Here is a 72,089-nt window from a genome sequence, read left to right on the forward strand (position 1 = left end):
TTCTGATAAGACTATCTTGAAGAAAGCTTGGATAGCATTGTAACACACCTTGGCTTCTCCACTGCACGGAGCTAGTGCATCTCTTTGGAGGAGTAGGCGGATGTGGCTATAATGCTTCACTGTTGGGGCTAGCAGGTTTACATGGATGTATTGTATGATTGGGACTTACACTTCTTTATATAATAAGAGTCAGCACATTTTAATTCATATGTTGTTATTGTAGTTGGACTTCTCTGGTTCCTTAGCAATATATGTTGTTTACCTTGTTGAAAATTGTTAGCTACCTATACCAATAGGTTTCATATTTCATGATTGGCAAAGAAAGTTCCAAATATGCTCTGCTTTGGTGATGCAAAGATCCCATATTTCCAAGAGAAGACAATCTATGTATAGCTTGACATTAACTCAATTTTGATGGATGGTCCAACAGCCTAATCTGGATCATGCCATGTTTCAATTTTCTGTTGCAGAATAGAGAAAGAAGTCTGTCCAAACTGTTTAATCTTGGCAGACAAGTAGCTAGGTAGAGAAGTAAGGTCCCCAACTGCTTAATCTGGGACCTTGGAAGTAATAAGGGTACCCTTAGATAGAGAATCAAAAGAAAAAGCCAAAAGAAAAGAAAAGGCACATAAGGGTCTGCAAATCTAAGTGCACCCTCCATGAAGAAACAAAAATTGCTAGGCAAGTAGATCGGTAGGCAGTTGGGGTTGCAGAAATGTCATTCCTTACAATTGAATGTTTGGTAGCCTATTATAAAGGAAAATTAGTAGATAGAGAAGTTTTTCTTCTCCATCATGTTGCAGCAAAGCAAAGGAGCATGACTAACTTCCTTTTCCCCCTTTCACATTCATTACTAACATCCCTTCATCAGTTATGTTCATGAAAGAATTCAAGGTTCTATGTTGGTTCTTATTCCTTTAAAAGCCACATTTCTTGTCTAAAATTCTTTTCATTTTGATCTACTCCCTAAGCTAAGTTGTTTTCATACAAACTTAGTCATATCACTCCTCATTCATCTCTTTCATTCATATTAACCCTTAACTTTTATTATCTAAATCCCTTATGTTACCTTTTCCCTATTATTATAAACACTATGGTGTATAAAGCCCAAGCATTTTATAAATATCCCTTCCCCATTGGCATTATAGCCATATGTTCATTGTCAGGGATTAAATTGACATCTGGTCAGTTTAAGAACCCAAACCCTACCCCTCTTCCCCCTTCAGAAATCATCTAGACCATTTAACCCCTTCATTTGCTAAAAACGTTGTGAAAAACCCCATTTTCACCCTTAACCCGCTTCATGTGCAAAATTACATGAAAAACCCACTTTTTCATTTTACCCAAAGTTTGGGCACTATGCGCGTTTTTATAAAATACATTGAAAAACCATGCAAAACCGCCAAACTCCAAAGGTTCCCGCCGGGCGCCTCTTCCAAAGAATATATTATTTTAATCCCCGCCCACATCCGTATTCACCTGGCACCTTGACGATCTGTCAACCGTCGGATCTGGCCTTTTTAATCCGACGGCTCTCATGCATATCGGACCGGCTCCGACGTCCGTAACTTACCTTCCGAAATTTGTCAGAGGGTGACGTCAGGCCTCTGCCACGCGTCACCCCCAAATCGCATCGGAGCGCCCTCTGACAATCCTGCTTCCGTATATAAGGCGGTGCGATATCAAACCGCTTACCGTTTCCGGTTTCCGTTAACCTGCTATGCCAACGTCATTACCACGTCACTGCTATATCATCGCCGCGTCAGCGCCTCCGTCCGCCATTGCTCTGATCTGCCCACCACCTCATCATCCCCATGGACCACTCACAAGCTGCCACGTCACTTGATGATGTCACGCTGACGTCATCCGACCTTGACCCCACCTGATGACGTCATGCTGACGTCATCCAAAAAAAGCGCCAATGTTCCAAAAAATCCATATTTTGGCCAAAAAACCGTGTTTTTCTCACTTTTTGCAAAAACGATTGTTGCTCCCCCTGCATGCATTTTACGTCAAAACTGTCGCCAACCTGCCGAATTCAACCCGAGGACCGTTTCCGCGCCAAATCCACCTGCATTTGCAAACTTTGCCAAGCAATTCACCAGGTATTTATCAAATTTACCTCTGCGCCTGGTTTTATCCTGCATTGTCCAAAGAATAGCTTAAAGAGTGAAAAAACACACAGTTCACCGGTAAATTCCCTGTGGCTAGCCTCTATTTTCAGTTGTAAAGTCGACATTCGCCTACAGAGCCTTGTTTGCCAAAATTTTCACAAGAACATACAGTTATTTCGCGTATTCGTGAACTGAGAACCCAAGCTGCACCAATTAACCGTGAAAAGAGTTTTTAAGGCTAAGCATTTGCCCTATCAGTGCTTTGTGCAGTATTTCAATTGCTGCCATTGCCATTTTATCCTCTCTTCCTCAGTAAGTCACCTCTCTTTCCAAGAAACACTCCTTTGTGTTGCTCTGCACAGTAACACCAGTTCATACAAACAGAATCCTAAAGTAACCATGGATGCACCAGCAGCTCCTGTAGCCTTGAACATCGCTCCATTAAATGCCCCTCAGAGAGAATTGGAATGGAAACCATTGGCAGACCTGGATTATCAGATATCAGAAGAAATGCTGATGCACAACAAGTACCACATTCACCTCCTAAACGAATTAAAGATAAAACATGAGAGTGGAACAGATGTATTGGGTATTTGGGACTCTTTTCTCCCTATCTTCAAGCTCCCTCAGGTCAACCAGTTTCCTGACCTAATCCACCTATGCGCTGACTGTTATGATGCCACCCAGAGGGCTGTGATTGATCCTTTAGGTTCAGTTGTCTTCTATATCACCCCTGAAGCCATCAGAGAGATGCTGCACTTCCATACTGAGAAGAAATTGGTTCCTTTATCACTGATTGATCTGATAAAGTAAGGAGCTAAATTGACAGATGCTCAGGTCACCAAGCTGAATCAATTGTACATTGACTCTGACACTGTGATGTACCCTCCCATTTTGCATGTATACCTCAACCAATTGGGCAGAGACCTTGTAGACATGATTAGTCCCATTCTGGGCTATAATTCAATTGAATTTGTTGATGAAACTGTGCTGGTGATGATGCTCATGTTTTCCCCTGGCAAGGCCCCAATCTGCTATGACTATGCCACCTACATATCGGACAAAATACATGAGCAATTGATGAATTTGGCAAGAGAAAGGGTGTTCAGATACACCTCCTACATCTACCACTTAATTTTGTATTATCAACATGAGAAATTTCATTTTGCTATGAAAAGAGTGGATGCACAAGGCAATCCAAGGTCAGTGGTTTATTGGTCCTCTGCCTTCCACTGCAGATCTCATTCTCCATACACTTATTGTGAATTTATAGACCTATTCATCCACCCAGCCATGTCTCTGCTTATGAGCTCACCTCCTCCAAGACTAACTGATGAGATGCAGAGAGTTCTTCAGCTATCTAAGGTATACAGCATTGGGGATTGGTATTATTACCAAAACCACACAGTCATCAGAATATATGGGTGTGAGTTGCCCCCATACAGATTACCCAAATATGTGCCTATGAGATTGTTTGCCCTTGAATACTTCAGGCAATTTGGGAATGCTGATGTGCTACATTTTTCAGGCAAAGGCAAGAAAGCACAGCTCAAAGTAAGAAACCAATTAGGCCACTTCATTTACAACAAAAGGGAGGAAGGCTGGCAAGAGGCAGATAGAATGTTAGAATCCCTTGGCCTGCAAACCAGTTTCCTTTGGAAACCATATGACCCAAATCACTTCATAAGCCTAAGAAGGGTCAAATATAGGCTATCCAATTATGGCCATGTAAGGTTGCCTCACATAGAAAAATATGCAAATCAAATAAAGTGGAGGAGAGGAACCTTAGAGGAGGCTGCCACACAAGAAGAATTAAATCAAAGAGCAGTTAAAAACATCCAAAAGATGGCTGACTTAGAGCTTTGTGCACAGGTATTTGCTCTTTCGGGCACTCAAGTGGGAGCAGCTGCCTCATCTTCCACAGCACATCAACAAGCAGCCAAATCTACTGCTCAAGCTACTAGCAAAGGCAAAGAAAAGGAGATGGAGCCAGAGCAGCCACCTCATGAGGAGGTACAGCAGCAGGAAGAGCAACAACAACAGGTACAACAGCAACAAGGGGGGCAGCAAGAAAAGGAACAGCCAGTGCAACAAGAGCAAGCACCACAGGCCCCAATATCCACCGGGCAGCAAGCTCAGGACACTCTACCTCCTAGGCAGGAGACAACAGTGGAGGCCTCAGTCCTCCAAACCCCACAAAAAGAAGATATAAGTAGAAAGAGGGATAGAGAGACTCCCCTCACAACATCAACAACTCAAGGGGAGAAAAGACACAGAATGAACCCCCTTTCTGAGGAAGAAATTCCAATAGGGCAATCTTTGGGCATGGGCCCACCTAGTATGGAAGCATCTGCAAGTTCCTTCCAGCAGGGACAAGAGAGGACAGTGGAAGGAGAAGTCAGCTCCTCAAGCCACCAAAGGGAAGCTGAAGCAGGCATCAAACAGCAATTCATTGATATCAAAAGGAGGAATGAGCCACTCAAGATACAACTCTATAATCATTTGTTTAAAATGGTTCCTACTAACCACAAAGGTTGATGTCTACATACGATGTACACGAGGGAAAAATGATCATGAGCCACTTCATGCCAACCACGTTGCAGCCACAGTCCCCTGCAGACTACTTAAGGACCAATCTTGAGGTCCTTGCCAAGGACATCCACCCGATGGATCAGATTGAATTACATAAGCAAACGGGTGAGATGGTGTATGCCTCCTTAGCAGATAAGACATTGGTGAATTACAGGCTGGAGAACAGCCTAAATAATACAGCTGCCCAACTTGAGTTGGAAAGAGCATCCTCTCAAGCAAAAGATAACAGAATCAAGGCCTTAGAGGAGATAATCATAGAGCTTGGGCATGATCCCAAGGACACCAAAGCCATTCAAGCACTGTTGAAATTGAGGGATGCAGATATGGAAGCACTAAGGAAAATCGTAAAAGTCCCAGCAACCATTCACCCACAAACAGAAGAAGTTGCCCAGCTGAGACATGACCAAGATGCAACAGCTATGCTAGTATCTTTATACAAACAACTGATCCAAACACAAGAAAAATTGGGAGAATCAGAGGCTGCACTGCAAGCAGCATTACAGCAGAAGGAAGGAGGTCAAACATCTCAGCCTCCTCTAGAAATAATTAACCTTGAGGAGCCTCCTCAAACTACTACTCCTCCCACTCAGCAGATAGAACAGGCAGCGCCTTCTACATCAGCACCAGCGCCAACAACAGAGCAGGCTCCAAGCCTGGACATGCAGAAGCTGAGAAATGAAAACCAAGCCTTGGAAGCCCAAATGACAGAATTAAAGGAGGTCAGGGAGAATTTAGTCAAGTTGAATGAAAAATATGATAAATCAAAACAAAGTGTTGCTAAGAAAGGGAGAGAGATAAAGGCTCTCAAAGAGAGGATAAAGGAGCCGGAGAAGGAGCTCACCCTTGACAAAGTGATAGCTGAGCTCAAGACAGTCCTGTGGGCCAACATTGGCCAATCAATCACTGATCAATGGCAATACATTGAGACTATTCATGAGCAGATGGAGCTCATAGGAAAAGCACACAAGGAAATCCAGAGAGCAAGGGCATCTCTAGGCAATATGCCTGAGGTTGCCAATAGAATGATTAATGTGCTTAATAACAGAACAAGTGCTCAGCTGGAAACAATGGGAATTTCAAACAGGACCGAGACCATTTTGCTAATAAAAAGGGTCCTAACACTAAAAAGCCTGGTACAGACATTGGAAAGAAGGACCCAGGACATGCAGACAGAGGTAAACAGATTTATGGACAAATTTGTGGCATTGCAAAACAGAGGGCTTCCTGGCTTACTGAACAGTGCAGGTAGGCTACTTTCCCATGAAAATTATGCCAAGAGGGTCAATACATTTGCTACTAATCAGATCACTGAAAGGCCCAGCACTTCAGAAGAAACAGGACCAGCAACAGGACAAAGTCTCTACAACAGGGTAGAGAACTTATTTTTTATTATGGATGAGATCAAGCATTTGTTTGAAGTGCCTCCAAATTTCTATAAATACACAGAGGCAGATGAGACCTTAGAGGCAATTCTGAGACATCAATTTCCCACATAGGAATGGTGGACTAAGACGATACAGATGATATTATAGACAAAAAGCCATTCACCAAATTTTTCATCAAAAAATATAAGTTCTCATGCACAGGAAAAAATGATAAAATTAGCATGCAAGGAAAAGAAAGGGCTGAGCCAACTCAGCCAATCTACTCGGCCAACAAAGCAGCACTGACAGTCACAGGTGACAGGGCCGAAAAGCTACAGGAGGACAGAGCCACAAAGACACGGCATTCAGCATTTATAAAAGATCGTTCAAACCGACTCAGTGGCCTCAAAGGTCAAAAAAGTCTTCTGACAGAATTGAAGAGCATTTATTTTGTATTCAAAGCTATAATAACTTTCTTATCTACTGTTCTGTACAAGTTGGTGAACATATTTATTTCTCAGATGACTCAACGCTTCAGATATTTTGTATGACCATTTGTATATATTCCCCCTTGCACAAGCTTGCAGGGGTTGTTGTTGATTTCTCTTCTAGAGCTTCTTATGCTGTAAATTTCCAGAATATTAATACAAAGGCTGATGGAATTTCAAAAGCTCTGCGTTATCTGAGTCAATATGGTGTTTTGCTGAAAGTTACAGGATTCCTGCGTACTTCATGGCACAATAAGTCTTCTTCAAACTTTCGTTATGTGTTTTTTTTATCTTTTCATATATCATTCATGCTCTGTGTTTCACAGTTAATGGCAAGGAAAAAGAATAGTTCTAGGATTTAATCATAGATTACCCTGAACTCAATCTAAGCTATTATAAATGTTTTTCTTCAGTTATAGTAATAAAGGTGTAATTCTTAATTGCTGCACCTTCACACTATATCTTTCACAGTGATTGTTGTTTCAGGAATTCAAGTATGATCCTGCGCAATATATCTCTTTCTTACACCCCCGGCTTAGTGGAAAATTCTTAACTGCTTTTCACTGGTTAAACACACCTCATAATCACAATTTCAGATTTGTTCCATGATATATTTGAATGGCCCTGCAGTTTCAGCAACTCAACTTAATATCGCAGACAACCTGTAGCCACAGACTCCATTGCCCAATGGACTAGAACTATCTGAAGTTTTCCACCTTAGGTACAGAAGACATCCCTCAACCAAAACATAAAAACAAACCCTGAATTCATAACTAGCCTAAAATCTTCCCTAAACAGAGACAAACCTTAAAGAGAGAGCCCTCTCTGATTACAGTTGGGCTAGAAACTGTAATCCAAAGATTGGTTAGTGGTTACCCTGGCCGTATTCCCTTGGGAGTCAAAGGGAACAACCTGGGAGTTAACATAATTGGCGACTCCGCTGGGGACAGCATATGTTTCAACTATTGTCTGTCCATAGACAGTGGTTCTAAAAGCTTGAGCAGTCCCTTGAAACAGTTCTAAAAATATCCTAAAAATACCAAAAAGAAGTTCAGAAGTTGGCTCCTAAAAGGAAAACAAGGCACACTAGGTCAAATCCTGACCCAAATCCTCCTCCTGTTTTTGATAACCCTAATTTGATCCATAAAATTCACAAAATCCAAGAGGAATGGGAGCAGTCTCCTGAATCCAGCCCTGAGGCAGTCCAGCATAGTTTTATCCCCACCCCTGTTAAACCTACTATTCACCTCCATACCACTCATTCCTCCCCTTCTTCATCATCCACTTCACAAAATATATTGGCAACGCCTAACACCCAAACTGCCATTGTTGTTCCTGTTGTTCCAGTTGTCCCACTCATCCCACCAAATATGGCAAATCGTTATGCACCCCTTCAGCTACCTAATAATCCTGGGGCTATGCCTCAGGATTACCAGGGTAAAATAACTTACTTTGATGGAACCAGTACATACACTGCCTTACATCACACTAAGAAAATGCAAGACTACTTTGAAAACTATGAGATAGATGATGATGATGTAAGGATGAAAATTTTTGTGCAAAGTCTCACAGGTGAAGTGAGAACATGGTTCAGAGCACTGGCTGCAAATTCTATAGCTAATTCAGCTGCCCTTTATCAGTCCTTCCTAAACAGATGGGAGAAGAAAAAGGACCCTCTGCACATTCTATCTGAATATGACACCATAAAGAGGGGTCCACAGGAAACTGTCTCGGACTATTGCACTAGATTCAATGTTGTCTATAGTGTCATTCCTCAAAACCTCAGACCACCACCTGATCTAGCATTAATCAAGTTCCCTGATGGATTTGATGCTGATATGGCATATCAGTTGAGAGAAAGAGCCCCTGCTACTTTGGCAGACATGCAAGACATAGCAGTAAGTGTAGAAGCAAATTTGATTGCCAAAAGAAATAGGGCAAGAACTGAAAGAAGAACTACATTTAAAGAAGAACCCTCAGCATTTGAGCAGAAGTTAGATGCAATCATCAAAGGTATGGATAGACTTGGGGACAGAGTGGAAACCATAGAAAGAAATTCATCATGGGAAGGGAAAACAAGCAATGTAAGAAACCAAAATTTTAGAAAAACTCAAAACCCCAATGTTGGAAGGACTGATCCTGACCAACATGTCAGACCTCCTTTCCAAGAGAATTATGCTGAGGCTTCTACATCAAATGAACCCAATGAAGACCCTCACATTAATCTAATGGGTTTGGATGGTGAAAATCAAGTCTTTTTAACACAAGAAGATCATAAAGATGATGACATCAAGCAATTCCAAACCAGATCAGGCGAGTCATTTGATTTCAAACAAGGATATGACACAGCGGTTTACGAAGTCCACAAGCAATATAAATTGAGGAGTAGAACAATAAATGTGACACAACCTGACAAAACAAAGGATATCTCACCGCCTAAGATAACTATTGTCACAGAACCAAGTGATAAAACTGGTCCAATTACAGATGAGGTAACAGTTGAGGAAGTAACTGAAACATCCCCCTCAAAACAGTAGCTAGTAGATACAACACCTTTCCAACACAACCCAAGCAACATTTCTCAAAAAACAAGTAAAAAGGATAAGCCCCAAGATCAAAAAGAAAATCAGGAGGAAAGCATTAAGGATTCCATTGAAAAGGAAAGGGCTATTAACCAAACTACCAAAACCCAACCTGATAAACCTTTTGACTTAGAGGCTGAAATTGGAAAATTGAAGATAGCCATTCCTCTTTCAGAATTGGCCAAACACAACATATACAAACAACAAATCAGAAAATCCCTTCAACTCAACCACAATAAAGATGATGTTAATGTGTTGGATGATACCCCAGAACTACTTTTTGGCCTAGAGGTTGATGGAAAGACAGCAGTTGCAGGAATTTTACCTTTTTATGTCAGCCTGCATGTTCAAGATAAGCTATTACACAATGCAATGTTTGACTCTGGTGCTTCTCACAACCTAATGCCCAAATCATTCATGGAAAGATTAAATCTGGACATTACAAGACCCTATAAGGACCTATTCTCATTTGACTCCAGCCAAGTTAAGTGTTTAGGTCTGATCAAAGATCTTTGTGTGTCACTTGTCCAATACCCCAATAAGACAATCCTGATGGATGTTGTAGTTGCTGATATCCCACCCAAGTATGGAATGTTGTTATCTAGATCATGGGGGGCTAAACTTCAAGGTTCCCTGCAGTTAGACATGTCATATGCTACCATCTCTGTCTTTGGGCAACCAAAGAGACTATACAGAGAGACACTCATGAAATACATGGTCAGCAGTGAAGAAAAACCTCAAAATTTCCCCATATATGCTGTCCATTCTGATATAGATTCATATATTCTCTTCAATGATAATTCAGGTCCTACAAATGATGATGAATCCAAGACACTCAAACAAGATCAGGACATTAATGAACAAGCTGCTACTCTAGAAATCAAGCTGATCCAATCAAATGATGAGACCGTCCTAAAAGACAAACTAAATGAAAAACCGGAACTTCAACTCACAATCCCAAATCACAGAGAAACTATCAAGTCTCCCCTAGAACAAGAGATCCTATGGTTCCTTGAATTTGATGGGTCGGTCAACAAATTAGGGGCAGGAGCTGGAGTTTGGATACATAACAAGCAGAACAATCATGCAAAAGGTCGTGCCTATAGGCTAAATTTCAGATGCACTAATAACATGGCAGAATATGAAGCCCTTTTACTAGGCCTCAAACTAGTAAGATCCCTACAAGCCACAAAGGTTTCAATCATGGGAGATTCAGACTTGATTATCCAACAAGTAAAGGGGAATTTTGTCATTAATGACAAACGATTGAGATCTTATAGGTCTGCTGCTGCTGAAATACTAAACTCCTTCACTGAATTTCAAATCACTAAAATCTCTAGAACCCATAACCTTCATGCTCATAGTTTGGCCACACTTGCAAGTACCTGTAAACTACCCTTTGAACCAAGCCATTGTTTTACAGCTGAGGTAAAACATAGACCTTCTGTCCCAAACAATGTTAAAGATTGGCAAGTATTTGAGGATGATATACAAATAAACAACTTCTTGACCTTACAACAAGAATTTGTAGGGCTAAATATTGACACTGAGGGAGCAAGTCAATCACAAATACTGAATGAACAGAAAAACAAGCCAATATCACCCAAAACAGCTAACCAAATGCTACATCCAACATTTTTTAACAAAGACAACATACAAGAAATTCAACAAACCAGTTGTGAAAAAATAGTTGTTACAGAGGCTGAAATCATAGAGCTGAAAGACAATTTTCTTCCAACAGGCCTAACTCCATTAGAGGACATCTTTGACTCAAATGATATACCTAGAAAACCAAAAATGCAGCCCCTTAATGCTGCCGTTGAGGAATGCAACATTGGAACTATTGAGAAGCCCAAAATAATAAAATTGTCTGCATCCTTACCTCCTGATCAAAAACCTAAATACATTGACCTCTTCAAAGAGTTTCAGGATGTCTTTGCATGGGGTTATGAGGATTTAAAATCCTATGACACCTCTGTTATCCAGCATACTATCCCTCTCAAGCCTGATCAAAAGCCATTCAAACAGAAATTGAGAAGGATCAATCCCATGCTTCTCCCTTCAATTGAAAAAGAGCTGCAAAAAATGTTTAAAGCTGGCATCATAGCACCAATCAGGTTTTCTGATTGGATTTCAAATTTGGTACCTACAAGAAATAAAATTGGTGAGATAAGACTTTGTGTTGATCTTAGAAATCTAAACCAAGTGTCCCTCAAAGACAACTATCCCTTACCTAAGATGGATCACATTCTCTAAAGAGTGGTAGAAGCCTCAAGGATCTCATTACTTGATGGATTCTCAGGCTTCAATCAAATCCTAGTGCACCCTGATGATCAAGACAAAACTGCATTCACAACCCCATGGGGAACTTTCAAATATGTAAAAATGCCTTTCGGATTGAAAAATGCAGGGGCAACATTCCAAAGAGCAATGGATATTGCTTTTGCCAAAGAGATTCATGACTTTCTTGTTGTTTATTTGGATGACCTCACACCTTTCTCAAAATCTGACCGAGAACACTTGAATCACTTGAGACAGATCTTCTTAACATGTAGGAAATATGGAATTTCCTTGAATCCCAAGAAGTCTCTATTTGGTTTAGAAGAAGGTAAGCTCTTAGGGCATATCATTTCAAAGGATGGCATAAGAATTGACCCAGATAGGATACAAGCTATCTTACAAATGCCCCACCCAAGAAACATCAAAGAATTGCAAGCTTTCTTAGGGAAGATCAATTTCTTAAGAAGGTTTATCCAAAATTTAGCAGAACTAATCAGATTACTAAACAACATGCTAAAGAAGGATTCAAAGGTGAAATGGACAGTAGAAGCAAATCAAGCCTTTGAAGGTATAAAATTGGCCCTCACCCAAACCCCGGTCTTAACGAATCCTCAATTTGATAGAGAATTTATCATTTTCTCTTTTGCCTCTCAGCATACTATTGCCGCTGTTCTATTACAGAAAGATGACCAAGGAAATGAGAAACCCATTGCTTTCTTTAGTAGAGCTCTTAGAGATGCACCTCTGAAATATCAGATCATGGAGAAACAAGCTTATGCTTTGGTCAAGGCCATTAAAGACTTCAGGATTTACATCCTTTATTCCCATGTTATAGCTTATGTGCCAAGTCCCATTGTGGAAGACATACTCACTCAAGAAAACTTGGAGGGCAGAAGAGGAAAATGGATTGCCAACATCTTGGAATTTGATATTGAGATAAAACCTACAAAACTGATAAAAGGGCAAGGTTTGGCCAAATTAATGACAGAAACAAACTTCCAAGCCTTAGACATAAACCAGTTGGACAATGAACCAGAGCTGTCGACTCCAAAGATCAATGTAGCCTTTGAGCAATCACCATGGTATTCTGATATCTGTTATGTGTTACAAAACCTGTGTGCTCCCCCAGGATTGTCCAGAACTAAATGTAGGTTCCTAAAAATGAAAGCTTCAAGATTTTGTGTGATGGATGGTAATTTGCTTTGGAAAAACCATGAGGGTATACTGTTAAACTGCTTGATTGAGAATGAGACTAACAATGTCACCAGAGAATTTCATGCAGGTGACTGTGGTGGACACTTGTATTGGAAGTCCACTGTGGATAAGATACTGAGGGTTGGTTACTATTGGCCCACTGTTTTCTCTGATGTCAAGAAATTTACCACTTCATGTCATAAATGCCAAGTGTTTGAGGGAAAGAGAAAGTTACTACCACTTCCTTTAAGGCCTATTGCAACAGAGAGACCTTTTCAACAATGGGTCTTGGACTTCATTGGGGAAATTCATCCCTCATCTTCAGGCCAACATAGATGGATTCTAACAGCTACAGATTACTTTACTAAATGGATTGAAGTTGTTCCATGCAGACAAGCAAATGATTCCACTATCTTTCAGTTCCTTGAGACCAATATCCTTGCTCAATTTGGTTGTCCTGATAAGATAATAACAGATAATGCAGCTGCTTTCAGATCTAAGAAAATGGTAAATTTCTGCCACAAGTTCCACATTACCTTGGGCCATTCTACTGCATACTATCCCCAAGGAAATGGTTTAGCAGAATCATCAAACAAAAGTCTTGTAAACATCATAAAGAAAGTGTTGGAAGAAAATAAGAAGAATTGGCATAAGAAGCTTGTGAATGCTTTATGGGCAGATAGACTAACAACCAAGAGATCAATTGGGGTCAGCCCATATGAGTTAGTTTATGGATTAGAAGCCAAATTTCCTTCATCACTAGGGGTTCCTGTCATGAAGCTTCTTCAAGAAAGTCAAGCTGAACCAAATGAAATGCAAAGAAGGATCAACCAGATAATATGTTTGTAGCAAACTAGAGATCAAGTTTATAGCAGAGTTCAAGTTTTACAAGAAAAAATAAAGAAAGCTTTTGATAGAAGGACTAAGGCAGAAGATTTCAACATTGGTGACAAAGTCCTCAAGTGGGATTCAAGAAGGGAAGATAAGGGAAAACATGGAAAATTTGATTCCCTTTGGAGAGGACCATTTGCTGTTCAAGCAGTGCAAGGAAACAATACTTATTTCCTTAAAAGTCTTGATGAAGCTGATTTGGATGAAGGTCCGGTAAATGGCAGGATGTTGAAGCACTATTTTGACTACTATCCATAAGTGCAGCCTATGTTTCCCTTGTACATATTCAGGTGTATATATTACATTCTGTTAACATGTAAAAAAAAAAAAATGCAGTTTCTCAAGTTTTATTAGTTATCAGCAAAAGGCAAATAAGTTCAGAGATTTACCAAGATGAGAAGAGCACAATTTTGGGATTCCAAAGAGGAATACTTCAAGTTTCATACAAGAAGTCAAGGGCCAAGGCATTCTGACCTGCTGTTCTTGGTCTTTCAAATGGAAAAACCATCCCCATGTGGAGCCACTGTTAGCTACATATACCAATAGGTTTCATATTTCATGATTGGCAAAGAAAGTTCCAAATATGCTCTGCTTTGGTGATGCAAAGATCACATATTTCCAAGAGAAGACAATGTATGTATAGCTTGACATTAACTCAATTTTGATGGATGGTCCAACAGCCTAATCTGGATCATGCCATGTTTCAATTTTCTGTTGCAGAATAGAGAAAGAAGTCTGTCCAAACTGTTTAATCTTGGCAGACAAGTAGCTAGGTAGAGAAGTAAGGTTCCCAACTGCTTAATCTGGGACCTTGGAAGTAATAAGGGTAGCCTTAGATAGAGAATCAAAAGAAAAAGCCAAAAGAAAAGAAAAGGCACATAAGGGTCTGCAAGTCTAAGTGCACCCTCCATGAAGAAACAAAAAATGCTAGGCAAGTAGATGGGTAGGCAGTTGGGGTTGCAGAAATGTCATTCCTTACAATTGAATGTTTGGTAGCCTATTATAAAGGAAAATTAGTAGATAGAGAAGGTTTTCTTCTCCATCATGTTGCAGCAAAGCAAAGGAGCATGACTAACTTCCTTTTCCCCCTTTCACATTCATTACTAACATCCCTTCATCAGTTATGTTCATGAAAGAATTCAAGGTTCTATGTTGGTTCTTATTCCTTTAAAAGCCACATTTCTTGTCTAAAATTCTTTTCATTTTGATCTACTCCCTAAGCTAAGTTGTTTTCATACAAACTTAGTCATATCACTCCTCATTCATCTCTTTCATTCATATTAACCCTTAACTTTTATTATCTAAATCCCTTATGTTACCTTTTCCCTATTATTATAAACACTATGGTGTATAAAGCCCAAGAATTTTATAAATATCCCTTCCCCATTGGCATTATAGCCATATGTTCATTGTCAGGGATTAAATTGACATCTGGTCAGTTTAAGAACCCAAACCCTACCCCTCTTCCCCCTTCAGAAATCATCTAGACCATTTAACCCCTTCATTTGCTAAAAACGTTGTGAAAAACCCCATTTTCACCCTTAACCCGCTTCATGTGCAAAATTACATGAAAAACCCACTTTTTCATTTTACCCAAAGTTTGGGCACTATGCGCGTTTTTATAAAATACATTGAAAAACCATGCAAAACCGCCAAACTCCAAAGGTTCCCGCCGGGCGCATCTTCCAAAGAATATATTATTTTAATCCCCGCCCGCATCTGTATTCACCTGGCACCTTGACGATCCGTCAACCGTCGGATCTGGCCTTTTTTAATCCGACGGCTCTCATGCATATCGGACCGGCCCCGACGTCCGTAACTTACCTTCCGAAATTTGTCAGAGGGTGACGTCAGGCCTCTGCCACGCGTCACCCCCAAATCGCATCGGAGCGCCCTCTGACAATCCTGCTTCCGTATAGAAGGCGGTGCGATATCAAACCGCTTACCGTTTCCGGTTTCCGTTAACCCGCTATGCCAACGTCATTACCACGTCACTGCTATATCATTGCCGCGTCAGCGCCTCCGTCCGCCATTGCTCTGATCTGCCCGCCACCTCATCATCCCCGTGGACCACTCACAGGCCGCCACGTCACCTGATGACGTCACGCTGACGTCATCCGACCTTGACCCCACCTGATGACGTCATGCTGACGTCATCCAAAAAAAGCGCCAATGTTCCAAAAATCCATATTTTGGCCAAAAAACTGTGTTTTTCTCACTTTTTGCAAAAACGCTTGTTGCTCCCCCTGCATGCATTTTACGTCCAAACTGTCGCCAACCTGCCGAATTCAACCCGAGAACCGTTGTCGCGCCAAATCCACCTGCATTTGCAAACTTTGCCAAGCAATTCACCAGGTATTTATCAAATTTACCTCTGCGCCTGGTTTTATCCTGCATTGTCCAAAGAATAGCTTAAAGAGTGAAAAAACGCACAGTTCACCGGTAAATTCCCTGTGGCTAGCCTCTATTTTCAGTTGTAAAGTCGACATTCACCTACAGAGCCTTGTTTACCCAAATTTTCACAAAAACATACAGTTAATTCGCGCATTCGTGAACTGAGAACCCAAGCTGCACCAATTAACTGTGAAAAGAGTTTTTAAGGCGAAGCATTTGCCCTATCAGTGCTTTGTGCAGTATTTCAATTGCTGCCATTGCCATTTTATCCTCTGTTCCTCAGTAAGTCACCTCTCTTTCCAAGAAACACTCCTTTGTGTTGCTCTGCACAGTAACACCAGTTCATACAAACAGAATCCTAAAGTAACCATGGATGCACCAGCAGCTCCTGTAGCCTTGAACATTGCTCCATTAAATGCCCCTCAGAGAGAATTGGAATGGAAATCATTGGCAGACCTGGATTATCAGATATCAGAAGAAATGCTGATGCACAGCAAGTACCACATTCACCTCCTAAACGAATTAAAGATAAAACATGAGAGTGAAACAGATGTATTGGGTATTTGGGACTCTTTTCTCCCTATCTTCAAGCTCCCTCAGGTCAACCAGTTTCCTGACCTAATCCACCTATGCGCTGACTGTTATGATGCCACCCAGAGGGCTGTGATTGATCCTTTAGGTTCAGTTGTCTTCTATATCACCCCTGAAGCCATCAAAGAGATGCTGCACTTCCATACTGAGAAGAAATTGGTTCCTTTATCACTGATTGATCTGATAAAGCAAGGAGCTAAATTGACAGATGCTCAGGTCACCAAGCTGAATCAATTGTACATTGACTCTGACACTGTGATGTACCCTCCCATTTTGCATGTATACCTCAACCAATTGGGCAGAGACCTTGTAGACATGATTAGTCCCATTCTGGGCTATAATTCAATTGAATTTGTTGATGAAACTGTGCTGGTGATGATGCTCATGTTTTCCCCTGGCAAGGCCCCAATCTGCTATGACTATGCCACCTACATATCGGAAAAAATACATGAGCAATTGATGAATTTGGCAAGAGAAAGGGTGTTCAGATACACCTCCTACATCTACCACTTAATTTTGTATTATCAACATGAGAATTTTCATTTTTCTATGAAAAGAGTGGATGCACAAGGCAATCCAAGGTCAGTGGTTTATTGGTCCTCTGCCTTCCACTGTAGATCTCATTCTCCATACACTTATTGTGAATTTATAGACCTATTCATCCACCCAGCCATGTCTCTGCTTATGAGCTCACCTCCTCCAAGACTAACTAATGAGATGCAGAGATTTCTTCAGCTATCTAAGGTATACAGCATTGGGGATTGGTATTATTACCAAAACCACACAGTCATCAAAATATATGGGTGTGAGTTGCCCCCATACAGATTACCAAAATATGTGCCTATGAGATTGTTTTCCCTTGAATACTTCAGGCAATTTGGGAATGCTGATGTGCTACATTTTTCAGGCAAAGGCAAGAAAGCACAGCTCAAAGTAAGAAACCAATTAGGTCACTTCATTTACAACAAAAGGGAGGAAGGCTGGCAAGAGGCAGATAGAATGTTAGAATCCCTTGGCCTGCAAACCAGTTTCCTTTGGAAACCATATGACCCAAATCACTTCATAAGCCTAAGAAGGGTCAAATATAGGCTGTCCAATTATGGCCATGTAAGGTTGCCTCACATAGAAAAATATGCAAATCAAATAAAGTGGAGGAGAGGAACCTTAGAGGAGGCTGCCACACAAGAAGAATTAAATCAAAGAGAAGTTAAAAACCTCCAAAAGATGGCTGACTTAGAGCTTTGTGCACAGGTATTTGCTCTTTCAGGCACTCAAGTGGGAGCAGCTGCCTCATCTTCCACAACACATCAACAAGCAGCCAAATCTACTGCTCAAGCTGCTAGCAAAGGCAAAGAAAAGGAGATGGAGCCAGAGCAGCCACCTCATGAGTAGGTACAGCAGCAGGAAGAGCAACAACAACAGGTACAACAGCAACAAGGGGGGCAGCAAGAAAAGGAACAGCCAGTGCAACAAGAGCAAGCACCACAGGCCCCAATATCCACCGGGCAGCAAGCTCAGGACACTTTGCCTCCTAGGCAGGAGACAACAGTGGAGGCCTCAGTCCTCCAAACCCCACAAAAAGAAGATATAAGTAGAAAGAGGGACAGAGAGACTCCCCTCACAACATCAACAACTCAAGGGGAGAAAAGACACAGAATGAACCCCCTTTATGAGGAAGAAATGCCAATAGGGCAATCTTTGGGCATGGGCCCACCTAGTATGGAAGCATCTGCAAGTTCCTTCCAGCAGGGACAAGAGAGGACAGTGGTGTTGTGGGGAAAAGTATCCGATGCGGATGACCCTAACCCTTTCTAGATGTGACAGTATCTAGCAACAACTGAATGATAAAGTTTTCATGTTCTTCTTTATGAGTATACAGACAGAATGGAAAGAGGGTCAACCAACCTGGTGTCTTGCGCTTGATTGATCCTTATCCTTCTTCCTTTGTATCCAGCTCCCAGCTCTTTTGCTCTCCAAGCCGATCCAGCTACACACAAGACCTGCACAACAAGAGAGAGCAAACTAACAGATACAAGCACTCATAATCAAAGCATGGATTAGATTGCATTGAATACACATGTAAACACAAAGCATCTATGTAAAACAAGTGAATAGGAGAACATGCAAACTTTATTGATAGAAAGTAACAGGGTTCCAGAGGAAGTTACAACCAATGATGTTGGCTCCAATCCAGCAGCACCTCCTCGGCAGCAAGAACTCTCTTCTTGACCTCTAGTAAAACAATCACCCAAATAATCCTGGCGGTATACCAACAGCACCTCCTTGCTTATACAAAATTTCAGCCTCTAGAGCTCTCATAGAAGGGCTCTATATATAGGAGAGAAGAGGAACAGATGAGTCAGCTTGAGACTGACATGAAGCTGCCTTGTGTCCTCTCCCTCTTCAGTTAATCTTCAGTTCCTGTGTCCACTTGGAGATCCTTGGTTACACATGGTGATCAAGTACCTCTTACTCATCACAGGGCGAATCTCATGACCCAAGTGTCAGTTTGGAAGCTTCCTGGGCAATTGACACCTTGCAGGATGACTGTGCCACTTGGCCAATCTCGCCCAGCGCAGGTAGCCTTCATAGTTTTTGACTTCCAGCGCAGGTACAGAGTGGGACAGTTGCAATACAGCGCAGAAGCTCAGTTTAGCAGCTGACATGATCCAAAATAAGCCTGTTCTGAAGTGTTTTCAGGTGGGGAACTGATTGGAAGTGCTGTTGATTGATGACCTTGTTCTTTTAGGGGTAAGAACAACATGTTTAGGGACTGAGGATCCCTGTAATTATCGACATTCCTTGCTCCTTGACGCGAGGCACAAAAATGTCTATAACAGTTGCCCCCTAAAGTATGAGGCCGTTACTCGGGTGAAATGCTTTAGCTAGAGGGTCCGAAGTTCGTTCCAGTACCGGAGGAGAGTGCCCTGTAATACAATACAATACAATACATTATCTTTCATTCAATTTCATGGTCTGGCTGAGGCGGGCATTCCCATGCTCAGCTTTTATAAATACATTTTGATACATATGACAGACGATCGTCTGTGGCCAGACTGATAATCTTCTGCTGAAATTATCATCCTTTCATAGGATGATCATCTGCTGCAATGATGTACATGGCAAATGTTTTTATATTTCCTGAATATATATCGCAGCCCGGATGGATGAAACTAGATCCGGGGTCTTCAAACTCGTTCGATCTTCACTCTAAGTACAAGTCGATCCATGTGAGAATTGCGTCGAAGTCGAACATGGAAAGACATCGCTTGATTACCGGTCAATAATGAAAACCGTTAACAAGCGCGAGAGGAATCACCAATAATGACAATGACCCTCAAGGTACTGCAGTACAATTCACGTGGCATGAATACAGGACTTGGCGTCGAACGCCACGCAAAATCTTCTGGTCGAAGGTCATTGAGGTATACCTGTCGCCGGAAGTGAGAAACTTGCCATTGAGGCATGCAAGCTTCAAAGTACTGATGGGGGTGTTCCTAGATCAACTTCTTGGATAATGAGCTGATGTCGACAAGAAGCGATCCGTCAAAGGAGGGCCTTGATGAATCCCACATCAATGACACGGAACGGAGCTAATGATTTAGTGGAGGTGGAAACAAACTGTGATATATGAATCAGGGTGGCGATCATGAAAATGGATGAAGGATGATGTATGGTAGTGGATGGGACACGGTTGACACTTTCTGAATGACCCCTCTTGAACATATAACGACACTGATGCGATGGATCGGTAGCATTACCCCAAATGGATGGTGTGGCGAGGACCATGGTGACGAGACCGGTGAATGAGACAACCCAACCCGATGTGATACGGAGGAAAAGTGTCATGTTCAAGAGTGACTTGCTACCTCTAAACTTTGATGTTCTCCCAATTTTTCCCCAGTCATTTCTGACCAGTACCTCTTTATTTTTGTCAAGCTTGAGGAGGATAACATATGCTTGTTCTATAACCTGCCCTTCGGGCAAGCCCATCGCTAAGATTTAACGAGCCTAGCGATAGGGAAACTCGTTCTCGTCTAAAGACAAGTTTGTCGCTATTTAATCATTTTAACGAGTCTAACGACAAAGAAAACTCGGTCCTTTTCATTTTTAGAGAGTCTGAAAAGGTACAGAAAGTTAACTCCATAGTTCCTTTTTCGTCAGCATATCCCTTAAGTCCGAAAAAGTATAAAACAATATAGAAGGGATGGCTGTTCGATACTTTTACGAGCTGAACAAGACAAGCGCTCGATCCTTTTGTGTAATAATCCCTCAGGTCCAAAAAGATTAAAATTTAGAGGAGGGATAGCGTTCCGGTCTTTTAACGAGCTGGAAGGCCAAAACTCGACAAACTTTTCATATTTTACGAGTCAGTAAAAAGAGCTGAAAGAAGACTCGTCTTTTGAGAAACGAGTGATAGACAGGTATAGCTACAGATTCCAGGTACAGGTTGGAATTTCCAATCACGGCAGTGTCACAAGGATGGCTAGGTGAAATCACTCTTCGCAGCTGTTTCTCAAAAGAGGTAAACACACAAATGGAAGTGAATGCTTGGCCAAATGAACGATGGAGGTGGTGGATGAAAACACGATCAAGGTTCTTATGACTAATGAATTTACAATTTCAAAAGGTTATTTACCGGTTCATTTTTTCCATGAGCTTGAACTCTGGGGGAAACTTTTGCTCACCCTCTTCTATTTTTTAACGAGCATGGATTCAGGCCTAAAACTGCTCGGATTTGCGTTTATTTTTTAACGAGCATGAACTATATATTAAAACTGCTCGAAATACCAGTCATAAGAACGCCTCCTATAAGGATCAATTTTTTATAGAGCTTATGCCTTACTACAGCTATGCTCTTATTTTGGCAAATTTTACTTTTGCCCCATAGGCTTTCTTTGTGCAAGTTCGGAAACGGCTAATCCTACGAGTTTAAAGGGTTAGACCTACAGGTTTAAAGGGAGGACCTAAAAATTTAAAAAATCAATAGTCGTCCCTTGCTTGCATTCCAAAAGGTTGCATGCCCCCAGGTATAGGATAGAATTTCAAGGCTCCACCCCTCCTCTCTTCTACTTTTGTTTTTCTTTGGGTGTTCATAGTTACTTGTCATCTTGCCAATCTAATGCTAACGATACTAGTCTTCTCGTTATTTTAAGGGGTCTTACGCAGTACTCAGACTTCCTGTCGGCCCACTTTTAACAAACAGCTATTTGTGACAATAGAAGAACACTACTCAAAGATAAAACATAGGTATTATCGAGGGAGGCTTGTCTCTTTCTTATTATCCGAAGAGTGGTTCTATTCGCTGCCGCAAATCAATCTCTTTCTTCGGCGGTGTCTATCATTGGGTTGTCCTAAGATGGTTACCTTCTGTCAAAACAAAATAGTCCCCCTCCTTGTAAGCTGCCCCTGCTTATCCTTCAAAACATATGTTTTGATGGGCGAGGCTGGAATTCAAGGATGTTTACTATTTGTTGCAATAAGGAAAATCCCACTTGGGCATTGCCCACTTTTTTAAACAAAGGTGAATGACTCTTTTGCCAAACACATAACTTTAACAAAAGATTATTATTCCAGAACAACCCCACTTCCTTCCACGGACGGGGTACGGACTAGTCATATTCTTCTGCGGAAATTCTTCCTTATACCCAGAGTTTCTTCTGCCCGAAGCAGACCAGGGTGCATGCCCCCTGGGTCCTAGTCTTTTCCTTCCGAATCACTCGCATTCATCGGGAAGGAGGACTGGGGGCGGAGGCGAATCTTGAGCGAACAGACCATTTAGGATTGGTATTTGACTATTTGCGATGTGAGATCCCGGAAATGAAAGTTGGTCTACGAGCTTGACCACTCTTCCTTCGTGTGGAAAACACATTACTCTAAAGAGTGAGGAGACTATCGCTCCCATGCAATAAATATAGTCGCGTCCAAGGAGTAGGTTATAATCCAAGGGTCCTTGAACTACCAACACGTTCATCCTGACGGTCTTCCCCTTCAATGTAACAGGTACATCGGGGAGGATTCCTAATGGTCGACTGGTTCCTTTATCAAAACCTGAGAGATTTCTTAACTCAGGTAAAAGCGCCGGGGAACCCAGTGCTTTCCAAGCAATAGAGGAAAGGATACTCACAGATGCCCCTTCATCAATGATAGTACCAGCCATGATCATTCTATAGATCTGGACAATGATTCTGAATGGTATACTGGCTGGTAACCGGGGTCTGCCTAGTTGATTCCAATCAAAGGATACAACCAGGTTGCTTGGTGGTGGGACCGAATATACGGCCGGATACGGCTCTGATGATGTTCCTTCCTGCGACAAAGGAATGGGCGCATTGCCCAGATGCTCGTCGGAGTCGGTGCTGATAAAGAGAACCTGGATGGTGTCATCCTTGTTCTCATCAGTGAGAGTGCCACATGAAGATGACTCTTCGGTGACGGTGTCATTTGAAGACGGGTCTTCAACGACGGGGTCATTGGACGATAGAACCTCTGAAGGAAGAACCGGGTCAACTGCCGTTTCGACCTTTAGACTTTCGTCTGGTCTAGATTCTGTAGGTTCATTGTCAATGACCGACACATCAGCTGACCACTTAAGAGGGCCAACTGGATTTACAACTGTCGAGGGATTAGGCGCGAGTTTTTTATATCCAGGCGGAAGTCGCAACGGTGACACCGGGCGATCTTCCAAAACTCTCTTGGCCTCATCTAAGAATGGACATTTGTGGATGGCATGACTACCTTCACACAATAGACAGGGTGATCTTGGTCCCCTTCTTCGTCCTTCACTCTCGCTAGTTGACGGAATGCAATCAACTTGACAACCAGAGGTTGATGCTACCGGATTGTGCAACCTTGGGGACCAGTCCTTCAGTATCCGGGGAATACAAGGACAATCACGATGGAAATGGATCCCTTTGCAAATGACACATGGCGATTTAGGCCCGGTCGGTGCAGTGTGTGGGTTTTTGTCAGTTTTCTTCTGCTTGCCCCCAGTCGCCTTTGCCAGAGGCTCCTTCTGCTTCTTTCCTTTCTTCTTCTTTTCTTTCTTCTCCTTGGGAGGCTGACTTTTGCCGGCTCTACCCTGTGAAGATGAAGGATCAGAGGAAGTATTATAAGAAGTGGAAGGCTGGTGGGTAGTTTCAAATGGTTCTGACTGTTGATTCGATTGCTCAGGATTAGTGGCGATTTGGACTACATTAGTTGAAAAGAGCCAAACAGGAAGGCCAATTGTCAATCCTGGAAGCGACAATGTAGCCATATGGGGCGCACCAACATCTCCCCAAGAGGAGAAGGGATTTGGACTTCCGCCAAGGTTACTTCCTTGGTTGGTGGGCTCCATACTTTTCAACTAAAAGATCAACGTGGGAATAACAGGTGATTATGTTCCGCTTTAAGATAAATTTTATTTACGACGCTTTTAGACACAAACTTTGCTTTTTCATGTTTTAAGAGTCGAGAAAAAGCTAAAGATGACTCTAGTCGCCTTCGATGTATTAACGAGCCCGAAGTGACAAATGCTCGGTTGGACCTTTTCAGTTATAGAGTTTGAAAAGGGCCAAAAGAAACTGCTCTGGAGATCTAGGCAGAGGGTGTGCCAAACCTTTCGCGAAACCACAGAATACGTTTTACGGTACGGGTGGTCGATCTTCGTGAATGCTGTGTTCACTGCATCGCGATCAGTAGGGCGGTCGATACGGCTTCCTAAGGATAAAGGATAATTGCCTATAGGGGTCTCCCAATATACGCGACGGTACGCGGGAGCTCAAATCCGTATTAGTGCTATCGTCCCTCAGGAGGAATCACCCACCTTCGTAGAGATCGACAGTCACTACGTTTAACGACGCCGGAACACGTCTCTACCTAGACCTCTATTGTGAGCGTTATGTTACAATGCGTTGTTAGATTCATTCAATATATTTTAAGTTGATCTTGTTTATCAGTTTGTCTTTCAGGATCACCACGAGATGTATTGGTACAAATTCCTAAATGCAGCTAAAATGATAAGCAAGCTTTCACTATCTTTTTAACTTTGAAAATCCTAGCTACTGAAGGGAGAGAAAAAACAATATCTTTCCAAACAGAGCATACAGCACAAACTAATGCACTTTCTCCTAGATCAGACACCCAAACTTATCAAAATGCAAATGCAAGATGCATGTATTTCTTTTCTTTTTCCTTTAATGTTGATGCTTAACAAAAGGAAACTGTTGTATGACTTTCGAATTCAATCTAAAGCATAAACAAACAAGTATTGTCTAAATGAAAAGACGCTTTACAGGTACTTGTTTTATACTTAAAAATATATGAATTCAAACCATAAAGTGAAAACAAACCAATCAAAAACAGCTATGAACAGCAATAAACAATGTAAACTTTGAAACGGGAACTGATACTGTTACCCGTTTTGTAGAGGTGGCAAAAAAATGACCCGATTTGCAAAAGTGTTGATGCAGAATACACATGTTTTTTTAAGAACATGTTTTTTGGAACTTTAATTTTTTTCATGTGCATTAAGTGGGTGAGGCTCGGTGAATGGTAGTGATTTTCATCCTGATTTTAAAAAGTGTGTATTCTGCATCACACCCTTTTTTTAAAAGACCTATTTTTTGACTTTAAATTTTCTAGTGTGTGAAATGTAAATTTTTTTTTTCTAAATTTGTTAGTTTTTGAAGTCGTCATTGTATTCATATTTTCTTGTTCTCTATCTTAATTTTTATTTTTTTTTAGTGGCCTTTTTATTGTTTTGCGTTTTTAAATTATAAAGTCGATAGTCTGAATTTTAGATAATCTACATATTTAGACATCTTTTCAACCCCCTTAACTAATTTTTCAATCGACATGAAATAATTGTTTCTAAAAAACAACATTTTTTAACAATGGACATAAAAAATAACCATTTTTAACATAAATATAACAAAAAAACTAAACGTTTTGATAATTTTTTGCTAGAATTAACATGTCAAAATCACAAATTTTATACAAAAATATTAACTAAAAATGGTCAAATAATAGTTTTTTTTATGAATTTCATGTCAAAAGGATAATAATAACTACTTTTTTTTCAAAAAAAATGATTAACTTAAAAATCAATGCAAAAATCACATATTACCAATATTGAACGTATAACAACCCTAATTGAGTGTTTATTCTTCTCATAAAATGTCAAAGTCAAAACATTGCAAAGCTTGAGTTACAAGCACAACTTAAATTTAATCAAGAATGTCACGTAATCCAAACTCTTCGTCCTCTAGAGTTTCATCATTGTCCTCTTCCACAATATTTTCTGTTTCATTTTGCTCATTTTGCTCATTTTCCTCTTCTAATGGGTCTTTCATGTCTGCAAATCCCCCAATATGTGTCTTTCCATACATTCCATGTAATGGTGGTTGGGGTTCCTTTGCCTTTTTTGCCACACGTGATTCACTAAAGTCCCCTTTCTTCAACCCAATTTCTTGCATTGCATCTGGAAGAAATTGGAGAGCATTAATTCTTTGCTGAATGAAATTGCATTGTAATGGATCTTTCTCAATTGCAATGCAATTTCTTCCTTTTTGAAGGCAGCATGCTAGTGTTGTACCTAATTATCAAGCACAAAAAAATAATGAAGTAAATTAGTACAATGACATATTAATTAAAAAAAAGAACATATTGAAATTCAATTCCATGTGGCAAAACGTACCTGAGCCAGAAAATAAATCCAGAACCCAATCTCCTTCATTTGAACATATGTCTATAAGATAGTTAATCAATAATTGTGGTTTCTGATAAATGTTAACTATCTCTCCTTTCATTTCTTTGTCTTCATATGTTAGTTTTCTCACAACAGCATCATAAGACAGTATTTGGCTATGACTCTTTTTGTCCACCCGATTAAAAATCATAGACATATGGCTATCATCTTTTGCCCAACTATCAATATGAATGAACTCACAGTCATTTATAAATTGTTGATCTTCATTGTCAAGAAGATTTGACTTTTGCCTGTAACATAAAATAGTAAAATTTCAATTAACTTGTACATAAATTAATTTTTCAACATTAATCAAATATACCTTTAAACATCTTACCATGTAAGCTGCATCCTTGAATTTGTTTTCCCCTTGAAGCTTGACAATAACATTGCCAACTGTGTGTCTGAATGAAATGTCACAAATCTCCATAATGGTGATGACGTCACTTCCTTAAATCCCGCCACCACTTTATTAAAAGCTTGATAAGTATAAGGGTCATTATCATAGCAAATGTTTGGAATATTGAAACCATGGGGAATATCTGCAATAACAAGGGCATAATCCCTTTTTGGTATGAGTTTCGCAATGTCTTCACAGTCGCCTTGTATTACTTGATATTGAATAGTGTCTAGCCCATTCCAAATGAAATGATTAAGAGTTGGATCAAGTTCAACATTCTTAATACGTTGCTTTCTCAGTCTTTCAATCTTTATTTTTTCAATAAAAGTCTTGAAACTGTCTGGTGCTCCATTATCTTCTTTCCTCATCTTTTACCAAACAAACAAATGTATGTGTAAGTTTTAATTTAAATTAAAAATAGTACACAGATGATTAAAACTGAATGTATAAATCAAGTTACCTTTTTAAATGCAAGATAAAAAGCTTTCAATGTTGATGTAGAACTTGAATCTGGATAGTTGCGTACAACATCATCCCAACTATCTTCATTCAACAATTTAACCATTTGTTCCTGAATTTTCATGTAAACTTTGTGACTGCATAGATAAAGAAAAAGTTAATATACTGATATGTATAACGAATACTACCAATAACCATGTTTTAGTTAAAAGATAACTATAATCCTGGAAATAAGTAAAAATAATTCAGCAAACTTACTTTTGAAATTCTTCAGACATTTCTTCCAATGATAATTCCCCCGACTTCACACGAGATAATATTGTTTTGACAATTTTTTCATCTTTCACTCCTTGCATCGCCCTCCAAGGCGTGATGGTCATATCGTCTGGAAGTTGCTTCAGTTCAGGCGCTGATTTATTGTTGCTACATATCAATGGCTTAGACTTTCTGACCTTCTGGTTTTTAATGCCAATGTCTTCCCACATGCTAAAAATGTCATCAATCAAATTCCAAATATCTCCAGTTCTAAATGCCAATTGGAAAATGTTATCAACACCTCTGAATAAATCGCTAGATCTGTTGTCTTTTCCATTTTTTGAATTGCCTTTATCTTCAATTTGATAGCCTATTTCCATACAACATTCCTTTCGGAAATCTGTAGTAATATTGATCTTATCCCCACCACATTTTTCTAGGAATTCACTATGAATAAATCTAACCTTTTGGACCAAAGTCATAGACATCCTATATTCATTATCTGAATTATGATCCCATGCCACTAGCTTTGCTTCTATTTCATTTAAACCAGCATAAATGATACATTTCATCGTTTCAAAACGTGGGTTATTAGGATATTCCTCCATCAATTGTCTTTGAGCTTCAACAGAATGGTTCCCCCCAAGCACATAATAATTGTATTCAAAACATTTTGACTTATCAAATGCTTCTTTGTTGGGAACTTGAAGTGGATCAACAAGAAGCACATAACTAACCACATGAGCATATGGATTGTACCTCATCAATGTCTTCAAGTTGTGAACATGCAGATGGTGCGGCTTTCTGACTTGATATTGGCATTGTCCTTCACTTGCCTTATAGGTTTGTGTCACATTTAACTGAAATGTACGACCACCATCAACTAGGTTTCTCTTTGTCAAATTCTGTCGAATGGCATTTTGTTTTGTTTTGATAATGCCATCACCTAAATCAGCTCCTGGTGTAATGATTTCTCTGCTTTCTTTTGAAGTTTCACTAGGTTCTTGACTGCTGGTAATGACTACTTCAAGATCTTCAACTCTACTTTTTTTCGTCTTAACATTCTGAAGAGATCTATTCTTGGCCATTGTTACTTTTGGTCTTTTACGACCTTCCACAATTTCAATGTCATCTTCAGTAATGGCAACATATGCTTCATTGTCAACTTCATCGTCTTCAAAAGTAACTTGTTTACCCTTGCTAGATTTATCCACCAGATGCCTTTTTTTCTGATTCTTTGGATGTAGTTTTGTAGCATCATCAATTACTACATTTTCCATGTTTTGCATATCTTCCTCTGACACTGAGTAAAAATGGCTGACAATGTTCATGATATCATTTTCTATGTAATGAATGCCTCCCACCATAATTGAACAACTTTCAACAAAATTCTGCCAAACAAAATATCATATGTTAATATAATCAAAGTTAAAAAATATAGCGAGACATTTTCAAAACGCAAAATAAAAATACAAATAACAATACTTACCGTGTTTTGTGTCATATCATTTACGATTTGTTTACTCAACTTTGTAGATACCTCTCTCCTATCATATAATGAATATGATAGTCGGTATTTAATCCTTTCATGTGACTTGGCAGTTTTTGTAAGTACGTAAACAACTCCAGTGTTTGGTACCGAACACATATCCATGACTTTTCCCATCACCTCCAAATTTTCAGTATTATTGCGTGTATCAATGTATAGATATATATTCACAGTTGTGCTCTCTCTTTCTTTCACATACCAGGCTCTTGATGGAAATTTCACCTCTTTTGAACTTTTCCAATCTGATATTAGCTTCTTATCATTTAAAACAGTTGTCATATTTGTAGGTATGAGCTCAGGTGGAGTTCGTTCACCAACGTTTTTTGTAGGTATGAGCTCAGGTGGAGTTCGTTCACCAACGCTTTTTGAAGATACACCTTTAAGACTCCTTGCTCCAGAAAGATTCACAGAAATTTTTCTTGATGCCATTTTCCTAAAAAAAAAAACACATAAATCAGTAAAAAAAAAAAATTGCTAGGCGGGGCTGGGCGGGGCGGGCCGGGTGGGCGGCCCGGTGGTGGCCCTGTGCGGCCGGGTGGGCGGGCCGGGCAGGCCGTGTGGGCGGGCCGGGTGGGCCGGGTGGGTGGGCCGGGTGGGTGGGCCGGGTGAGCCGAGTAGGCGGGCCGTGCGGGTCGGGTGGGCCGGGTGGGCGGGCCGGGCAGGCGGGCCGGGTGGGCGGGCCGTGCGGGCCGGGTGGGCGGGTCGGGCGGGCCGGGTGGGCCGGGCGGGCGGGCCGGGTGGGTGGGCCGGGCGGGCGGGCCGGGTGGGCCGGGCGAGCGGGCCGGGTGGACGGGGTGGGCCGGGTGGGCGGGCCGGGTGGGCCGGGTGGGCGGGCCGGGGTGGGCGGGCGGGCCGGGTGGGGAGGGCGGGTGGGGGTGGGCGGGCCGGGTGGGGAGGGCCGGGTGGGCCGGGTGGGCGGGCCGGGGTGGGCGGGCGGGCCGGGTGGGGAGGGCGGGTGGGGGTGGGCGGGCCGGGTGGGGAGGGCGGGCGGGCGGGGCCGGGTGGGGAGGGCGGGCGGGGCCGGGTGGGGAGGGCGGGCGGGGTGGACGGGGGGGGGGCGGGCGGGGTGGACGGGGGGGGGTGGGCGGGGGTGGGCGCGGGGGGAGGGCGGGGTGGGCGGGCGGGGGGGTGTGGGGAGGGCGGGCGGGCGGGGGGGGCGGGGGGGTAGGGCGGGGTGGGCGGGGCGGGGCGGGCGGGTGGGATGGGCGGCCGTGTGGGGAGGGCGGGCGGGCGGGGGTGGGCGAGGGGGGAGGGCCGGGTGGGCGGGGCGGGGCGGGCGGGTGGGATGGGCGCGCGGCGGGCGGGTGGGATGGGCGCGCCCATCCCACCCGCCCGCCCCGCCCCGCCCACCCCGCCCTCCCCCCCCCCCGCCCACCCCCGCCCGCCCCCCCCCCCCCCCCGCCCACCCCGCCCGCCCTCCCCACCCGCCCGCCCGCCCCCGCCCGCCCGCCCTCCCCACCCGGGCCCGCCCACCCCCACCCGCCCTCCCCACCCCGGCCCGCCCGCCCGGCCCGCCCGCCCTCCCCACCCGGCCCTCCCCACCCGGCCCGCCCGCCCGGCCCGCCCGCCCGGCCCGCGCCCGCCCTCCCCACCCGGCCCGCCCACCCCCCCCGCCCGCCCGCCCCCCCCCGCCCGCCCTCCCCACCCGGCCCGCCCACCCCCGCCCGCCCTCCCCACCCGGCCCCCGCCCGCCCTCCCCACCCGGCCCGCCCACCCCCCCCGCCCGCCCTCCCCACCCGGCCCGCCCGCCCACCCCCGCCCGCCCTCCCCACCCGGCCCGCCGCGCCCGCCCGCGCAGGGCCACCCCCGGGCCACCCCGGCGCGCCCATCCCACTCGCCCGCCCCGCCCCGCCCACCCCGCCCTCCCCGCCCGCCCACCCCCGCCCGCCCGCCCTCCCGCCCCGCCCACCGGGCCCTCCCCCCTCGCCCGCCCTCCCCCACCCGGCCCTCCCACCCGGCCCGCCCGCCCTCCCCACCCGGCCCTCCCACCCGGCCCGCCCGCCCTCCCCACCCGGCCCGCCCACCCGGCCCGCCCGCCCGCCCGCCCGCCCGCCCTCCCCACCCGGCCCGCCCACCCCACCCGCCCCACCCGCCCGCCCTCCCCACCCGGCCCTCCCACCCGGCCCGCCCGCCCTCCCCACCCGACCCTCCCCACCCGGCCCACCCGGCCCTCCCCCCTCGCCCGCCCTCCCCCACCCGGCCCTCCCACCCGGCCCGCCCGCCCTCCCCACCCGGCCCTCCCCACCCGGCCCTCCCACCCGGCCCTCCCCCCTCGCCCGCCCTCCCCCACCCGCCCTCCCCACCCGGCCCACCCGGCCCTCCCCCCTCGCCCGCCCTCCCCCACCCGGCCCTCCCACCCGCCCGCCCGCCCTCCCCACCCGGCCCTCCCCACCCGGCCCGCCCGCCCTCCCCACCCGGCCCTCCCACCCGGCCCGCCCGCCCTCCCCACCCGGCCCTCCCCACCCGGCCCACCCGGCCCTCCCCCCTCGCCCGCCCTCCCCCACCCGGCCCTCCCACCCGGCCCGCCCGCCCTCCCCACCCGGCCCTCCCCACCCGGCCCACCCGGCCCTCCCCCCTCGCCCGCCCTCCCCCACCCGGCCCTCCCACCCGGCCCGCCCGCCCTCCCCACCCGGCCCTCCCACCCGGCCCGCCCGGCTCACCCGGCCCGCCCACCCGGCCTGCCCGGCTCACCCGGCCCGCCCGCCCGGCCCGCCCACCCAGCCCGCCCGGCTCACCCGGCCTGCCCACCCGGCCCGCCCGGCTCACCCGGCCCGCCCACCCGGCCCGCCCACCCGGCACCCCCGGCCCGCCCACCCGGCCCGCCCACCCGGTCCGCCCAGCCCAGCCCAGCCCACCCGGCCCGCCCCGCCCAGGCCAGCCCAGCCCACCCGGCCCGCCCGGCCCACCTAGCCCACCCGGCCCGCCCGCCCCACCCAGCCCGATTCATAGTTACCGATTCACCATGTGGTATAGAAAAAAAAAATTGGCTTGGAAAATTTTCGGTTTTAAAAAAAAATATATTTTTCATTAGCGTAATTTAATATGAAAATTTCAAAAAAATAATTGTACTTGCCTTTCAATTGCGACAATTCTTCGTTGTATATATTGTTCTAGCAATATCGCTGCTCCACAAATTCACGAGTCTTTCAAGGAATTTCAGAAAACCTAGATGTGAGGCGAGTAATAGTGATAGCGAAATTTATTATATAAGTAAAATTACGAAGATGTTTTTCCATACGATTAATGTGGGATAATTAGTTTATGTTTTTCAATCAATTGTAGAATAAAATAATAAAGGTAAATAAATCTAACAAACTTTTAGAGGGAAATATTTTCGCGAAAATTTTTGGAGGGAAATATTTTCGCGAAAATTTTTGGAGGGAATAATTTTGGAGGGAATATTTCATTCTTTAAGCTATATAATACGCTCAGGAGACTCCATTTGTGTCATTCAACATTTTCTATTCGAAAGTGATGGATTGCTCTGATGGTGAAGTTTCGGTTTATACACCATCAACATCTTCATCGCGTAACAACTCTATTCATATTGATGAATATAGTGGGAATCCTTCCACTATGAATAGAAAGTCAATTCTTCCACTTAGTCCCGATTCTAAGGACTACGAGAGCAACACTGATGAAAGAGGGGATGGAGAATTTAAAGAGTCACAGATTCCACTTAGTCCAAATTCTAAGGACTATGAAAGCAGCGGTGATGAGGAGCTTGATGGTGAAGTTCAAAAGAATGGGGTGTCACAATGTCCACTCAGTCCTAATTCTGAGGACTATGAGAGTAGCAGTTTTGAAGAATGTGATGGTGAAGTTCAAAAGAATGGAGGGTCACGATGTCCACTTAGTCCTAATTCTGAAGACTATGAGAGCAGCAGTTTTGAGGTGCATGATGGAAAATTTCAAAATAATGGAGTGTCAAAGTGTCCACTTAGTCCTAATTCTAAGGACTATGAGAGCAGCAGTGATGATGAGCATGATGATGAATTTCAAAAGTATGGATTGTCACAGTGTCCAGTTAGTCCTGATTCTAAGGACTATGAGAGCAGCGGTGATGAAGCGCGGGATGATAATTTTCAAAAGATTGGAGTATCACAATGTCCTCTTACTCCTAATTCTAAGGACTATGAGAGCAGCGGTGATGAAGCGCGGGATGATGATTTTCAAAAGATTGGAGTATCACAATGTCCTCTTAGCCCTAATTCTAAGGACTATGAGAGCAGCGGTGATGAAGCACGGGATGATGATTTTCAAAAGATTGGATTATCACAATGTCCTCTTAGTCCTAATTCTAAGGACTATGAAAGCAGCGGTGATGAAGCACGGGATGATGATTTTCAAAAGATTGGAGTATCACAATGTCCTCTTAGCCCTGATTCTAAGGACTATGAGAGCAGCGGTGATGAAGCACGGGATGATGATTTTCAAAAGATTGGATTATCACAATGTCCTCTTAGTCCTAATTCTAAGGACTATGAAAGCAGCGGTGATGAAGCACGGGATGATGATTTTCAAAAGATTGGAGTATCACAATGTCCTCTTAGTCCTGATTCTAAGGACTATGAGAGCAGCGGTGATGAAGCGCAGGATGATGATTCTCAAAACATTGGAGTATCACAATGTCCTCTTAGTCCTGATTCTAAGGACTATGAGAGCAACAGTGATGAAGAACATGATGATGCAGTTTGTCCTAATTCTAATCAGTATAAAGGTAGCAGTGACAAAGGACAGGATGTAGCATCTTCAATAAGTAAACAGCCACATTTTCAACATAGTCCTAATTCTATGGACTATGAGAGCAGCACTGATAATGTACATGAGGAAGAATATCCATTAAACATCGAGTCAGATTTTCCATTTAGTCTGAATTCTAAGGACTATGATAGTAGCACTGAAGAAGGGGAAGATGAAGGGTATCCTCTCAGTCAAAATTTGAAAATCAGAGCAGATCATAGTGTGGATAACGTTCCTCTTAATGATGAAAGTCCTTATAAAAGTGAAGATCCAATGATGGAGATGTTGCCAAGAAATATTGTATCAAGGAGTAGGAGTAGACATTTTCGTATCAATGCAAACTATTCTAGTTATACAAGGGGTAGAGCAGAATATCTGACGAGAAGAAGTTCTATCAGCGCTCTCATTTCAAGTGAATGTTGCCAAAAAAATTGCTTGAAACGTATGGATTTCACATTTGCATTAGAAAGCAGGAAGAGATATTTGTCAATGAATAAAAGCATGCAAAACTCATATTTAGTTGGCTGCATGCAATCTACATTGTCAGGTTATGATTATCATATTAGGAATTTTTTATTGTGTAGAAAAGCTTTCAAAATGTTTCATTCACTTGGGAATTTTCGTCTCTCGAGAATTCAAGAAAATTTGGAAAAGGATCCCACATTTTATTCAGAAGTACGTTATAAAAGACAGTTTGGGCCATTATCAAATACTGCAATGTCATGGATGAAAGATTTCTTTTCAAAGCATGGAGAGTGTATGCCAAATAGAGAGACAATACATATTCCAGATAATTTTTCAAGACGAGAAATCTACAACTTATACAAAGAATATGCAGAAAGTGCTGAGGGACAGGGCCACTTTATTACATATCAATATTTTGTGAAGCTATGGAAGAAAGAATTCAATAATGTTCGTATTCCTAAGAAGACAAGGATGGGGATTTGCAGTACATGTGCTTCTCTTAAATCAAAAAGGGACAAATGTGAAGGCTCAGAAAGAGGTAAGTGTTCATAACTTTTACTTTTAAAATTGTATAGTCATCAACTATGAAAACATATTTCTTAATGAATTTCTTTTATGTTGTGTAGATTTAATTGTCAAAGAACTTCAGGAGCATCGCGAACAACAAACAAATGAAAGGAAGAAGTTGTACAAGCATCGAAAGAAGTGTTATGATAATCCAAATAAATATTTGGGTTTGATAATTGATGGTATGGACCAGAAGAAAACACTTTTACCACATTTTGTTCGCACACCCAAAAATCTACAAGAGGAAAATTTTATTCAGTTTCACTTGGTCGGTTGTATGGTCTTCAATGGGAAAATGTTGCCAAGGGTGTACTTCACAGCTCCAAATATTCATAATGATGCAAATCTGACCATAACCATAATTCATGATGTCATTTCTCATTGGTCTGGTAATCTTCCTGAAGTTTTGTATCTACAATTGGACAACACTTGCCGTGAAAACAAAAATCAGATTGTTTTTGGGTATCTGAACATGCTTGTTGAATTGAGAATTTTTCAAAAGGTAAAGGTTGGTTTCCTTCTTGTTGGGCACACTCATGACCATATTGATCAGATGTTCAGTCGTTTTTCAGTCACATTGAGGAGGAAGGAAGTTGGGAGCTTGCCATCACTAATTCAATGTATTAAGAAATCATACATGCCAGAGCCTGCTTTTAAAGTGTTGGAAGAAACTGTTGACATGCGAAGGTTTATTCTGGGATCATATGGTGAGGGGAAATGCATTGAACAACTTAATGACATTAGCTTCCAACATCAATTTCGTATCAAAAAAATTGATGGGAAAACACTAATATGGGGCAAGAAGTATTCAACTACTACAGAGTGGGCACCGTCATCAGGATTGCAATTTTTGAAGTTCATTCCAGATCATCCAATATTTGCATCAAAAATATTGTCATTACAATCAGTTGGTGAAGTTCAGAATGCACGTAGACAGAACAGGGCTATAAATTATTCTGATTGCCTGGAAGAAATTAAAAAATGTATTAGATATACATATGAGTACTTTGACATTGCTGATTCAGTTTGGTGGGAGTCGTTTTTCAATAATCAAAGTGATCTCATTTCGACAACAATAAATGAAGATATACCTTTGAAAAATCCATTTATTTGGCCACAAAATGTGTCGAATGAACATGAGGAAGTAAACATTGTTGAACAACAACAATCTCAGGGTATTATTAATTCTTCACAGGCAGAGGAAAGAGAGATGTATATAGGTTCCAGAAGATCTCGTGCACAACGTGAAGCCATGGAAGACCTTTATAGGGGTTCAGTACAGGATATTAAGGAGGGTTGCATGATTGCAGTGCTAGCAGATGGAGATCCTAATGGATATCCATTTTGGGTTGCTAAAGTTTTAAAGGTCTTTACAGAAAATGAGGATGTTACAGGTGTTGAAGTACATTGGTATGCCACAAATACACACCCATTCAATGGTGTGTATAAGCCAGAGATGGTAGTTGACAAAAAAAATGGTGGAAAAAGAAAAAGAAAGGGTACAAATATAAATCGCCGCCGCACAGACATATTACAATTGAAGGATGTTGACATACTTGTTTATGACTTCAATTTAACAAAGAGAGGAACTCTTCGCTTCAAGACGACAGAGATTCTGAAAAGGTTGTTACCAGAAGGAACAGTGTTGACATGGGACTCTGCTGAAACCAGTCGTAGATCTAGAAGACTTTTGAAACCTGGAATCTTGGGCATGCATGTGGACTCAGATGGGGCACTAGTTGATGACAGAGAAGAATATGGAACATCTTCGTCAGCATCCAGTCACTCATCTGAAGATGTGAATTCTGATGGTGTGCAAGAAAATATGAGTGATTTTGAATAATTGTTTAAGACAGTTTATATAACTGATGTATGCATCGTATCTTCAAATAAAATGGATGTTTTCCATATTTTGTTAAATGAGAAGTTATGAAGCATTTTTATGTTGTTGGATTATGTCTTAAGTATGATAAATCTTATTGTTTAAATATCTACAATGCAATATCAAATTAGAGATATAATGTCTCTTTTATTCAGTGTACAAATAAAGACTTTTGAATTCATTCAGTGAAATAATTTGTTCATAATGTCATGTTTTTTTAGTTTTGTGGTTGAAAACATGTTAAATTTATACTTAAGAAAGAAAAATGATATTCTACCAGAAACATTAATGTGTTTTTCCTTAAAAGTTAACTTTGTTTGAGACATAAAAAATTGGTTTTATTAGCATTGTTTAAAAAGTATGAAAATTGACCCCTAAAAAAAAAATCATTATTCCAGTATCAACACTTTTTTTCTGAAGCTATATTTTGCAGGAAAATTTCGTAGAAAATTTCGTAGTCGCTGCCATTTTTAAAAAAAACCGCAAAATTGACACCTAAAAAAAAAAACCTTCGTTCCAGTATACACACTTTTCGTTTTGAGCACTGTTTTTGTGGTTTTTTTGGGGTTTTTGGGCCAGAGTTCTCGTTTTGAGTTTATAGTTCCCGTTTCAAAGTTTACATTGTTAATAACACTAACTCATAAGATCGCAATCTAAGAGGTCAAGGCTGTAGGCTTGCTTTTCACTATGGGAAATTGTAACTGAAACAAGAAATACTGAAAGAAAGTTTACAATTTCATCACACAACTGAGGCGAAATGAAGTCAAGGAGATGAGGTATACAGCAAATACATTAACCAGCAAGCAATCAGCCAAAAGAAAGTGCAAACAGGGCCAAGACACAGAGGAAGAGTTAAGCTAGCCTAAGGCCAACTGGACCAGCGCAGGTACTGCACTGTCAGTTTCACTCTCAGCGCAGTTCCCGAAGGGGCTACCTGCGCTGTAATGCAGACTGCCTGTGGACAGCCTGCACTGACTTACGAGAGTTACGTCTGCTAACAATTCCGGGTCATAAAAATCTCAAAAATGTACTGTTTTGACTGAAACAAAATGCTATGGGTTAAGTACAGGTAGAGGGATGATCAAGAGGACTAAGATCTATCACAAAGAGTAAAGATCTACCTGTAGATTAGCTCTTTAAATCTTGAAGTTGCTCAGCAAAGGAGCAAGAGTAGCAAAACCCTCTACTTCACTTTTGATATAGTCAAAAGCTTTTCGATTCGGTACTCGGTTCTTCAAGATAGAAATAGCAAAATACTACAAATAACAACAACAAGATACTAGGATCTCCCCAGCGGAGTCGCCAGTTTGTTGTGGGGAAAAGTATCCGATGCGGATGACCCTAACCCTTTCTAGATGTGACAGTATCTAGCAACAACTGAATGATAAAGTTTTCATGTTCTTCTTTATGAGTATACAGACAGAATGGAAAGAGGGTCAACCAACCTGGTGTCTTGCGCTTGATTGATCCTTATCCTTCTTCCTTTGTATCCAGCTCCCAGCTCTTTTGCTCTCCAAGCCGATCCAGCTACACACAAGACCTGCACAACAAGAGAGAGCAAACTAACAGATACAAGCACTCATAATCAAAGCATGGATTAGATTGCATTGAATACACATGTAAACACAAAGCATCTATGTAAAACAAGTGAATAGGAGAACATGCAAACTTTATTGATAGAAAGTAACAGGGTTCCAGAGGAAGTTACAACCAATGATGTTGGCTCCAATCCAGCAGCACCTCCTCGGCAGCAAGAACTCTCTTCTTGACCTCTAGTAAAACAATCACCAAAATAATCCTGGCGGTATACCAACAGCACCTCCTTGCTTATACAAAATTTCAGCCTCTAGAGCTCTCATAGAAGGGCTCTATATATAGGAGAGAAGAGGAACAGATGAGTCAGCTTGAGACTGACATGAAGCTGCCTTGTGTCCTCTCCCTCTTCAGTTAATCTTCAGTTCCTGTGTCCACTTGGAGATCCTTGGTTACACATGGTGATCAAGTACCTCTTACTCATCACAGGGCGAATCTCATGACCCAAGTGTCAGTTTGGAAGCTTCCTGGGCAATTGACACCTTGCAGGATGACTGTGCCACTTGGCCAATCTCGCCCAGCGCAGGTAGCCTTCATAGTTTTTGACTTCCAGCGCAGGTACAGAGTGGGACAGTTGCAATACAGCGCAGAAGCTCAGTTTAGCAGCTGACATGATCCAAAATAAGCCTGTTCTGAAGTGTTTTCAGGTGGGGAACTGATTGGAAGTGCTGTTGATTGATGACCTTGTTCTTTTAGGGGTAAGAACAACATGTTTAGGGACTGAGGATCCCTGTAATTATCGACATTCCTTGCTCCTTGACGCGAGGCACAAAAATGTCTATAACAAGTGGGAGGAGAAGTCAGCTCCTCAAGCCACCAAAGGGAAGCTGAAGCAGGCATCAAACAACAATTCATTGATATCAAAAGGAGGAATGAGCCACTCAAGATACAACTCTATAATCATTTGTTGAAAATGGCTCCTACTAACCAACAAAGGTTGATGTCTGCATACGATGTACACGAGGGAAAAATGATCATGAGCCATTTCATGCCAACCGCGTTGTAGCCACAGTCCCCTGCAGACTACTTAAGGACCAATCTTGAGGTCCTTGCCAAGGACATCCACCCGATGGATCAGATTGAATTACATAAGAAAACGGGTGAGATGGTGTATGCCTCCTTAGCAGATAAGACATTGGTGAATTACAGGCTGGAGAACAGCCTAAATAATACAGCTGCCCAACTTGAGTTGGAAAGAGAATCCTCTCAAGCAAAAGATAACAGAATCAAGGCCTTAGAGGAGATAATCATAGAGCTTGGGCATGATCCCAAGGACACCAAAGCCATTCAAGCACTGTTGAAATTGAGGGATGCAGATATGGCAGCACTAAGGAAAATGGTAAAAGTCCCAGCAACCATTCACCCACAAACAGAAGAAGTTTCCCAGCTGAGACATGACCAAGATGCAGCAGCTATGCTGGTATCTTTATACAAACAGCTGATCCAGACACAAGAAAAATTGGGAGAATCAGAGGCTGCACTGCAAGCAGCATTACAGCAGAAGGAAGGAGGTCAAACATCTCAGCCTCCTCCAGAAATAATTAACCTTGAGGAGCCTCCTCAAACTACTGCTCCTCCCACTCAGCAGACAGAACAGGCAGCGCCTTCTACATCAGCACCAGCGCCAACAACAGAGCAGGCTCCAAGCCTAGACATGCAGAAGCTGAGAAATGAAATCCAAGCCTTGGAAGCCCAAATGACAGAATTAAAGGAGGCCAGGGAGAATTTAGTCAAGTTGAATGAAAAATATGATAAATCAAAACAAAGTGTTGCTGAGAAAGGGAGAGAGATAAAGGCTCTCAAAGAGAGGATAAAGGAGCTGGAGAAGGAGCTCACCCTTGACAAAGTGATAGCTGAGCTCAAGACAGTCCTGTGGGCCAACATTGGCCAATCAATCACTGATCAATGGCAATACATTGAGACTATTCATGAGCAGATGGAGCTCATAGGAAAAGCACACAAGGAAATCCAGAGAGCAAGGGCATCTCTAGGCAATATGCCTAAGGTTGCCAACAGAATGATTAATGTGCTTAATAACAGAACAAGTGCTCAGCTGGCAACAATGGGAATTTCAAACAGGACCGAAACCATTTTGCTAATAAAAAGGGTCCTAACACTAAAAAGCCTGGTACAGACATTGGAAAGAAGGACCCAGGACATGCAGACAGAGGTAAACAGATTTATGGACAAATTTGTGGCATTTCAAAATAGAGGGCTTCCTGGCTTACTGAACAGTGCAGGTAGGCTACTTTCCCATGAAAATTATGCCAATATGGTCAATACATTTGCAACTAATCAGATCTCTGAAAGGCCCAGCACTTCAGAAGAAACAGGACCAGCAACAGGACAAAGTCTCTACAACAGGGTAGAGAACTTATTTTTTATTATGGATGAGATCAAGCATTTGTTTGAAGTGCCTCCAAATTTCTATAAATACACAGAGGCAGATGAGACCTTAGAGGAAATTCTGAGACATCAATTTCCCACACAGGAATGGTGGACTAAGACGATACAGATGATATTATAGACAAAAAGCCATTCACCAAATTTTTCATCAAAAAATATAAGTTCTCATGCACAGGAAAAAATGATAAAATCAGCATGCAAGGAAAAGAAAGGGCTGAGCCAACTCAGCCAATCTACTCGGCCAACAAAGCAGCACTGACAGTCACAGGTGATAGGGCCGAAAAGTTACAGGAGGACAGAGCCACAAAGACACGGCATTCAACATTTATAAAAGAACGTTCAAACTGACTCAGTGGCCTCAAAGGTCAAAAAAGTCTTCTGACAGAATTGAAGAGCATTTATTTTGTATTCAAAGCTATAATAACTTTCTTATCTACTGTTCTGTACAAGTTGGTGAACATATTTATTTTCTCAGATGACTCAACGCTTCAGATATTTTGTATGACCGTTTGTATATATTCCCCCTCGCACAAGCTTGCAGGGGTTGTTGTTGATTTCTCTTCTAGAGCTTCTTATGCTGTAAATTTCCAGAATATTAATACAAAGGCTGATGGAATTTCAAAAGCTCTGCGTTATCTAAGTCAATATGGTGTTTTGCTGAAAGTTACAGGATTCCTGTGTACTTCATGGCACAATAAGTCTTCTTCAAACTTTCGTTATGTGTTTTTTTTATCTTTTGATAGATCATTCATGCTCTTTGTTTCACAGTTAATGGCAAGGAAAAAGAATAGTTCCAGGATTTAATCATAGATTACCCTGAACTCAATCTAAGCTATTATAAATGTTTTTCTTCAGTTATAGTAATAAAGGTGTAATTCTTAATTGCTGCACCTTCACACTATATCTTTCACAGTGATTGTTGTTTCAGGAATTCAAGTATGCTCCTGCGCAATATATCTCTTTCTTACACCCCCAGCTTAGTGGAAAATTCTTAACTGCTTTTCACTGGTTAAACACACCTCATAATCACAATTTCAGATTTGTTCCATGATATATTTGAATGGCCCTGCAGTTTCAGCAACTCAACTTAATATATCAGACAACCTGTAGCCACAGACTCCATTGCCCAATGGACTAGAACTATCTGAAGATTTCCACCTTAGGTACAGAAGACATCCCTCAACCAAAACATAAAAACAAACCCTGAATTCATAAATAGCCTAAAATCTTCACTAAACAGAGACAAACCTTAAAGAGAGAGCCCTCTCTGATTACAGTTGGGCTAGAAACTGTAATCCAAAGATTGGTTAGTGGTTACCCCGGCCGTATTCCCTTGGGCGTCAAAGGGAACAACCTGGGAGTTAACAAAAATAACAACAAGAAATGATAAAAATAGAAACCAGAAATTCCAATTTAATTTGTCCTTGAATTAAATTGTGAATTAAAATCGAATTTAGTTTTAATAGCTACTTGGAAATAGTTAATTAAGTTATTTTGACTTAATTAGTTGGAGAAATTCAAGTTAGAAGTCTTTCTGAAGTCATGCAAGAGTTATCCCTTAAATTAAGGAGATAAGATTGAGTTATATTTGAGTTGTAATTAGTTAACTCAGTTTAGTAAGTTAAGTCCAGTTAAATTAGTTCCAAACTGTTTGAGGAACTAATAGAGAGTTATCATTCAGTTGATGCATGCATGCACTCAACTAGTGTACTCCAGTTAATTGAAGATTCCCTCATCAGAAACTCATGCATGTCTATTCTGGGAAAGACTGAGTTGATATTAAAGACAAGGACAATGTACTATCAGTTGCATTCTTTTTCTTATAAAGAAATCTCATGCATGCAGAAGGAATATTTCCTTGAGGATTGCCCAGTTCTAACAGTGTGTGAGAGTAGCATTCCACTTGGTGAGGTGAGAATCATCCACTAGGAACAACACAAGGAAATAGGAGCTTGGAGGGAAAATAGGAAGTCTTGTGAGAAGCTAGAATTGCCTGTGAGCATCTATGAGGATTGTACTGAGAGCTAGCTAGCTGTGAGAGCTAAGGCTTTGTATAATTCCTATGTATTTCCACCTTGTATGATAATACAAATAGTGGGGTTTTTAGCTGAGGCTTTTCCTGAAGTATTTTCATGTGTATTGTGCATTGATTCTTCTTCTTCTAGTTATATTGTTTAGCTCGATCTTTAAGCTTCCACAAATCAATAGTAGAAGTAGGTTATAGTATTCTACTTTGATTTATATTGCATAATTGGGTTAACCTACAACAGATTTTCTACATGGTATCAGAGGCAGGTTTGTAGAGAATTTGCAGAATTTCTACATGGTATCAGAGCCAAGTTTATCAGATCTGTGAACATATATTGAGAATAGAATTCGGAGTTTGAAGTTCGGGGTTGTAGATGCAAATCGAATTCTTATCATACTTCAAGGTTGGCCAATGGCGTTTTATGGCTTGAGACTCAAGTATGCCTTAGAATGAAACTCGAATTACATAGCATGGAAAGATAGAATGGAGGTTGTATTAGAAGACAATGGCTTGAAGGATTTCATTGATCAAGAAATCCAGAAGCTATCTTCAACTAATGCACAAGAGTTGGCTGAGTGGAAGAAGTGTGCGGTGAAGGCGAGACGGATCATCCTTGAGGGAGTTTGAGACCATATTGTCTCGAGTCTCCATGGGAAGGATACTCCATTTTCAATGTGGAAGACATTGAAGGACCTCTACTAGAACAGTAGCGACCAGAGGAAATTGGGCTCAAGGATAAGCATCAAAGAATCAAGATGGAGAAGGGCGATACTATTTCCACATATCTGAACAAGCTCACCACCTACAGAGATGAGCTTAACAATGTGGGAATAACTACTGTCGATGATGATATGGTGAGCCTCACTTTCCTTGGCCTTCCAAAGAGTTGGAATAGCTACCAGGACTCTGTGAATGGAAGGGAGAAAATGTTGGATTAGGAACGACTGTGGTCGGATCTCATGCAGGAGGAGATCAAGAGGAGCACATGAGATGGTTCTTCATCCAAGGATGATGAGGAAGAAAATTTGGCCTTAGCAGGTAAGTCAAGGAAAGGGAAGGGGAGGGCTTCCCATTCAAAATCGAATTCTTCTCATCGAGGGAAGAAGGGTGACAAATCTAAATTGAGATGCTCTAAGTGTCATGAAATGGGACATTATGCAACTAATTGCCCATTGAAGAAGTCCAAGAAAGGATCCTCGGAAAGATCGGAAGGTGAGGCATTAGCCTCTCAATTCAAAATGGACTTTACCCTCAACGCATGCATGGTGTCATCGATGATGGGTTGTTATTGGTATCTTGACAGTGGAGCCTCATTCCACATGACTGGTGATAAAAGTTTATTCAGTACCTTGTAGGAGAAAGACCTCAAGATGCGCATAGAGATGGGTGATGATGGAAGGTATAGTGTTCTAGGAGGGGGCACAATTGCTTTTCAGAGGGAGCATGGAGCTCCTATCACCTTAACAGATCTAAAGTATGTGCCTGGATTGAAGAAGAATCTTTTTTCAGTCACAGTATTGGAAGACCGTGGCTATGATGTGTTTTTTAGTAAGGGAAAGGTTTTCCTTAGACACATCACCATGAGACAGATGACACAGATCGATTCACAAGTTAATAACATGTATGCTCTTAAGTTTCAAGATGCATGCAAAGCCTTGAGGAGAAAGGAAAATGTTAGAGACTTGGTGATTGAGAGGGAGAGTATATTGCCTCTCAACATGCAGCCCCAGAAGAAGTCTCAAACAATTGTGGAGGAGCCACAATTGGAGAAGCAGAGAGGAGACCGTGTGAAGAGATCCACTAATGTAGATACCTCCATTAGGGGGGAATTTTGATCCAAGTGGGTAGAGAGATCACTTGTAGCCAACCTCCAAGTGTGAGGTGGGGAAATGTGAAGTGATAGTCCCATGAAGGCTGAAATTGGGCAGGGTCCATTGAGAGGTTTATCTCATGGATCATACCTTTCTACGGGAACCCAGAGTACATAGTAGCGGGTGGAATTAGTGGGGTTGATGCAGTCAGAGATCAAAGTGATAGAGGCTAGAGCAGTCAGATATTGAAGAGTGTAGAGAAGGATTGACAACAGTTCAAAAAGGCAGAGTCAGCAGAAGCGCAAAGTTTTCAGTTGATAGAGGCAATAGCAGTCAGACACTTTCATGACAGATGCATCATACTGATTCAGGTTGGATGTTTTCTTTGTTTTTGGAGTTGCTGGAGCAACAAAACTAGAGAGAAGTGTTGCATGCATAACATTCCAAAGGTTCATGATCGGGATTGAGTTGAATTCCTTTCTTTTTGAGAGGGAGTGTTGAAAATCAACAAGAAATGATATAGAATCCAGAAATTCCAATTTAATTTGTCCTTGAATTAAATTGTGAATTAAAATCGAATTTAGTCTTAACAGTTACTTGGAAATAATTAATTAAGTTATTTTGACTTAATTAGTTGGAGAAATTCAAGTTAGAAGTCTTTCTGAAGTCATGCAAGAGTTATCCCTTAAATTAAGGAGATAAGATTGAGTTATATTTGAGTTGTAATTAGTTAACTCAGTTTACTGAGTTAAGTCTAGTTAAATTAGTTCCAAACTGTTTGAGGAACTAACAGAGAGTTAATAGTCAGTTGATGGATGCATGCACTCAACTAGTGTACTCCAGTTAACTGAAGATTCCCTCATCAGAAACTCATGCATGTCTATTCTGAGAAAGACCCAGTTGAGATTAAAGACAAGGACAATGTACTATTAGTTGCATGTGTTTTCTTATAAAGAAAACTCATGCATGCAGAAGGAATAATTCCTTGAGGATTGCACAGTTTTGACAGTGTGTGAGAGTAGTGTTCCACTTGGTGAGGTGAGAATCATCCACTAGGAACAACGCAAGGAAATAGAAGCTTAGAGGGCAGAGAGGAAGGCTTGTGAGCATCTATGAGGATTGTACTGAGAGCTGGCTAGCTGTGAGATCTAAGGTTTTGTATAATTCCTATGTATTTCCACCTTGTATGATAATACAGATAGTGGGTTTTTTAGTTGAGGCTTTCCCCGAAGTATTTTTATGTGTATTATGCATTGATTCTGCTTCTTCTGGTTATATTTTTTAGCTCGATCCTTAAGCTTCTGCAAATTGATAGTAGAAGTAGGTTATAGTATTCTGCTATGATTTATATTGCATTATTGGGTTAACCTACAACAGATTTTCTACATATCTTACGTATTTGTGTATGAACTACTTCGTATGAAAGTATATGAATCTTGTTGCAGATGTGCTATTGGTTTAACCATAACTTTGGATTGTCGAATGCCTTAAGCTTCTGCAAATTGATAGTAGAAGTAGGTTATATTATTCTGCTATGATTTATATTGCATTATCAGGTTAACCTACAACAGTTTTCTACATATCTTACGTATTTGTGTATAGACTACTTCGTATGAAAGTATATGAATCTTGTTGCAGATGTGCTATTGGTTTAACCATAACTTTAGATTGTCGAATGATCTGCTTTCCAGCTTGTGATGCATCTTTTCTCGTGTGTTCCCTTCTCAGTTGAGTACTGCTAGAGGTTGCTAAGGGGCGCACTCATCTCACCTCCCATGTGTTAGAACCTCTCATTCACCTTCCTTGACTCACTGTAGTGGTCACACCCTTGCTACTGATAAATTTATCTTACTTGCCTCTATGCGACATCGCGGTCAAGGAATTACCTTACAAACCACTATTGGGACTCCTACACCAAATGGTCTGAGGTATAATTGGGGATTCTTACCGAGGAAATCTCCTTGATATGTTGGTGGGTCTAGCACCATCAACAAGATGTTAGTAGACAACAAAAATTCATGGCACAATAAGCTCATAAATGCACTTTGGGCTGATAGGCTCACCACAAAGAATTCAATTGGCATGTCACCATACCAATTGGTTTATGGAATGGATGTTGTTTTTCCATCCTCTTTGGGAGTTCCAGTCATGAAGTTAATTCAGGAATTGTAGGCTGAGCCAAATGAAATTCAAAGGAGAATTGATCAGATAATCCAGTTGCAGTAATCCAGGGAAGAATTTTATAATAAGGCTTAGGTCATCCATGAGAATATCAAGAATGTTTTCGACAGAAGGACAAAAGCAGATGATTTCACCTTGGGTGATAAAGTCTTAATGTGGGATTCTAGAAGAGAAGACAAAGGGAAGCATGGAAAATTTGACAATTTATGGATGGGACCTTATGTCATTTATGCTTTTAGAGGGAATAATGCATTTTTTATTAGAAATTTAGATGGGACATAATTACCTGGTGGACCTGTCAATGGCAGGATGCTCAAACACTATTTCTCTGAGCAATAAAAGTTTTCCTAACATTTATCATTGTAAATATCATTGTCCTTATTGTTTGGATTGGGTGACCTATTAACAAAAGTTGAAGCCCACAGAGAAGGCCCTGAGCTTCTATTGATGAGTTAACATAAGCACTGTAACAAAGAAATCAGAGGTAGATATTGCTGAAATAAGACACTCAAGGCTACTGATCACATGTTCTTGGCACCTCACAGGGAGAGTGCCATCCCCAGCTGGAGCCACTATTAGGGTCCTATAATTTATAGGATCTCAAGGTAATTGAGTATTGTATCTCAAGAATCTTATTTTGTAAATACTTGTCAATCTGCCAATGATTTCCAAATAAAAAGAAAAAAAATGAAAAGAGGGTATAAAAAAGAGAAATAAAGAGAAAAAACAAGAATATTGAAAAAGAAGAAAAGATTGAACCCCACCAAAAGAAAGAAAAAAAAAAATATAAATAATATTGAAAGTGTTGCAAGTCTAAATGCCACTACTCATAGATAGTTTTGCTTCATTACTGAAAATAAAAAGTTGTGTGCAGCTTGTTCAAAATGCCACAATTACTAGTTTTTAGTTTAATCATACAGTGTAATCATGATTAAACTCCTTTAAATTTCTGTAAATTAAGATAGAGAATAAAGATTTACCCAAAAATTTAATCTAGGTAAATCATTAGTTAAGTAGAAAATGATATTGATCCAACTGTTTAATCTGGACCAATAGGTCCAAAAATAAGGGATAGGTTAGGTAGTTTTTTCATTATGTATAAAAGAAAATAAAAATGGGTTTGCTAGTCTGTTGTAGCCACTACAACACCACCCAAATTTTGGGCATATTCAAATTTTGGGTACCCCACCACTCACCCTGAAGCATGATCACACATATGCATAGGGGTTTGTGATTATGCTTCATGGCAGTAACCCTGATTTGTCTTGGCCCTCCTTCCCTCGAGTGGATTAAGATTCCTCAAAATTCCATCTTACTTTGTGCCCTTGAATCTATAGTTGCACCATTGCTTTTGCATCACACAAATTATGGATAACTCATAAGTCTGGTAAGGTGCCTAAATCGTTGTGTTGATTTTCGGTTTCGAACACCTCTTGTTTTACTCGTATAATTTAGTTGCAATGTTTTACTATCACCTATAGATGAAATTATTTTCATGGTTTTAATTATTTATCCCTTGTCTTTGTAGAGATTTAAATAGAGCATAAGATATATCATATGGGCACCACAGGTTCGAAACTCTGACAAGAGCGGCCTTGTTGATGTTTTGTGCACCATGGAATACAGAATCAAGGGATTTCCAACCAGTAAGGTATTTACTCCTGGAAAGCCTCCATTAGACTATCAAGGAGCAAACGATGCAAAACCAACAACCGAATTTGCAACTCAGCAGTTGAGGACTGCATCAAATAAGAAAATTCATCCAGCTCATAAATAGGGTGCGCTTCAAGCGACTTTGATGACATTGCCCTCAAGAGTAAAGATCAATGGCTTGTTGAATGTTATGCTCGTATATGATGGAAAATATTTGCAACAAGAAAGGTAAACAATGCCATAGTTAATGAAGCGCATACTTTGAAAGTTGCAATTATAAGACAACGCATGGGGACAACTAACCGACATTCACGTGAAGTAAATTGTTCGTTTAATACATGTTGGGGTAGATATCGAAGGAATGTTAGGGAGATTCATAATGGGCCGACTGATCTAAAAAATTGTTGCCGCATATATCTCATGTTAAAAAAGGTCGATGTCAAGAGAATGCATGGATAGTGCCAACAAAACATTACATGGAATGAGTGAGCTAATGATTCAATGATACAACATTGAATGTGTAATGACAGTAGTGTTATAAACAAGCTCACGCAATGACACCACACATTTACAAGCATTCTGCAAGCCCGTTTGACTAAGTTGCAGGTGATAAGGAGATTTTGGAAAAGAAATGACTTGAAAGCGTTATTGATGCCATGAGAAGGATGGGAGATCATTCTATATCTGTTGACGTTATTAATATGCTGGTGGAGAAAAATAGAATCTTCACATGGGATACTTGCATAGTCATACCTCCATTTACTCCTCGGTGGCTTCAAACGAGATAAACTAGCACCTTATTGTTGCTTTAGAAACCATACATGTACGAGGGAATACTTTTGGCAATGTTACCTGGGAAACCATATTAGCATCCCCAACGATTAAAGTTGATCTTTAAGTAGAGAAAAGGTTGGAACATTGTAGTCTGTGCTACATTGAACGCAGAAGCATCAAGTAGATCCTTGTTCCTTAATCAGAAGAGTTGGAGTTGTTGCTAAGTCTGTGCATACATTGAACCTTCCACATCTACGACTAGACTATCTCCAAGTCACAAAATTACAGTTATAAGCCTCATTTTAGGCAGCGAGGATTTGCAACCTATATGTATCGCAACTCTGTGACCCCTCTCCAAGGTCGCAAGACCACACTTGAAAATCTCATGATCATGACCTGAGAATGTGACCCGAAACTATGATGTGACTATGCAACCCACCTTGCCTTTATGAAATGCGACCTCTCGGAAGTCGCACCTCCACCAGAGTCGTGACATCACACTGCAAAAGAGGCCAAAGGGCATGACCTTCATTGCAATGCGACCATGAGACCTCTAGTCATGGAGTCGCACTCCGGCATGCAACCAGAAATGTGACTAGCCATTAGCCCCGACCATGCGACCTTCAATAAGTCATCATCCCACGTAGGTTGCAAGGTCACAGTTTTGTGCCTCAGTAAAAGCAGCCAGAGATGAGACTCACTAGTGGTGCGACTATGCGATTTTGGGAAAATTGCAAATCATTCCCAGAAGTGCGACTCCACGCTTTTATAAATAAGCTAAGTGAATTTCCTTTTAATGTTTGGACCCAAAATGGCTTGTCAAACTATGTCAAAGGATGCAGGCCCGATTACAAGCAGAAAATGAAACTAAACATAAAGGTGGGGTGCTCAGAGTTGGTGATTGGTTGAGAAAAGAGAAGCATATGCCTCTCATATAAAGCATGTCTTTTTTACCTGGTGATATCCCAGACTCAAGAATCAGAAATATTGGTCCATATATATGCACTTTAAGTACCAATGAAGCTTGGCCATGCTTCCCACATATGAAGCATAGTTCTCACCCAAGGACGAACCTTAAGGAGTTTGATGATTTGTGTTTTAGAAAATATTCGTGAGAGCTTGAAGGAAGGAGGTCAATGCCTGATGAACATAGGTCTTGCCAGTTTTTATACCAAATCAAGATATATATCGTGTAATAAGCATAAGGGACCTTTTCCATTGTGCACCAACTGAAGGGACATGAAGCATTGAAATGCAACGGCTAACCACGCACTCCTCACACCTTTTCCCAAAGATCCTATTGTATGAAGTTGATTCATGAAAGCAAGGAAGAGGTCAAAGTTTAGATTCACTATGATGTGACCCACGAAGAATGATATGAAGACCTTGCAAATCCAATAGCTTTGACACTGCCATAGCACATGATAGGACTATCCAGGGGTCCAAAGTCAATTTTAGTTTTCATGATTACTGTTATTTATTTATTTATTGTTACATTTATGGTGTGGTTCTTCAATTATCATCATGTATAACTATGGTTACTGTCTTACAGGTTACATGAGGGTGAGGACCCTGACCTATGAGAAGAGATCTAGGGTTACTCATGGGAAGACCTACAGCTAGGATGTCCGACCAGTAAATAACTCGGCTCAGCATGGTTGATCGAGACACTATGGCAACCGCAATGGAATTCCATGCAGCCAAGGAACCACACAATTTGGTCTTGCATTTTGGCAATCGCCTTGGCAACAAGCATTCTAGGATCTACAAGAACCTTCTACATCTGCTTTTTCTTTTTATCATAATGTAAATGTTCTCCCATGATGCCAGTAGTTAAGCTGAGGGAAATTAAGCATGTACTAGGCAGTAGGCATGAGAGAGTAGTGAGGAGGCTCAAGAGACATGGAGGTAGTTGAAAGGGCACGAGGGTAGGCCAAAAGTCATGGTAGGTGAATGGTCACCCGACCTCTATACATATGCCCTCATCCCTCACTTGCCAGAGGACTTTAGCACTTGAGAGGAGGCCAAATAGAGAGAGTTGATCAATGCTTGAGAGCTAAGGCCACTCAGCTCTTGGTAGTTAAGAGAGTGGGTTTGCAGTAGGGCTAGGGTTTTGACACCGAGCGATGGTATGAACAGTCCATGTTCCACTACTGGGTATTGACCAGTTGCGTGATATGTATGTGAAGTTACAACAATATTAATAAGATGTTTTCTTTTACCTTTGCACCAAGGAAAATTTTAAGGATGGAAAATTTTCTTGAAGTTTAAAAACATTGGCGAATCTCACTAATCCCTAATATGCAAACTATAAAATGTGTATTGATATATTTGTAAAATTATTCAAATCTATAATGATTTTATATATAGTCTCTATATAATGTTGGTGATTTTTGAGGTAAAATAATTTTATATTATAAAATTTGGGCGAATCGTCTTTTATAAAAATTGGTAATTAGCGAATCTTTTTTTGGAAAAATCAAGGAAAATTAGCCCACTGGGCGAACATTAGCCCCTAAAATTTTCCATGCTTTGCACTGATTCGCATGCTGACTCATGGTGGTTGTATTAGCTGTCTGGTACCTCACCATATCTGTATGAGTGTTTTCATATACATGAGATGTTATGTACTAATACATAGTGGTTTCATGTATGTTCCACTTTAGAATCTGTGTTTACTTGCTCCTTGCCATGTCGGTGACCTATTGTGAACTACTTCGCAATTGACCTCCGGCATGTTCTTGTTTATTATGTCTGATGAGGTTTTGGCTAACTATTCATCCTCATCATTCATCTCTTCTTATCGTTGTTGTGATTTGTTTCAACCTTTTTTTGCGATTTGTTAATCTTGGTCTAATTTTGTTTCACTGCTCGAGCACTTCAGTCCCACCCCACTCTGGTACCTTCTCATTTGATACCCAAGAGCATAAAAACATTCATGGTGGCAGTCGGGCTCACATACCGGATGGGGCTCCTACTCTAAATGGTGTGAAGTCTAGTTGGGACTTTGCACGAGGGAGACCCGTTAGACGTTGGCGGCATTTTCTTGGCCCGTCAACAAATTGGCACTAGAATGAGGGCCTGAAGACAAGTTGAGCCCTTGGATCCTGCAGTTTAGACTTATATCTGTTAATGGCTCCAACCAAAATCTTGCTCCTAGGGTGTTTATCTGGTTTGTCTATTTTCCGATTTTCCATGCCCTAGGAGCAAATCCATCACTTGTCTGAGTTAAAGTTTGATGGTGAGGATGGAACAACCTTAAACGAGCACATTTCTGATTTCCTCGAGTTTTGTGAATATTTTGAGATCGATGATGAAGAGTTCGCTTGTGTGTTTCTTTCCCTCACCCTTGAAGGTTGTGCCAAGCAATGGTGCCACACATTGCCAGCGGCATCCATTCATTCGTTCGAGCAACTTGTCGGTAAGCTCCAACAAGCATTTGATAGGTACATCTTTCAAGATGTGTTAAAGAGAATAAATGAGCTTAGGATGAAACCTGAGGAATATTTAGAGAGTTTTGCTTTCAGATTTGTGCATCTTTGTTTTGAATTTCTTGAATGTGATATTGACTCGGTGTATTTGAATATAAATTTTCAGCAATTGGTTCTCATTTCTTTACAACATTTTTAATTAGAAACAAGTCCTATTCCGCATGAGTATCATCACAATTTGCAGATTACAAAGTGTCCATATTCTTCCCGTAATTTTGTTTGGCCTATCTCTTTGACTATGGAACAACCTCAAACCACCGTGGAAGAGATTACTATTGGTGGGATCTCTCATCCTCCTCTTGACTTGTTACATAATAATATTATGACCGTAAATGGTTCAAACAATGAACAGTGCTTTCTGGGAAGCGGATCTGATGGTCTCGTCTCTAAATCCCTCATACATTCTTTTGGTTTGAAATATGGTAATCACATAACATCTATTCCGATCAAATCCATTCAACATATGTCGCACTATATCGCAGGATCTCATTCAATTGTGCATGATGGCATTGGTCTTGTCTCAAGTAATGCTGATTGTCTTCTCAAATCCATGGAGCATATCAAGCCTTCAAATTTGTATTTCTTTTTGGCGAACGTAAACGGGCAGGATGTGAGTCTGGGTCCGATCGGTGTTCCTTCATCTGACCCTGTACATCCATCCTACCCTGATTTAGTTTATGGGTCTACTGCATCGACGGTTCCTTCAGATCATTCATATCTTTATCTCGCTCGCACTGATTGCAATCATGTGCATGGGGGAGAGGTTTCACAGTCAAAGGATGCAGAGTCTAAATCACTTATGTCTGATCTTTGCCACTTGCAGCCTTTAACAAGTAAGGAAGAGGGCCCTGCATCTCGCCCAACTCAATCTAGGTCTCTTATTGATCCCTTTTTCAACAATCCTATTTTTTTTGGAAATATATTCACTCACGCCTCTGGTGATTTTCCTACTTATCCGGTTGTTGATCCTACAGAGCCCCCAAAGTTTGTTGACCCACCTTTCGAAATTTTAGGGACTCATCTGGAAGTTGAGGCACTTTAGCTTCCACTGATGGTTATGTCAGGTTCTCACGTTCTTGATGAGACACCTGAACCAAGTCAAATTAGGGTTTCTGAAATTAGGGTTTCTGAACATCACGCTCCTCACAACATTTTCTCGCTGAATATGAGCTCATCTTGGAAACCCTTTGATTTGAGCAATGTCTCTATGAACAAATCTTTCCATCACCATTCAACTGATGCACATCAACCTCTATATCCTATTTTGTTTGCTGAGGGGAGTGCTCTGCCCATTGTCTCAAATATTTTTTATTGTCGCCCAACCAATACAGTCTATCAACATACTTAATCAAATGGTACCTTACAAACTCCCAGATAGGAAGGGGCTAATCACCTAATCTCCCCTTCGTTTGATACTCTTGCGGCTACTTCAGATCATTCTATGGAATCTAAAGGATCTCATTTGTCGAGCTACCATTTTTATCAATGTTCAGTCAATGGATCCAATCCAAAATATTTTCACTGAGAGTTGTTTGGTCACCACCAATGATAACCATATGCACTCACATATTAATCTTGTGAAGCTACCAATATTGTATGGCGTGTCATTTGAAGGTTCAGAAGTTGGCCAGGACAATGAGGCACTTCAGCGTCCGCTGATGGTTATGTCAGGTCCTCACATCCTTGACAGAGTCCATGAACAATTTCAAGCTAAGGTTTATGAAATTGGGGTTTCTATGTTTGAGTCCTTAGGGATCTCGGTTACACTCGACAAGGGCCCCTCTTTTCAAGGTTATCAAGTTGGTCATCCTCTACATCATGATAGTGTCATTGATCAGATCAATCTGGCAGATGCCTTTACTAGCTGGCAACATCTTGCCTTACTTGCATTGGATCTAGGGTTAGGCATAAACAGATATATGTTATGGCTGGACGACTGTAAATTTCACGCTTATGGTTCGGTTTATCAGGATTGGGTGGCAGTTCGCCTTGAATGGTCTTCTCTAACACATTTCCCTGTAGGTGGACAAGATGTTCTTGTTGTTGTGCATGATTTACAGGTAAACATGTTATATTTTGCACAACTCTTTCCACAAATTCTAATTGTTGTCATATCTGTTTTTGCAGGCTCGGAACTACTGTGGTGGCTCCATTGGAATTTTGATTTCACATAGCCCAACCTGTGCTTTGTTTAATTTAGGATTTAGGGTTTAGATTAGTTAGGTTTTAGCTTTGCTTGTCAGTTCAATGATTAGAATTTGCTTATGATTTAAATTTTCCATGTTTCATTTTCTTTACTGTAGGTAGTTAGTTCCTTGCTTGTTTCTTTTGCACTCATGTCCTTGCATTTTTATATTGTTGAATTGCGCTCGTGAAATTTCTGCATACGCAATGCATTGGTCCTTTAATGGAAATTGGTTGATATCTTCTACATGTATCATTGCAATGCATCAGTCACCACGTCTATTACATTGCACCATACACTTGCCTTCTCGCTTGGCACACACTCACCTTTGCCCTAGCCTGGAATTTTCGCCTATGTTGCATGCCACTGCATGGGTCTTCATGAGCCCGAAGATTGTGAAACCTGTGGTGCCATAGATGTCTTTCTCACACCTTTTTGCTCTTACTCCAAGTGCATTGTTTCGGGCTCCTCATAGCAGTTTGTAAACCCTAGGAGAGTTTCTTGGTCACCTAGCCCTAGAACTTAAACCCTAGCCCTGTGATTGCATAAAGTTGTGACGGTTACGCCAATGGGTAACCTCTCTTAGAGCCAGTCATCAAATTTTCATCCTGAATATCTATCTTGCAAGTCTAATTTATTAACATGGAGAATAAGAACAGATTGTGCATGGGGAACCTTAATCTGTTTAAATGACCTATGCACATAACCTGAACCTAGTGCCCAGTGTAGTCTTGATTGTTTCAAAGACTTGTGTTTCTTTTCACTTGCTGACTGGAAATGAGATGTGAAAGCTTGGCATGAGGGAAAACCTAAATTGGGATATCTCTTAGTTTCTATCAAACAAGAAACAACCTCTCTTTCTTGTAAAATAAGTTGGGATCCCTCATCTGCCTTGCCGCAATGAATGCCCCGAAATAAGTGCAAATGCACACGTAAAAGAAGATGAAACCAAATAAAGGTTAAAGGATTGAGAAAGGCTTCCTGCGCAGAGAGGTAATGCAATGTCTCCGCCAGGGTACTGACCAGGCTCACTGGCAGTGGAGCAACGTTTGTGATTTCTTGAAGTGACTCCACCGGGGTACTGTCTAGGCCCGCTGGCAGTGGAGCAACACTAGAAACTTACTTTTAAAAATTCTGAATACAATAAGCCCCTTAACCTGTTCTTTTCATCATCATCAACTACCGGCATGCATGAACTATCAATGGGGTGTTTACTGTCTGGTAAGACATAACTGAGGCACGAGGGAACACATATCTACAATTGGTCGTGGCCATGCAAGAGGTACCCATAGCATTTGGTCAATATTCCCTTGCATCATTATTCGCACTTGTACTGCTACAGGGGCGTTGACAGAGATACTAGATTCTACCAGTGGTTCGCCAATTCTTGTAGCTGCTACAACACCACCCAAATTTTGGATACCCCACCACTCACCCTGAAGAATGATAACACATATGCATAAGGGTTTGCGATTATGCATCATGATAGTAACCCTGATTTGTCTTGGCCCTCCTTCCCTCGAGTCGATTAAGATTCCTCAAAATTTCATCTTACTTTGCGCCCTTGAATCTACAGCTGCATCATTGCTTTTGCATCACACAAATTATCGACAACTCATAAGTTCGGTAAGGTGCCTAAATCGTTGTGTTGATTTTTGGTTTTGAACACCTCTTGTTTTACTCATATCATCTAGTTGCAATGTTTTGCTATCACCTCTAGTTGAAATTATTTTCATGGTTTTAATTATTTATCCCTTGTCTTCGCAGAGATTTAAATAGAGCATAAGATATATCATTTGGGCACCACAGGTTCAAAACTCTGACAAGAGCGGCCTTGTTGATGTTTTGTGCACCATAGAATATAGAATCAAGGGATTTCCAACTAGTAAGGTATTTACTCCTGGAAAGCCTCCATTATACTATCAAGTAGCAAACGATGCAAAACCAATAGTCGAATTTTCAACTCAGCAGTTGAGGACTGCATCAAATAAGAAAATTCATCTAGCTCATAAATAGGGTGAGCTTCAAGTGACTTTGATGACATTTCCCTCAAGAGTAAAGATCAATGGCTTGTTGAATGTTATGCTCGTATATGATGGAAAATATTTGCAACGAGAAAGGTAAACAATGCCATAGTTAATGAAGCGCATACTTTGAAAGTTGCAATTATAAGACAATGCATGGGGACAACTAACCGACATTCACGTGAAGTAAATTGTTCGTTTAATACATGTTGGGGTAGATATCAAAGGAATGTTAGGGAGATTCATAATGGGCCGATTGATCTAAAAAATTATTTCCGTATATATCTCATGTTAAAAAAGGTCGATGTCAAGAGAATGCATGGATAGTGCCAACAAAACATTACATGGAATTAGTGAGCTAATGATTCAATGATACAATGTTGAATGTGTAATGACAGTAGTGTTATAGACAAGCTCACGCAATGACACCATGCATTTATAAGCATTCTGTAAGCCCGTTTGACTAAGTTGTAGGTGATAAGGAGATTTTGGCAAAGGAATGACTTGAAAGTGTTATTGATGCCATGAGAAGGATGGGAGATCATTCTATATTTGTTGATGTTATTAATACACTGGTGGAGAAAAATGGAATATTCGCATAGTCATACCTCCATTTACCCCTCAGTGACTTCAAAGCGAGATAAACTAGCACCTTATTGTTGCTTTAGAAACCATGCGTGTACAAGGGAAGACTTTTGGCAATGTTACATGGGAAACCATATCAGCATCCCCAACGATTAAAGTTGATCTTTAAGTAGAGAAAACGTTGGAACATTGTAGTCTGTGTTACATTGAATGCAGAAGCATCAAGTAGATCCTTGTTCCTTAATCAAAAGAGTTGGAGTTGTTGCTAAGTCTGTGCATGCGTTGAACCTTCCACATATGTGACTAGACTATCTCCAAGTCACAAAATTGCAGTTATAAGCCTCATTTCAGGCAGCGAGGATTTGCGACCTGTATGTATTGTGACTCTGTGACCCTTCTCCAAGGTCACAAGACCACACTTGAAAATCTCATGATCATGACCTGAGAATGTGACCAGAAACTACGATGTGACTATGAAACCCACCTTGCCTTTATGAAATGCGACCTCTCGGAAGTCACACCTCCAATAGAGTCACGGCATTGCACTACAGAAGAGGCCAAAGGGCGCGACCTTCATTGCAATGCGACCATGCAACTTCTAGTCACGGAGTTGCGCTCTAGCATGCAACCAAAAATGCGACTAGCCATTAGTCTCGACCATGAAAACTTCAATAAGTCGTGATCCCACATAGGTCATGAGGTTGCGATTTTGTGCCTAAGTAAAAGAAGCTAGAGATGAGACTCACTAGCAGTGCGACTATGCGATTTTGGGAAAATCGCAAATCATTCCCAGAAGTGCGACTCCACGCTGTTATAAATAACTAAGTGAATTGCCTTTTAATGTTTGGACCCAAAATGGCTTGTCAAACTATGTCAAAGGATGCAGGCCCGATTACAAGCAGAAAATGAAGCTAAACATAAAGGTTGGGTGCTTAGAGTTGGTGATTGGTTGAGAAAAGAGAAGCATATGCCTCTCATATAAAGCATGTCTTTTTTACCCAGTGATATCCCAGACTCAAGAATCAAAAGTACTGGTCCATATATATGCACTTAAGTACCAATGAAGCTTGGCCATGCTTCCCACATATGAAGCATAGTTCTCACCGAAGGACGAACCTTAAGGAGTTTGATGATTTGTGTTTTAGAAAATATTCGTGAGAGCTTGAAGGAAGGAGGTCAATGCTTGAAGAACATAGGTCTTGCTAGTTTTTATACCAAATTGAGATATGTATCGTGCAATAAGCATAAGGGACCTTTTCCACTGTGCACCAACTAAAGGGACATGAAGCATTGAAATGCAATGACTAACCACACACTCGTCACACCTTGGCCCAAAGATCCTATTGTATGAAGTTGATTCATGAAAGAAAGGAAGAGGTCAAAGTTTAGATTCACTATGATGTGCCCCACGAAGAATGATATGAATACCTTGCAAATCCAATAGCTCTGGCACTGCCATAGCATAGGATAGGACTATCTAGGGGTCCAAAGTCGATTTTAGTTTTCATGATTACTTTTATTTATTTATTTATTATTACATTTATGGTGTGGTTCTTCAATTATCATCATGTATAACTATGGTTATTGTCTTACGGTTAGATGAGGGCGAGGACCCCGACCTATGAGAAGAGATCTAGGGTTACTCATGGGAAGACATGCAGGTAGGATGTGCGACCAGTAAATAACTCGGCTCAGCATGGTTGATCGAGACACTATGGCAACCACAATGGAATTCCATGTAGCCAAGGAACCACACAATTTGGTCTTGCATTTTGGAAATCGCCTTGGCAACAAGCATTCTAGGATCTATAAGAACCTTCTACATCTGCTTTTTCTTTTTATCATAATGTAAATGTTCTCCCATGATGCCAATAGTTAAGCTGAGGGAAATTAAGCATGTACGAGGGAGTAGGCATGAGAGAGTAGTGAGGAGGCTCAAGAGACATCGAGGTAGCTGAAAGGGCACGAGGGTAGGCCAAAGGTCACGGTAGGTGAATGGTCACCTGACCTCTATACATATGGCCTCATCCCTCACTTGCTAGAGGACTTTAGCACTTGAGAGGAGGCCAAATAGAGATAGTTGATCAATGCTTGAGAGCTAAGGCCACTCAACTCTTGGTAGTCAGGAGAGTGGGTTTGTAGTAGGGCTAGGGTTTTGACACCGGGCGATGGTATGAACAGTCCATGTTCCACTACTGGGTATTGACCAGTTGTGTGATATGTATGTGAAGTTACAACAATATTAATAATATGTTTTCTTTTCCCTTTTCACTTATTCCCATACTAACTCGTGGTGGTTGTATTAGCTATCTGGTACCTCACCATATCTGTATGAGTGTTTCCATATACGTGATATGTTATGTATTAATACATAGTGGTAGCATGTATGTTTCACTTTAGAATCTGTGTTTACTTGCTCCTCTCCATGTCGGTGACCTATTGTGAACTACTTCGAAATTGACCTCTGGCATGTTCTTGTTTATTATGTCTGATGGGGTTTTAGCTAAATAATTGTCCTCATCGCTCATCTCTTCTTATCGTTGTTGTGATTCGTTTCAACCTCTTTTTTCAATTTGTCAATCTTGGTCTGATTTTGTTTCACTTCCCGAGCACTTCAGTACCACCCCACTCTGGCACCTTCTAATTTGATACCCAAGAGCAAAAAAACATTCATGGTGGTAGCTAGGCCCACATACTGGATGGGGCTCCTACTCCAAATGGTGTGAAGTCTAGTTGGGACTTTTCACCAGGGAGACCCCTTAGACATTGGCGGCACTTTCTTGGCCCGTCAACATAGTTTAAATGCACCCTAGAGACAAAAGTAAAAATGCTAGTTTAGCTAAGGGTAGGTAGATTAGGTGATTTGGTAAATATTTGCTTATGTAAATTTTATCCCAATTTTTTAGAATATCATGAAAAGGCCATAATATGTACGATGGGATAAAGTATTTTATATGTTTCATTATTTATCCCTTATCCTAAGTCCAAAAGGGCAGATATGCGTGCTATGGTTGACATTTTTCATTTGTTTCATTTTCCCTTATCCTAAGTCGGGAAAGCAAATATCAAAGCGCAAGTAGACAAAGATTTTGTTTGTCATATTGAGGATAAATTACACCCCACTGAGCACCCTCGATATCTGCTCCCACACTTCATCTACGACCTTTATCCTTTTTTCCCCCACTCTTCATTCTGTCTTTACCTCCGAGGGGGTCCAGAAAGTAGTTTTCCCCATTGGGCCCCATCCCTTATGTTTTGATTTCGTACCCCCCCCCACTAAAACTGTTAACCGCCTGCTACCCCCTCTGGAAACCACTTTCCCTCATCCATCCTGCCACACCCCACCACTTGTCCTCAAACACTCTCCGCCCACCACATGGCATGACTGTTGAACCAATTAAATGTGTTCCCAGCCAAAATGACTGTTCTCCATTTAATTCGATTTTCTCCTGGGTAACCGTTAAGACTAACGGTCCCACGCCATTCTTAACAGGACTATTCTCAACGTTTAAAAGCTTATTAGCCTATCATTCTCACCCCTTTTCACTCCTGTTGTTTTTCTGTTATTCACAGTTTCCCACAATGATCTCTATCAGAGCAATTTCGTGGTCAGATTACAACAGAAACTGACATTACCTTCCATTTTCCCCTGACAGTCCATTATTTTGCTATCCTCGGTAAGCCTCCTCTGCAAATTCATCCTATTCACATATTTTTACAGTCATGCCTACTAAGAATAAGACTCAAGATAAGTCCATTAATCTTTTAATTCTCCCTTCTATAGATTTAGATCATATACCTTTAGCTGATAGGGATTACAGGATAAATGAAACTCAGTGTGACTGCGATTTTCTGGAATTGTATTGCTTGTTAGAGGATAAGCACATAGACAAAACCGATGAAATTGGGCTCTGGGAGTCCAACCTCCCCCATTATATTTCCCCCTTAACATTCCAAGCCCCAGAATTTACTAGAAGATGTCAAGCATGTTATGTCCCTACCCAAAGAGCCATCATTTCCCCTACTGGTGACATTCTTTTCACCATTATAGCCCAATCCATTGACCAAATGATGTTGGCCCCCACTATGGAAAATGATGCCCCTTTCTCCCTAGAATCCCTCACCTAGCTTTATCAAAAGCTAGACTTTGCCATCAAAGCTAGAATTTTTGAGTTTTTCTTTCCAGAGAATCCCCAATTACCCAAAAAGAATCCTCCATATCCTTCTTCCATTTTTCCTAATTAGGCCAAGCAGATTATTTCCATGATTTCTTAGATTTTAGGCTATCATTCTGATCAGTGGGTAGATGAGCCCATTTTAGGATTCCTCTCCAAATTTTCCATACACAGCAAGCCCTCCTTGGTGTTCAACTTAAATCAATTTTTGGCTTATAATATCCATGAAAAATTGATAAAGTTTCTTATATAATAGGTGTTCAATTACACTCCTATTTTGATTTATAAGTTCCTCTATTATCAGGCATACAAATTCAATTTTGCATTGCAGAAGTTGGATGATGCAGGGAACTAGCAGCCAGTAATCTTTTGGACCTCATTGGTTATGAGAGAACAATAGGAATTCAGTTATAAGAAGTTTATCGAAGACTTTGTTCATCCAGCCATGAACATTCTGAAGAGTGTTGTACAACCCAAAATCAGTGAGGAAATCAAGAGAATTTTGCATTTGTCAAACCAAGCAAAGACATGGGATTGTTATTTGTACCAAAATTATACAGAAATCAGGGTATATGGTTGTGAATTGGTCCCCTATAAACTTCCCAAATACCTCCCAATTAGGATTTTTTCCCTGGAGTATATTAGACAGATGTTGAATTTGGATGACATCCACTTTGTAGTGGCCAAGAAGAAGGCACAATTCATAATAAAGACACAGGTGTGCCCATTTGTGTGAAACACAAGCACATCAAGTGAATAGGGAGATAGAATGCTTAAAGAAATGAAGTTTAGTCTCAACTTTACATGGTCTTATGACCTTGTGGCATCATCTCAAAGCTCAGAGTGGAGAAAAAAAACACTCCTTACATTCATACGTCAAGGCCAAACATAGAACAATATGCCAATCAGCTGGAGTGGGCAAAAAATACCTTGCAGGAAGTTGAAGAACAACTTGTTTCTACTTCTAGTATGCAGACTCCTATTCCCCAGGAAAAATCAAGCAAAAGACAGAGGGAGGAAGGATCATCATCTACAACTGGGAGTGAAGCTAAAGAATTCAAAATCAACTAGTATAAATGGACAAAGAAAGTGAAGAGTAGGCAACCATCATCATCATAGATTCACCACCTGCAACTACCACATTCACAACATCTCCTTCTGAACCTTCATCTTCACAAGGTCACAAGGAAACTGAGCAGGAATCATAGAATGTCCAAACACAAAAAGAGAAGACAATTTTTGATAGGTACAAGGAGATAAAGCTCAGACATGAAACTCTAAAGAATAGCACTTATAACCAATTTTGGAAGAAAACTTCTAGCTCACAAAGTAGGTTGTTATCGGTCTTTGATACAGAGCATGGAAAAACGCAGATGACTTTTCTTGAGGCCCAAATTCCACAGCCAAAATCAGCAGTAGACTACAAGAGCACAACTTTTGAATTTAGAACAAAGGACATACATCCCATTGATCAAATGGAGATGCACAAGAAAACTAGTGAAATGATATCCTCTACTTTAACTAACGCTGCTATGTCACTTTCTAAATTGCATGTTTCTTTTACAAATGTCTAGTCAGAGTTGAAGATGGAAAAAGTCTCCTATTTGGAAAAGGATAACAGGATCAATTATTTGGAAGAATTGGTGATTAAGATAGGGTATGACCCCAAAGATGTCAATGTTGCTGAGGAGATTATTAAAAAGAAGAACCTGGACATTGCAGCCTTATGAAAGTAGCTCAAGCTGCCAGCCACAGAGGATCCAAAGACCAAGGATATTGAAGAAACTGAAGCACAAAAAGTAGATATAATGCAATTGATCATAGAAAAGAATATACAAATTAGGCAGATGTAGGTAGAATTGGAGAAAATGATAAAGGATAAGGAAGATAGTCTGAATATGGCCATTTTCCCCTTGCATGTCGTACCTATTTCCCAACTTCCATCAACAAGGGCAAGCGCTACAGCTACCTCCTCCACTCAGACTACCAGTGCTGAACATGTAACACAGACATTACAGAACATGTCACTCCAGTCAAAGGATATTGAGACTTTGCAAGGCCAAATCAAAGCTTTGGAAGTGAAAAAGGCCAAAGATGAAGCTGCTCAAATTATTGAAATGGAGAAATCCCAAAGACTGATTGAAAAGTTTCACAAGGTAGAGAGGGACACTTCAATTGGTCAGGCCTTGGCCCAAGCCAAGGAAACTATTTCGATGAATATATTAGACTCTATGAATGAGATTTGGCCCTCTATCCAAATCATGGTTGAGCAGAAAGATTTGATAAAGAAGGCTACAGAAACTATTGTGCAAGGAAGATAAAAGCTGGGAGAGATGCCCACATAAGCCTCTAATATAATCAAGTTCTTAAACTCAAAGTCCAAGTATGAGCTGGAAGAGGTAGGCATCAGTGATAGAACTACCACCATCTTGGAAGTCAAGAAAGTCTTGACAAAGAGAAATATCATTGATCAGTTGGAAGAAAGGTGTGAAACCTTAGAGCTACAGGTAAATAGGTTCACAAACATAATTGAGGCCTTAATGCAAAAGGGACTGCCCAATATCTACATTATAAATGACAAATTGATCACTCAGGAAGACTATATCCTGAAGATGAAAGAAGTGGCTAAAAGCAACATTAAGTTTAGTGGAATTAAGGGCAGTATGATAATGAAGGCATTTTTGTAAACTATGTCAAATGATTTCCTTGTAGAGAATGAGGTAAAACACATTTTCACAATAAAACCAACTTTTGCCAAATACACAGAGGTAGATGAAATTTACTGCAAGGTGATAAAATTTATAGTGCCAAATGAAAAGAGATGGGAGGAATTGGTTGATTTACTGGATTGAAGCATAATTCAGGAGCAGCAAAATAACTTGCCAGCGTAGCAGCCAATACGGCGGCTAGTTTAGTATCGCAGCACTGTTTCGGGTTGACTCAGCGACCGAAACCATCAAAATAGGGCCACCTTTCCATTCAACAACCTACGTGGCCTATTCTTGAGCCATGATTAGATGATATAGTTTGTAAGGCTAGTAATACACTGTCGGTTTAACAACGATTTTGTAAAGCATTTTTGTAATTCTAATTATAAATACTTCATTGTTTGAAGTATCAAGGGTTGATTTCTGAATGTAATTTCCTTCTACATATTGTAATTTTCGAAGTACTAGAGCATCAATAATACAGGGAACTTTCACAGGATTCATGTGGTGTACTAAATGGTGATGTGTCTCTTCTATCTATTTGTTTAAACACTTTTTTTCCTTTCTCTGTTATTCTAAATTTCTGAATTAATCAACAAAAACTGTGATAAATAGGATTCATTATTCAGAGTGCCCTATTTTGGCTGTTGTTAATTTTAATGTTTTCTAGTGAAGTCATATCAAGGAATTCTTAATTTCTCCTTGGTTTCTACTGAACCTTACACTTCTGTTGCTCCACCATTCATTTAATTTCTGAAAAGATCCAGTTAGTGCAACCTAGCTTTCCCTGTGAGAACTCCTCTAAAAATTGATGCAAAACTCTAGTTTAGTTTATAGACTCCATGGCCCAATGGAATTATAACACTCAAATCATCCAAACCTTTCAAACAAAGCAAACAAGTACATTCATAACTAGCCTAAAAATCACATAAACACAAAGCTAAATTAAACAGAGATCCCTCTCTTAAGCTGGCAGGGCTATATCCCAGCTTCCAAAGTGGTTTTGATGTTGTCCAATGTGTTTACTCCCTCAACCTCAAAAATACAAATCGACAACAGCTGCAAGGAACCTTTGTTCATGCGCAAAACGTTTCATACAATTCTCACCATGATGAAGGTACATTTCCATCAAGTCTTTTATGACATGCTAGATTTGGACACTTAAACTATGACAACCTCTATTTGTTGAAGAAAAATGGTGATACTGGTTTGTTAAATATTCCTAGGATACTTAAGAAATGTGATGTGTGTATCTTAGGAAAGCACAACAAACAATATTTTCATGATTCTCATTCCAGAGCACATAGAAAACTTGAACTCATTCATTATGATTTATGTGGCCAATGCATGTTCCTTCTGCAAATGGTAATAAATATATGATGAAATTTATTGATGACTACACTAAAATGTGTTGGGTTTATTTATTGAAGAACAAATCTGAAGCTTTTAAAACATTCAAGAACTTTCATGCATGGATTGAAAATGATGCACAATCTCATATTGGATATATTCATACTGATAATGGAAAATAATATACATCAAATGAATTTGAAAACTATCTTATCTAACATGGGATCAAACATCAAACAACCATTCCTTATAATCCCCAACAGAATGAAGTAGTTGAAAGAATGAACATGACAATCTTAAATATGGTACATTCCATGGTGTTTTTCAAGAATGCTAAACTGACGTTTTGGGTTGATGTAGTTCTACATGCTGTGTATATAAAGAATTAGTGTCCATTTAATGCTATAAAAAACAAGACTCCCTATGAAATGTGGTATGGCACATTCCTTCGGTGAGGCTTCTCAGGGTTTTTGGTTCGACCTGTTATGCCTTGACCGTGGAATCTTCTTTTGAAGCACTCTCTCCCCCGCATGAATATCTAGCCACTAATGACACTTTGAGTGATGTGATTGAAAGAGTTGGGAGACTAAATCTTGATTTAGCCACATCTGATTCAACTAAGCATCTTGTGCCATCTCAGAAAGGTCCTCCAAAATGGCTGACAAAGACACTTGAGTGTGTTTGTCTTGATGAGGTTGGAAAGAGATGAACAAGAAGCTCAACCAAACAGAATGGAGGTGATGTAGATGATTCTAATCCACCTATTGATATGGATTTATCCTATCATTGTGAATTGAATTCGTTGAAAAATTTCCAACCAACTTCCATCAAAGAAGCCACTTCTCATGATGGTTGGAAAGAATTGATGCAGAACGAATATGATGCTTTCATAAAGAATGACACCTAGAAGTTGGTTTATCCTCCATTGGGAACCAAACCAATTGGCTTGATCCTCCGTTGGGAACCAAACCAATCAATTGCAAGTGGGTATTCAAAAACAAGTATAATGTAAATGGCTGGCTTGACAAGCACAAGCACCCACTTGTGGAAAAAGGTTTTTCACAGAAGGAAGGGGTTCATCAAGAGAATTTGGAAGAGGAAGAGATATTGGGAAATGAAACCCAATAGTCTCTCTCTCCTTGTATATAGTCATATTATCTCTTAATGAAAATGAAACAAGTTATTCATGGAGTTACTCCTGGCCTGACATGGTATCAGAGCTAGCCCCCAAAATTAGTTTTCTGCATTGTAACTCTTTTTATTTTCCTACCCTCTGTTCTCTATCAAATCTCTCCATTTCGACATACCATTCTCTGCATTCAATGAGTTGTTGGATTATCTCTATGATGACTGCATGGATTTTTGAGTTAATCTCTGGTTCAATACCTTGGTCCAAGAAAATAAAACACACCCTCATTTTTATTGAACTTTGGAAAGGAATTTGTGAAGGAGAAGGATACAATGCATGCTATACATTTGCTGGTGTATAGGTGGTTGTGTAAGTGTTGGAATTGATGTTAGACAAGGGTCAGCATGATGATTGGGTGTTTGGAAGGAATCCCATGGTCATTGAGGTGCTTTGTAGAAAATCATCACAATAGCAGGCTTACTAAAGAAGCCATAAAATGATGATTACAGTGATGAGCTAGATGGAACTCCATGGTAGTTGCAAGCTTCTTGTACAAAATCATCATAGTAGCAGGCTTACTAAAGAATCCATAATATGATCTTCGTGGTAGCTGGTGTTCAACTGGATAAAGAGTCAATGGACAGAGATGTTTGCAGTTACCTTCCAATTAGAAAAAGGACTCAAAGCCTATATCAACTCTCTACATTGGAAAGTGATTTGAACAAGATTTCCAACGATATGTGAAAGTCCAAAAATGGACTCTTGGATTAGAATTTATGGCTTGTTGAAGTTCAGGGACTTGAAGTCCTAAGAAAGTCGGGATATCAGAGATAGGAACATCATCGTATCAACAATCAAAGATTGGGATGTCTGCGTATCGACATCATTGGAAATATCGACAATCAAAGGTTGGAGGAAAATGGAACCCCACAGATCAAAGTACCAGAACTTCTTCACGTGAGTGAATCGCATAAAGTTGCGATATCGATAAGTGCCGATAAACCTTTAAAAGCATTGAGGTTTGCTAGAAGAGGAATAAAAAAGGATTTTAGTGCAAAACCAAGTATGATGAGAGTGTCCAGGGGTCCCTGAACGTTGGCATGCCCTTAGCATGAGAACGTATAGAGATCAAGTGTTCCAAAAGCTTAGTGGGACCCAGGGTTTTTTGGAAGAAACATTGGATTGGTTCTTGAGGGTCCTAATGCTGATGTTGAATGTCTGTATGGTATATTTCCATTGGTTCCACTTCCTTAATGTGACTTAGGAGGTTGAATTATATCATAGTGGCCTCTCGTCGCATGTTTACCCTAGTTGGACGGTTGCTTGGGTAGATGTGGGAGGAGGGGGTTACAAAGACTATTTATAGATTTATGACATCCAAAACCCTAACTACTAGTGGTCTCTTGCATAATACATTTTAATCACTTTATTTATTAACTATGGTTCATTTAAAACTAATTCTAGTCCCTTTTCTATAATGCAAGTCAACCACTTACAATTATTGTTGATGTGGATAACCTCTTACGAGATTTATTGATTCAACTAACTAACTATGACTCTGACAAGGATCTTTGGGCTTATTAACTAAATAAAGGGGTTAAGTTTGGACTCTAACATTCAAGCACAACCAAGGTTGAGTTCAATGTTGCTAGCATGGCTAGCTATGAGGTAGGTTGAAGAAACTCTTTCGAGATTTATTTTGAACAAGTTATGGATGTGATAGTGATGCATTTAGATGATAAAGAGTGGGATCCAATTCGTAGAGAATCCCATATATATTTGGGACTGAGAGATCTTCATATATTGAGATAATGTTACGGTACGATACAAGCTTAGGCTTGTAGTTGTTGCCTCTGTGAGAGGGAGGATGAATAAGGTATCCTTTTCTGATGTATATATTTGTTCGAATATAGTATTGATTTGATGTCCTACATGAACAGGAGACTGTTGCTATTGAGACATTATACTTAAACTCTTTAGTGAGTTATTTAAGTCGATACTAGATATGAGCACAATGATATTTTTCTGATCTACAGAAAGCAGGACTGATCAAGTATATTGGGCCAGATCTTCCCTCTTGTTTGAGCTCCTAGGGTAAGGAATTGAGATGGAGGGCTCCTGGAGTTGAGAGATCTATGGAAAATAAGAAATCACCCCTATCTGTTACCGATAGGATCAGATATGTTGCTCCTCTATATTGGTCTATGCAGAGTATAACCCAGTTGGCATCATACCCACAAGCTGGGCTTGCTGGGATTACCGCTCCATGTCTGGCCAACGAGTTGAGAGAGTGCTTGGAGGTGTGTTACCCAAGTTGATTATGATGCAAGTGTTCTACCACATGACTATTAAGTGTCATTGTTGGGAAGATCAACAGGAAATATGATGGTTGTGATCCTTACCTCGTATAGAAAGTGGTATCTCGCCCATTGATTACATCATGGAATGGTTTTGATCCTTGCTTGGTAATTTGTATCTCACCTATTGCTCGATGAGATGACATGGGGAGAGAGTGTCTAATAGGACTTTCCCCACTCTCATGGACATGAGGTGAGAGTGTCCAATAGGAAATTCCTCATTGTCATTGGATTTCGGGTTGAGATGTGCTCCCTGATGTGGTTCCAAGTTGAGTAAGGCTCCTTGATGATATGTTCTTTGATGTTTCATCGGGTTCCTCGCTGGCAGTGATTTTGGGTGGTAGTAGTGGTGCCCTGATGGATAGAGGGTGGTAGCTTGGGCTCCCCTCAAATTCAAATTTTTCTTCTTTTAGATTCAAGATTGTTCAACATATGAGTAGAGACAATGAAGAGATAAGAAGGAATAAGCAGAGATGAACTGAGATGAACAATGACGATATTTGATGAAGAGATACTTGAGAGAAGACATGATATGATGACATGATTGGAATTTCTCCCTAGCTAAGAGGGAGTGTTAATTTGGAACCTCAGTGAAAAATTATAATCATGGGAGTAGATTCCTCTTTTCGAGAGGGCCAATTTTGACTATTGAACTGCTCAATTTGGACAAGGGAAAGTGCATTTTTGAATTGAAGCCCACATGTGAACAAAAGGACAGGTCGACCCAAAAGAGAAATTGGACACCCATGGATGGCTATAAATACAAGCCAAGTGACCCTCATTTAGACATCATCATTATGATGATTCTTCTTTCTTTGGGTTTGGCTCACATGGGTTTGCGGCTTGGTCACGGAGGTTGGTTTGTATATGTCTGAGATTGCAGGGTCTAAAGCTTGGATGTGTGTTTAGGGTTTTGATTTCCAGACGCAGACATGCTTCAGGAAAATTTCGGTCGCAACCAAAGGAAGGAAAGCTAATGCGTGTGGTTGAAGGGTTTCAGCCACATGGACATCACTCTCTGCACATGCTTTGAAGCTAGGGTTTAAATTTTATAGTAGACAGAAGATTTCGTGAGTTGACCGCAGAGTTCGGCCGTTGACCGTAGACATTGACAGTTGATCGCAGGCTTATGAATCATGGTTTTGATTATTAACATTGTTGGGTTCATCTCATGGATGTTATTTAGTTGATTTTTCTCAATAGGATTATGGTTGAAGATATGGAGCATTGACTCTCTTTTGTTGAATCATTCAACGACAATCTAATAAGAAGAAGAATTTGAAAGGGTTTTCCTTGTAGTGGGCTTTGCCCTAGTCTCTCACAATTGCTAGTGTCTTTATGTGTGAATGTATTTCTTCTATTTTCCTTTATGTTTCGCTACATTGATGATGATATTGTTATTTCTATATAAGTGCATATGTTGTTGAATAATGATGTAAATTTCAATAATGATATGATGTTGTGGGGTGAATTTAATATGCAAATGAAATAATGCAATTATCTAAAGCAAAGAATAATATTGCCCTAAGAAAATTTAACACCCTTAAAGGTTGGTAAATGAAATCTTACAAAACTAGGGTAGTCATATAAATTGAATCGTTGATAGATGTAGATAGGCATCAATCCATATTCCATAATGAGCATCAAAACACTTACTTTATTATACATCTCAGCTTGTTAAAAATTAAAAATACCATAAAACTAACTAAACTATAATTGTTATTATTATTAAAAACTAACTAAATGATAACTTGAGGGTCGTGCAACTTGGAGGTTATAGTATCATGTGAGTATAAGTGTCAGCGCATTACCAATTCCACGAGTCACAAAAATAATAATATATAATGTATAAAGATTTTTTCGGAAGAAGTCACATTGAAGATTTTGGCCAAAGCGTTTTGAACCAACAAGTGTGGTTCGAACCACGTCGACCAAAATCTTCAAGGGGACTTCTTCCGAAAAATTCTTTATACAATATGAAATGGATCACAGAAGCTTGAATTCGAATAATATATAAGTTAAATATTTATACATTTAAAAAAAAAACACGAAACAAGGTTATTATCCAAATATTTGCCTTCATTTTACTATGGAGATTCTTAATATGTAAATGTAGGCTTTGTCAAAATATCATGGCTTATGAATACCACATGCCCAAAAAAACTATAACTCATTTCACATGAAACTTGTTTTCATGTCATTTTTTTATTAATCAATTTAATTAAAAGGGAGAAAAAGAACATTACTTTAAAAAGAAATATCAACATTTAAATTATGTTTACTATTAAAAATATTCTAAAATATTTTATTAAAGTTAAACCCCTACCATCCTAATCAAATAAAATTATTAGAGCCTAAAATATACCTATTTATATATATTATACCAGTAGATGATTTTGAAATATATAAACATTACTAAAATATCCCAAGAAGATGATTTTGCAAATTTTGATTTAAATTATAAAATGTTCGGATATTTTAATTATTTTATACCCAAAGAGATGATTTTGAAATTTTTAATTTAATTTATGAAATCTTCAGATTTTTTAAATTAATTTTTTTTAAATGCGGTATTTTATATTTAAACTTCCTTGACTGACTTTAAAGAAGAGTTTTCTGGTTTTTAGTCACGGTCAATGAGAGTGTTTTAACTAATTTTATGGACTCTTCGATTTATTTATAAATTTGTTTAAATTTTTTTGAGCCGGAATGTGATATTTAAAGTTTAGGTGATATTGACTTGAATGTTTAAAAGAGACTCATGTTAAAGGCGGAGAGATTGCCTTGTCCAACCAATACTTTGTATCAAAATTCGTATTAAAAGATCATCATTAATTAATGGACCATTAAGGCACCACATCTCGAAAGAATGTGATGGTCTTCCACCAGATGGAAAAACTTTGTAGGAATCTTCAATCACAACATCTAAAATTGGACGGTTGAGCGGGTTGGGAGAAGAATCTTTAGGGGTCGTCTTCAATCACAACTAAAATTGGACGAATTGGAGGATTGAGTGGGTAGGAAATTGTTAAATAACTGAATCGCACCATTGTTTAAAAGTCTTCTTTTATTGAATAGGTGGACAAAGAAACTCCATT

The 72,089-nt window shown here is 40.9% G+C and overlaps 1 protein-coding gene across 1 annotated transcript; it reads right to left on the reverse strand.

Moving 5' to 3' along the window:
• Positions 1-2,409: 2,409 nt before the first annotated feature.
• Positions 2,410-52,389, reverse strand: LOC149173358 (uncharacterized). Its single transcript, XM_089426670.1, has 4 exons — positions 52,335-52,389; positions 26,558-26,849; positions 26,170-26,471; positions 2,410-2,468 (listed from the first exon to the last, which is right to left on the reverse strand). Exons 1-4 carry the CDS (start codon positions 52,387-52,389, stop codon positions 2,410-2,412), a joined length of 708 nt encoding a protein of 235 aa, XP_089282796.1.
• Positions 52,390-72,089: the final 19,700 nt, after the last annotated feature.

Source organism: Pinus tabuliformis, chromosome 4_2 (assembly GCF_031772625.1).
Source record: "Pinus tabuliformis cultivar Carrire ecotype Pingquan chromosome 4_2, CPIR1, whole genome shotgun sequence".
In the NCBI taxonomy this organism is placed as follows: Eukaryota; Viridiplantae; Streptophyta; class Pinopsida; order Pinales; family Pinaceae; genus Pinus; species Pinus tabuliformis.

Excerpts from the sequence above, each read along its gene's own strand:
- LOC149173358 (XM_089426670.1), bottom strand. The coding sequence starts at position 52,389 with ATGAATGGATGCCGCTGGCAATGTGTGGCACCATTGCTTGGCACAACC. Across the intron at positions 26,850-52,334 it reads GCTTGGCACAACCTTCAAGG|ACACTATTCAATATCAAGTA; the intron begins GTGAGGGAAAGA and ends GGAATGGGCTAG. Across the intron at positions 26,472-26,557 it reads TCAAGGATGCAGCTTACATG|GCAAAAGTCAAATCTTCTTG; the intron begins GTAAGATGTTTA and ends TTTATGTTACAG.